Below are 72,089 nucleotides of genomic sequence, written 5' to 3' on the forward strand. Positions count from 1 at the left end.
TTCCAACTTGGTCTTTCCCTGTTAGAGCCCTTGGTCGTATAGCATCCTGCTTTTCCAACTTGGGCTTTCCCTGATGAAGCCCTTGCCCTTATAGCATCCTTCTTTTCCAACTTGGGCTTTCCCTGATGAAGCCCTTGCCCTTATAGCATCCTTCTTTTCCAACTTGGGCTTTCCCTGATGAAGTCCTTGCCCTTATAGCATCCTTCTTTTCCAGCTTGGGCTGTAGCCTAGCTGGTAATATGTTTCTTTTAAAGAAAACACAATGTCTGTCCTGGGTCATCTGTTTATTCTTATCAGTTTCCCTTTGCATATCCCCTATCTAATCTATCAATTTAGCAAAATGCATGGTACTTTGTGGCTATGTCAGGATGATATTCAATCTATCATTCTTCCTTTTCTGTTGAGATATTATGGTCTTGGTCCACAAACTCTAAGCTGCGTGACAATAGTTAACGTATATATCAGCGTATAAGACGACCTACAGATAAGACGACCCCAAAATTCTAGGCAAAATTTCTTAATTTTAGCTCGTATCGTAGGTATGCAGCTTAGACCATATTCAGCTCGATAATATTAAACTTTATACTAAATAGGAAAAATGATATACAATCTAGTCTTAATCATTTTCTGTTGAGATATTATGGTTTCGGTAGACAAACTCTAAGCTCCGGGACAATAGTTACCTTAAACCGTATTCAGGTTGAAAAATATTAAACTTAAGTAGCATAAATTAAACAGTAGGAACAATTTTTCATATGACTTTTATTATATGGATTATAAAGATAATATAATTATATGAATTACAAAGATATAATCATTCGTGTAAATATGGTAGCACTGCGACAGCTGAAGCAATCTTTTTCAAATCATTGGGGCCCAGTCCACAACATCCTCCTATGGCTGTAGCACCAAGCGATGCCCACCTTGGAATTTCCTTAATAAATGGCCATTCTTGACTTGCTCCTTCCAATCTGAGAGTAATGAAAAGTAGAAAATATCTTTATATACAGTAATTTTATGTTTACAAAATAGTTTCAGGAGACATTATTAGGTGTTTCATGCAAACCCATTTACAAAATATCCAAATTAGAATTCTCTATAAAAATAAAAATAAAAGTTACTGGTAGTGGGTGAATAATGTTCCTGAGATTTTTTTTATCATGCTATTCTTTTGCATTGACGTATGGCAAATAAATACTTAGTCAAGTGTAGGCAAATCTGTAAGTGGTTAGTTTGTATAAAAAATATATTTCCATAAAACTTTCTACTCATTCATTAATATGAAGCTTAGCCTGCACTAAAATAAAATAAAAACATTCTCAGCATGGTATAAGTACAACTCTTTGTTCTAATGCAGTAGGTTGTACTAATCTGTAATTATTTTCTTTAACTACAGAATGGACAAAATCTCAAATGGCATGGTTTAATGTACAGTATATCTCTGACTATATCTTTGTCATATTTGGATGAGATCATGGTGAGGGGCAAATGGAGATGGTTTGGGTATGCTCTTTACACTCCCCTAGAGAGATTAGTTCACCAAACTTTAAACTTGGTTCCACAAGGCTCTAGAAGAGTTGAAAGACCCAGGCCTACATGGTTCAGGACTATGAAGCGTGAAGTAGGAGATGATGAATGGAAAAGTATTGATTTAAAAGCTCAAGTTAGAGACTAGGGAAATCTAACCGATGCCCTTTGCGTCAATAGACGTAGGAGGAGATGATGATGATGATGATATGTAACTGAAGTTCAAATAAACAAGTACCATGAATACTTATAAGATCAACAATGCCTTACCCTTGATCTGGAAGCCATTTCTCACCATGATTAGGATAGACCACACGAGGTAACAAAACTGGTGGAGGCAAAGTAACATTGGCCTGTTCTAAAAGTGAAGCAATATGTTCTGGTGGTGTACAGTTCATTCCAACAGCAATCAGCTGCTGTTCACTCTGCACGTAGCACTGCTTAACAGCTTCACTAAAGTCGTCTCCATAATTGGTGTGGTGGCCATCCTATTGAAAATAAAAAACAAATCATTAGAACATATTAGAATAATGGAGAGAAATTACATTTTGCATCTAAGTACATTATGACAGTACATATATTAGTATCTATGGATGTATGTTTTTGTACAAATTGTTTTACAGTGTTACTATTATTATTATTATTATTATTATTATTATTATTATTATTATTATTATTATTATTATTATTATTCATTTATTTATTTATTTATTTATTTATTTATTTATTTATTTATTTATTTATTATTATTAATTTATTATCATTTATTTATTATTTATTATTATTATTATTCATTATTACTACTACTACTACTACTACTACTACTACTACTACTACTACTACTACTACTTGCTATGCTAAAACCCTACTTGGAAAAGCAGGATGCTATAAGCCCAGGGGCCCCAACAGAGAAAATATCACATTGAGGAAAGGAAACAAGAAAAAATAAAATATTTTAAGAACAGTAACATTAGAATAAATATTACCTGTATACAAAGAGATGCCAGCAATACAATGAAAGTACTTACTCTACAAGAAAATGACATCCAAGCCTTTGCATTTGGGAAAGTTCTTAAAAGTGACAGAACTGCCAGAGCTTCCTTTAAGGAAGGGATTGTTTCGATCGCAAGAAAGTCGACTCCAGCATTTATTAAAGCCTTCATTCGAGGCCTATGCCACTCCATGAGTTCCTCTTTAGTCATGGTGTCAACGTATTTCCCATGATACTCGGACATGTCCGCCTGGCAGGCTCCATAAGGTCCAATTGAGCCAGCAACCAAACATCGTTTTCCTGAAAAGACATTAAAATCCCAAAGTTTAAACTTGCAGTGATTGATATGTTGAACAGGCTGACATAAGTCTCTTTTTGTAGTTTATATTTGAAAGATCCATCTTAATGTTATTGCTCTTAAAATATGTTATTATTATTATTACTAGCCAAGCTACAACCCCAGTTGGAAAAGCAAGATGCTACAAGCCCCAACAGGGCTCCAACAGGGAAAAATAGCCCAGTGAGGAAAGGAAATAAGGATATAAATAAATGATGAGAATAAATTAACAATATATCATTCTAAAAACAGTAACAGCGTCAAAACAGATATGTACTATATAATCTATTAACAACGTCAAAAACAGATATGTCATATATAAACTATAAAAAGACTCTTGTCAGCCTGGTCAACATGAAAACATTTGCTCCAACTTTGAACTTTTGAAGTTCTATTGATTCAACTGCCCGATTAGGAAGATCATTCCACAACTTGTTCATTACTTGTCTTATAGTTTTCCTTATAAACTTTCCTCACTAGGCTATTTTTCCCTGTTGGCCCCTTATAGGGTTTATAACAATTAAAAAAAATTTAAATATCAAAAGTTTAAACTTGCAGTGATTGTTTTTGTTGAATAGTCTGGCATGTCTCTCTTTATAGTTTATGTATATGAAATGTCTATTTCAATGTTGTTATTGCTCTTAAAATACGTTAATTGTTCATTACTTGTCTTATAGTTTTCCTTATAAACTTTCCTCCAGTTTTCCTGAAGACATCAAAATACCAAAAGTTCAAACTTGCAGTGATAGTTTTTATGTTGAAGAGGCTGGCATGTTTCTTTTTATAGTTTATAAATGAAAGGTCTATTTTAATGTTATTGTTCTTAAAATATGTTAATTGTTCATTGATTGTCTTATAGTTTTCCTTATAAACTTTCCTCCTGTTTTCCTGAAATGACATTAAAATACCAAAAGTTTAAACTTGCAGTGATTGTTTTTATGTTGAAGAGGCTGGCATGTCTCTTTTTATAATTTATATATATGAAAGGTCTATTTCAATGTTGTTATTGCTCTTAAAATATGTTAATTGTTCATTACTTGTCTTATAGTTTTCCTTATAAACTTTCTTCTCTAGGCTATTTTTCCCTGCCGACCCCTTACAGGGTTTATAACACTTAATTAAATAATTTGTTCTTAGTATCCTTGTATTTTTAGTTGGTTCGTTCCCCACTGACTGGTTATGCATAATCCAATAAATTTTAATGTCTCCCTTATAAACTTTTTTTTTTATTCTTATTTGTAGTTTTGATTTGCTGAATTTCTCCCATATATAAACTTTTTCGAATTTTAATTTTTCTAATATCTTTAATCTGCTTAATTTTGGTTTGTTCCCCACTGATTATGCACAAGTCAATAATTTTTAATGTCTTTCTTATAATTTTTTTTTATTTGTAGTTTTAATTTGCTGAATTTTAGTGTGAATGTCTCCCTTATATAAACTTTTTCCAATTTTCATTTTTAATTGAATTTTTAATTTGCTTAATTTCGCTGGGAATGTCTCCCGTATAGGCTATAGACCTTACATTTTTTATTTGCAGTTTTAATTTACTTAATTTTTCTATGAAAGAGCGGTTATTAATTATGCCTTTTATCTTACAGGTTACGAATGGTAAAGGCCACTTAACATCAATTAACATTTCCTGACCTCGAATGACAACGCAAGATACCAAAATAATTGGCCCTTGATGGAAAGACGTCTGATTATATGAAGTTACATCATCAGAAAGACGAAGTTTACAAACACACGCTGCTCACTGCTGAAGACATGATCATAGACATCTTTTGCCTTTCGATGTAGACAAGAAGTTAAACATTTTCTATCCTCCAAAGGAAAGTGAAGTTTCAAAACTTCCATTGCTCAACGACTGTTTTCCAAAGGAGAGACTTTGCTATCAAAATGCCTGATTAGTACAAATAAAGAGAATATAATTATGAAGTACCAACTGCATTTTGGTGATAAGTTTTACTGAAGCAGCAAAGTTCACCAAGTATTTTGACATCGTCGATTGGTGAAACTGATTACTTAAGTGTCTAGACCACGGTTTTATATTATTTGAAAAAAACTAATTCTCCAATGAAAAGTATTTATGGTGAAGTTGCTTTTCCCTAAAATCCATTTCTTCATTACTTTGTTTCAAATAACAAAACTTATTTTATGGTTAGTCATTTGATGTAACCCCATTTAAGACATTAGTATGATTCATTTGGGTTTAGCAGCTAAGTCTAGTCGGGAAAATAAAATATCCAACTCTTGGTCATAAAAACCATACAGCAGCTTTTGCATCAAGTAACTTTCTCTTTCCCTTACGTGATTTATATTTCCAAAAATTTACCTATCTCCTAAAATCAATTCTCAAGATTAACTTATTTTCAAATTAAATTACAATTGAAATTTCAATTCATTTAAAAATCTGCCATCAAATCAACAATTCCTTCTTATAGTTTATTAGTTCTTAATTGTACCAAAACCTGCCAAAAATTCCCTCGAAAGATCGACTAATTCTTATCCCACATTAATTCCCTTGAAAGATCGACTAATTTTTATCCCACATTAATTCCCTTGAAAGATCGACTAATTCTTAGCCCACATTAATTCCCTTGAAAGATCGACTAATTCTTAGCCCACATTAATTCCCTTGAAAGATCGACTAATTCTTAGCCCACATAAATTCCCTTGAAAGATCGACTAATTCCTAGCCCACATTAATTCCCTTGAAAGATTGACCAATTCTTAGCCCACATTAATTCCCTTGAAAGATCGACTAATTCTTAGCCCACATTAATTCCCTTGAAAGATTGACTAATTCTTAGCCCACATTAAATCAATTGTATAAATATTGCAAACAAATCAATAGTCTTTTTCACTTCTAGTTTATTGGCTTTTTAATTCACCAAAATCTTCCCAATTTTACCTTGAAATATTGAATCGAACTCTTAGCCCACGTCATTTTAACTGTTCAAAAGTCTGTAATCAAATCAACATCATTTTCTAATAGTTTCTTATGGTTCTTAATTGTATCAAAATCTGCCAAATTTTGCATTAGATGCTCTACTCGTATTCTTAGCCAACATCAATTTAACTGTTTAAAAGTCTGTAATAAGATCAAGAGTCCCTTATTTAATTTTTATAGTTCTTTAACTTTTTTAGTTCTAGAATTGCATCAAAATCTGCCCAACTTTACCTTGAAAGATCGACTTGAATTCTTAGCCCTCGATAATCTATCTGTTTAAAATTGCAATCAAATCAACAGTCCCTCCTTTAGTTTTTATTGTTCTTGAAATGCACCAAAATCTGCCCAATTTTGCCTTGAAAGGTCGACTCGAATTCTTAGTCCACATTAATTTAAAAGTTTAAGAAATGCAATCAAATCAACAGTCCCTTCTTTACTTTTTATAGTTCTTGAAATGCACCAAAATCTGCCTAATTTTGCCTTGAAAGGTCGACTCGAATTCTTAGTCCACATTAATTTAAAAGTTTAAGAAATGCAATCAAATCAACAGTCCCTTCTTTACTTTTTATAGTTCTTGAAATGCACCAAAATCTGCCTAATTTTGCCTTGAAAGGTCGACTCGAATTCTGAGTCCACATTGATTTAAAAGTTTTAAAAAATGCAATCGAATCGACAGTCGCTTCTTTACTTTTTATAGGTCTTGAAATGCACCAAAATCTGCCAAAATTTGCCTTGAAAGGTCGACTTGAATTCTTAGTCCACATTGATTTAAAAGTTTGAAAATGCAATCGAATCAACAGTCCCTTCTTTAGTTTTTATAGTTCTTGAATTGCTCCAAAATCTGCCTAATTTTGCCTTGAAAGGTCGACTCGAATTCTTAGCTCACAATAATTTAATTGTTTAAAAATTGTAATCAAACTAACAGTCACTTCTTTAGTTTTTATTCTTGAATTGCACCAAAATCTGCCAAAATTTGCCTTGAAAGACAGACTCGAATTCTTAGCCCACATATACATCATGCACAAAGTAATAAGAAATAGAGTTTTTTTAAAAAGCTAATTGATTATATTTCTTTTCATAGGAGAAATTGTTTATCTTGAATATCAAACCGTTGGCTGGGCCATTAAGCAATCAGGTTTGGGCCAATTGGTGATGCTAATCCAATATATGAAGGGTTTATTTATAAAATTATGTACAAGATATTTGATTAACTAATCACGTTTAACTTCATCCATAACGGAAATGAGAAGTTTTAAGTTATGCAAATTCTGGGCTTTAGCCAGGGGTTATTTTTCAATATTCCCTTACAAAATTTGGTAGGCTGTCATATTTTAAGGGGATATTGAAAAAACCTCGCCTGGCTAAACCATAGAATTGAACAACTTAAGACTTCTCAATTCTATTATGGATGGAAAATTTGATTCTTAGTAATTCAAATATCTTGTGGTCAATATATATGAATAAGCACTTTACAGTTTTGACTTCAGAATTGTGTTCTCTTTGTTTGTACTATCTTGGCATTTTAATTGAGTGGCTCATTTGGTTAATAGAATGGTTGAGAAAATTTTAGATTTAAAACTAGTTTCCAATGAAGAATAGAAAATGTTTAAAACTGGCTGCATTTTATGGCAAAAATGTCTTGATGTTTTCAGCTTTGTGCAGCATTTTGTTTGTAACTAATAAATTTATTTTTTTTAAATATTTATTTGTAATACTTCAATGAAAGAAATAAAAAATAAAAACAAATCTACGGAGGCTCTTTTATTTAAATTTTAAAAAATACCAACAAAATGGAGGGGTAGATTACAATTTTTTTTTCCTAAAAAAAAAAATTAATTTAATTTTTTTTTCTCCAAATGGAGTCAACACTACAGTGACCCGGGAGACGGGCGAGTGTTCTCAGCATATGAGGCGACCAGATATAAGTCCCATTGTACACTTAAGTTCCAAACTCGAAGCCATTTAAGAGTTTCATGTTAGTTAATCTAATTGTTCAGTGAAAGAGTGGACCCTTCCCATTCTTCTTCTATTTCCTCTAAAAACATTTGAGTTTATCCTACCGATGATGATGAACTAACCCGTTTTCTATTACGGTAAAAAATGAAATGTTTCTGAATACGTTTCAAACAATACTTTTTTTACTGGTCGAGTCAAGTGTTACCGATCATAGCTTATTTATGCTCTAATCATTCTATACTTAATATTTTAATCAGCATAACTAATTATTGTATAGAAGATATAAAACCTTCATTTGCCAACACACTGCATAGCGTAAATTTAAGCAAATTAAAATAGGTCAAGAATATCTAATTACGAGTTTGGTTATTAACATTAAAATTCAGTTTTACGTTTTAACGTTAACTAGGCTTAAAATTCCTTTAGATCTTACTAAACCACATAATAGGCTATGTACTTGCATTGCATTTTCGACATTTCTCATTTCCTCGTTTTCAGTTGCTCAAACCATAGAAAACGTTATCTGGTAAAAAAGTTGAGCGGTGACTTTATTATTTCTTTATTGAGTCTTAACTCATAAAAAGTGTTGTCTAACAACGATTTTTAAGTCACTTTGATATTAATTAAGCATTTTTATTACTTTCACTAATATTTTTACTTTACGAAGGATATTATAAAATAGCAACATTTAAGAAAAACTGGCTATTATAGTGACCCTGATGTCTTTAAAAAAAAAAATTAATTGCAAGGGATAAAACGAAAATCTAATGTATACAATTTAAACGTTTTGCTTTATTAACAAGTCACCCATAAGTCTACATCAATTATGGTCCATTCAGATGCAATAGGTCCGTCCAGCAACCGCAAAAGCAGACAAGACAACGCAAACCCCAAAACGGCTTCAAGATTGTCCTTCATCCCATGTAAGTGATTGAGTCAGGTAAAGAGGAAGAGATGCAAAGCGAATATTCTCATTATCTCGGCTTCTTCCACCAGCGAGATAATCAAATCGGACTTAAGTCGCCTTCTACTCACACGGACCACCAGTTACCTAAAGAAATATTTGTGAAAGGAATTCTCCAATGTGCATTCTATTATGGATGTGTTCCATGTGCTCTTTATGAAATTCTCATATTCTAAACTAGTTAGCCAGAAACTTATAAACACGGGAACTTAGGAACTTCCACAAATTAATTATTAGATAATGTTCTTAAAGAAATAATTTCTAGTCCTTCCTAGAGTGACATTTAGCAAATAGGTAACAAAATTATTTTCTAAAATAAGTCTGAATACAACTGATCATATTATAAATTATTTCCCTAACAGATCTTTCTGACCATTACTTCGACAGATCTTTCTATCCAAGATATAACCTAATTTCTCACATTCCTAGATAATTAGATTTGGCCATCTACTATCATAGAATAGGGATTAACTAAGTACATCTAGGTATATTGCTGAGGAAAATAACTTTTAGATCACAATCTTACGTCATGAATTGTAACTTAATATTGAGAGAGAGAGAGAGAGAGAGAGAGAGAGAGAGAGAGAGAGAGAGAGAGAGAGAGAGAGAGAGAGAGAGAGAGAGAGAGAGAGAGAGATTTGCAGTATGTTTAACCCTTTAGATTAGCTGATAATAATGAGTCCAGTATCACAATACAGTTATAAACATAAGATTTATTTTGGCAATTTATGTCAGGGAAATTTAAAATAGCAAACTATCAACATTGTACATATGTGGATACATGTTGCATGTATGTGTACATGTATGCATACATGTGTGTGTATGTATACATGTGCATACATGTATGCATACATGTGTGTACATACATATGTATGTACACATGTGCACATTTATGAACACATGTGCACATGTATGTACACATGTGTACATGTATGTACACATGTCCACATGTATGTACACATGTGTACATGTATGTACATATATGCACATGTGTGTACACATACATGCACACACGTATTCACATATGTACACATGTAGGCTACACATACATATACACATGTACACATATGTAAACATATGTACAGTATATACACATGTACATATATGTACAGTATATACACATGTACACATATATACAGTATATACACATGTACACATATGTAAACATATGTATACACACATACATGTGCACATATGAAGGCAAACATACACATGTATACCCATATGTATGCACACATGTACACATACACACATGTAGAGGTATACACATATGTATGCACACATGTAGAGGTATACACATATGTATACACACATGTACACAATCACACATGTATACACATACATATGTATACATATAAAATTTACATATATACTGCATACACATATATATATACACGTGTGTATATATATATATATATATATATATATATATATATATATATATATATATATATATATATATATATATATATACATATATATATATAATATACAGTATATTGTAAATATCTGAATCGATTCGCTAACTCCAAAAATTACGTAGCTTCTGGAAGATGCCACGAGTGCATTTTTAACTTTATATTTAGCGATTGAAAATTGAAGCCACCGATGATGATAAACTTAAGGTCACATACAGATCAGTTTAATTCTTACTGCATATCTACAATTCAATTAGAATAATGAAACTTTGATTAATGGAAAATCGCGGCTGTTCATCAGCCATGGAATTATCCTTGCTAATCTAACTTCTGCATTGTATTGTTCTGAAGTTTTAAATCATCAAAAAATGATGATTTGTTAATACTGTATACTTTCTAATCTGGAATTTTAATAATAATTTGACCTTTTTAAAGAATTAGTTGCTTTTAAGAAAAACTTTTTTGTTTTAAATATTATTGGCATCCCATTTCTAATAATTTTCAACTTTTGAGGATGATCTGTTAATGACCTCTCAGATTGTGATATATTAGATAATCTTGCAATACAGTTAATCATATATAAGAGCATTTAATACACAACTGACGTAACAAATAAAAAATTACGCAACACCACCTTATATAATTGTTCCGGTTTTAATCATTTAATATTCACATCACTGCTTTTCGTTTCGTGAATAATTGTTTGATTTTTCAATTTATGAAATTACACATTACTACGCCTTAAAAAGAACTGCATTTACATTTAAATCAATCCAAGAATATTAAACAAAGTTCTGATCTGGATATCTGAACGATTTGTTAATGAAAAAAATAGAATACTGTAATTGGAAGAGGAAAAAAATAATGGAAGAAAGTGTTTTGAAAAGAAAACTGTGAAAAAAATGTATATTCTTAAACCTCCTAATCCTAAGTGATGGTTTATCCCTTCTTTCTTTTCTAATACTGTATACTGTTCTATAATAACCTACTAGGCCTCGAGTTTAACAGAATACGTATATACTGATATTCAAAAGCATGTGATATATCTAAATCAACGTATTTCACCTTAAGAAATTAAGACTATCATTGCAATAAAGATACTGATGGTATAGAAATTACAGAAAAATAATTCTACTATTGGCATTCGTTTTATTTGGTAACATTTTGTGATAAAAATATGTACTTTTGTTATTCTTAAATACACTTTTAGTATATGCAGTATGAGGATAATAGCATTGTTTTCACTACGCTAGTCTTTTGAATTACATTTCGAAATACTTTGGACACAAGTACCGGGAACGTATGATTCTGACATACAAGTTTGAGATCGTTTATTGAGTTTATTGCTTTAAGTCTTATCATTTAAACCAATGAATGAACTTCGAAAAATCTTGAATTTGAAATTGAACAGACATTAAAAACTGTACCATCAATAATAAATTTATATCAAAATTATTTTTTTATACTTTGTTAACAAATGTAAACATATGAATAAACTTCAAGTTAAAGGTAACTTGACATTGAGATGCTAAACGGATAAAAATTCATTACTTTACGACTGAAAAATATGAGTAAACTTTAAGTTAAGCGTAACTTAATATTAAGATACTATATGGATAAAATCTTATTTTCATTAAATGTAATATGGCTTCAATATTTCCTCTAACAAAATTTAACTTAAGCAATGCATTTACCGTACCATACTTTGAGGTACTGTATGTATTTTAATACCATGCTTATTCAACTTTCACTGAAAAAACATCAAAAGAATAAAGTAGAAAAACAGAAGAAAAACTCAAATGAAATGTAAAAAAGTCCTAAAAATTCATGAAAAAGTGACGATAATGTTCTACTGATTTATTAAAGTTAATCACGGCAATCTCTACAAATAACAATGTAATATTGAGCCCAGTAAACAACCAAAAAAAAAAATAAATAAATAAATAAAAGCCACAAATACCAAAAGATAAATTTCAAATTTTTCTTAGCTATGCTGAGTGATCTGCAGTTAGTTTGACTATGGTATACCTGCATAAGTATTAATATAAATATAAAGCAAACTTTAAAGTCCTAGCTTCTACGAGTACCCAAATTTTTATAAAATTATATTTATTTCACTGAATACTTCCAAGATTTTGCTTGTAGTAAACAATACTAAGCCCTCATAAGTGCATACCCAATATAAGTTATATCACATACATTTTTTATCAGTTTGATAAATCAGAACTGCCATCTAAGAATATTGTTTATCTAAAATTATATTTTTCTATTTCTAAATCTGGATCTATGGAAATAATTACCCTTTTGTTTAAGCATTTTGAAACCGGTGATGACAAGTGTTGGGAAATGAGATTTGTTTTGGCCATCATTCACGAAAAATTACAGATCTCACGAAAATTGTTGATCATAACGTGCACCAATAGTTTTTGGAGCGATTGTACCTTAATAATCTGCATATTTCCTATAACAAGGCTACCTTATCTCATAGCTCATTAAAGTCTATAGAATGCAATTGTTGGATTCCTAACACAAGGATATCTGAAGGCAGCTGTTGTGATACTTTAGCCCTCCTACTATGTCAAGTACAAGGAACGAATGGATATCTAAACACGAGTTGGTGTTTACGCCACAAGCTGGTACCCCCTTTTGAGGTGGCCCACAAACCATGAAATGCATCAGAATGTACCATAAAAGCAAGATGTTAAGGATGACTTGTAGGGTAACCAATTTAATTGGCAATATGAAAAGTTACTGGGGTGGAGGAGGGTTCGTATTATATTCAACACGTCTGGCACTGGTATGGGAGGGAAGTCTAATACTGCAATTCACAAATTACCACTGAAAATAATGTGAAATGAGAAACTTTCCAAAAAATGCAATAAAAGTACAAATTTCAAATTCATACAAATATTACAGAAACATGAATAAACTGAAAACTGAATTGACTAATAATGAATAAATTGTAATGCTTCACATCTAAGTAAAAGTATTTCACAGGAATTTTTTTTTTCTCAAATTAGAATTGCACCTAAATAAAAAATAAAAAGTTTTGATACATTTCAACAGCTAATAACACACTTAACTTGACCAGTAAAGAAGTAATGTTTGAAACTTGAAAATCATAACTTCATTGTTTACCATAATAGAAATAATCTTGTTACTCATCATCAACAGGAAAAACACAAATGTTTTAAAGGAAAGGAAGAAGAACGGAAAGGGTCCATTCTTTCACTGAACAATTAGATTAACTAACTTGAAACTCTTAATTAAATGGCTTCGAGTTCGGAACTTTCCAAAATGTACAATGGGACTTATATCTGGTCGCCTCATATGCTGAGAACACTCGCCCGTCTCCCGGGTCACTGTAGCCTTGACTCCGTGGAGTTTTCTTTATTATAATCTTTCGAAATTTTTCACAAACATGCCTGTGTTAACAAAATTTAGATAACAGAATTATCACAATTCACATTTATAACAGTTTTGATCGAGAACTACTGTAGGACAGCATTAATAAAAATTACACATTTTAGCTTGTCATTTAGCCCTTCAAGGTAAGAATATCTATTGGCACTGAAGACAATCAATACATTTTAAAATCTACAAATTAATTTCTGTGCAAAATATATTGGTTTAAATTTCAAGTGTGTTTGCATAAAAAGGATATGAATTCAAGACAACTGTGTGTTTTCAAAACAAAAAACCAGTATTTCCAAAAAAACATCATCAATCATAGTTCTCAATTATTTGAGCTCAATTATGGAGAACCTTAATTTTTTATCTATCCTCCAGACAGAAAAAGACCTAAAGTTTTTAGTACTCAAAGAGAAAAGATCTCAAAGTTTTAGTCCTCCAAACAGAATAGACCTCAAGTTTTTAGTTCCCAGAGAGAAAGAATCTCAAGGTTTTAGTCCTCCAAACAGAAAAGACCAAGTTTTTAGTCCCCAGAGAGAAAAGATCTCAAGTTTTTAGACCTCCAAACAGAAAAGACCTCAAGTTTTCAGTTCACAGAGAGAAAAGATCTCAAGGTTTTAGTCCTCAGGGAGAAAAGATCTCAAGTTTTTAGTCCTCCAAACCAAAGAGACCAAGATTTTAGTCCTAGAAAGAGAAAAGACCTCAAATTCTTAGTACCCAGAGAGAAGACCAAAATTTTAGTCCTCCAAAGAGTAAAAACCAAGTTTTTAGTTCTCCAGAGAGAAAAGACCTCAAGTTTTTAGTCAGTCCCCCAGAGATAAAAGATACTTATCAGTAAGTTATGAGCTTGTTATAAGAGAACTTGATCAGAAAATCCAACACCAGTATGCCTCAGATGTTAAACAACTTTACAGTTCTTTGTATTTACATGCCACTACAAACCCAGAATTTGCTCATCCTGACTCAGGCCATCTGCTATAAAGCTATGCCTTTTCAAAAGTCTTATAAGCACCAATCCAATACTGATTGCCTCTTTCAACACACAGGTTTCCACCACCAGAAAACAGATTCAGATTTTGCAGTGCCCCACCTAATTATATATAGGCTACTATTGTTTTGTAGTTAGCTTTTAAGGCATAGTTTCTATTTCTCGTGAGGGAGAAAATTATATGACTACACCAATTGCCTTTAATATTGAAAATTTATTTGCTTCTTCCTTTCCTGCTCACACTAAATGTCGCCAGAAAACTGCTATGAAACTGTAGCTGAATATGTCCATGAATAGTTTAGTGGAATGAGGTAGATTGTCAAGTGTAAACCATCTACCATCTCCACCATGAAGAACTGGAAGCTATGGAACTTATATCATCTGTCCTAAATCACTTATATTACCCACTTTAACACCAGTTACCTCCCCTTACTGTCCAAGAAAAAAAAAAACTCTTGGCTTACCTAGCAGATGTCCATGAGTCTACTTTTATAATAAAAAACATTATTCTCTTCAAAATGTTCTTCCTTTGCTGCAAATACAATTGCTTACACAACTATATGAGTGAGATTCATATCTAAGGATAACCCTAGACAACTAGCACAAGGCATCAGAATATCTTCAAATCTTGAGTGTAAACAGATCCCCAGGATCATTATACAACATGGAGTTAATAGGTAGAGCAAGGAACTCCATAGAGCAGGTGTTTAGAAGCAGTAAAATGGGCAAACATATCAAGATAAGCAGTAAAAACAGGGCCAGGCACATTTTAACAGACACCACACAACAGAATCTGAGGGAGTAACAGGACTAGACAAAACAAGAAGTGCAGAAAAAGGTGCAGCATAAGCAAACAAGGCAAGAAGTACATAAGCAGCTGATGTAGCGGGTACTATTGGAGTAGAAGTCACAGCAGTCAGTAGCACTGCCAGAGAAATAGTGCCACCCACACTCATGTATCATATTCTGTCCAACAGACTGTCCTTCAGAGTCTTCCCTTCAGTATGGCATTTATCTTTATTGTATCTTCAATGTCCGTTATAAGTAGGAGAAATATGATGAATGTTGCTACAAAAAAACAAGGCAAATAAAACGCAACTGGTATACAAAAAACCTCGTGCAGAAAAGGAGCAGTATGCACAACTGATAAGAGCAAAACAAGAGCAGAGAAGCAGCAAGAATAACCAATGCCCATGCAAGTTATAAAAAGAGGTTTTACTAAACAACAGGTGTAAGGGGGTCATCGATAACTTCTAAATAAGAAAAGCTATGGAAATTATGATATAATTGCTTGCAACATTACAAACTATTAAGCAATGAAGAGTGCGTTTAGTTCCCACTTGTATGGTCAGGTAACTTTCGAAAAATTACTCCCCATCTTTCTAAATTGTATAAAACAGTCTAGAAGCATTTGAGGCTTCAGAAGTGAACTCTAAGTGATTGCTGGAATTATCATGAAACAAGTAAAAAAAGTAAACAAAATAAAAAAACATCCAAAAAGTAATTCAGAGCTTTAGAGCAAATTATCAAAAATTATAAAGAATGAACAGTATAATAAAATGAATCTAAAAATAAGACTTCGTATAGTAATGAACCAAAAGAGGTTTAACAAAATGGAATTTCTCTAAAATAATAGCAAAGTAATGAACATGAACATTTTGTTCCTATTGCAATGACATGCCCGACAAAACCCACAGGATTCTGCCTCAAGGAAAGATAGAATAAGAATCCAGAATTGAAGCATAATGACAAGGATATGTGTTTAACTTTTATGTACATCTAGAACAAAGATTATGGTACCTATACCTAAAGGTCAGAGAGCAAAGGAATCATTGGTATTCATGTATTACGTTAAACTCTGGAGGAAAGACTTTTTCAAAAGCTTTAGTTCATTAGTAGTCATTCTTGAAAAGGTGAATACCTCAGAAATATTGAGAGCAATTCAATAAGTTAAGTTTAAGAGAATTTACCATTTCCATGAAAATGGAGGACTTAATGAGAGCTTATGGAATTTCTGCGATTACAGTAGTTCTCTTTTTGATAGCATTGAAAACAAAAATACAGTATATATAAAATCAATATGAGCAGCTCACACTACACCAAATCTTCTATGAAAAATATTTGGAGTCAAATACCTTAGTATTTTATCTGGAAAATTAGTGATGTTACATTTGAAAATGCAATTTCATTTTAGTTATTGAAGTAGTAGTACAAGATGAGTTAATTATATGTGAATTATGTGACAGACTAAACAAGTGACCCTTTACATACTTCAAGGTATTGCAATGTAAATTCTAAATATATGCGAAGATATTATTTAATTACCTAGACTGAGAGCTAAAATATGACCTTTATAATGAAAAATTTGACAGGAAATTTGGCACCTAAAAGATTTTAAGCAGAGGTAACATAAAAAATTCTTTTTAGTAAATGGACATGAAGATTGATAAAGTTGAAATTCATCTACGCTACATTTATGGATGTACAAATCAAATCCTTCACTACACCTCTGCAGGGAATATTTTCTATTTCTTTATCTGAGCAATAAGTACTTACTAAGCCATTTTTATGGAATCTTGTGAAAAGACCAACTTTTAATGAAGATAAACTTTTGCAGATATATCAGATAACTAAAGTCAATATTCAAGATACTAAATCTCACATCTACTTAATCAGAACATTAAGTTTAATCAGATGCTAGAAATGTCACTGATATTCGTTAAGAAATAGTATTTTACACTTTACTTACTTATTCTAAAACAAATTAACTAGAAGTTACAAAAGAAAAATTTAAAGACAGGCCTCACTTCAAAAAAAAAAAAAGAAAAAAAAAAATAGAAAAAAATAATGTGTAGCAAAAATCATACATTAGAATAATAATTTTTCAACTACAACAAGCTTTAGCCTTTTCAATAAAATGTAATCTATTTTGACAAAATAATATTCAATGGTGTTCTGGAGATATAGGACGCAATAACATGTTATTTTTATTAGTAAAATAAATTTTTGAATATACTTACCCGATAATCATGTAGCTGTCAACTCCGTTGCCCGACAGAATTCTATGGAGGGATACGCCAGCTATCACAATACTAGAAGGGGGTGTACTTACCAGCGCCACCTGTGGCCAGGTACTATAGTACTTCTTGTTGACACCTCCTCAATTTTTCCTCGGTCCACTGGTTCTCTATGGGGAGGAAGGGAGGGTCGATTAAATCATGATTATCGGGTAAGTATATTAAAAAATTTATTTTACTAATAAAAATAACATTTTTCAATATTAAACTTACCCGATAATCATGTAGCTGATTCACACCCAGGGGGGTGGGTGAAAACCAGTGTACAAGATTAAAGGATAGCTAAGTATCCCATATTTCATATAACAGTTATCTCAAATAACAATGAAATAATAAGTACCTGGTAAGGAAGTCGAATTGAACCGTTACTCTGCCTCTTTTTTAAGTTCGTCTTCCTTACTGAGCGCAGCGTTCCTCTTGGAGGCTGAATCAACCCAAAGGTGCTAAAGTATATAGGGTTGCAACCCCTACTAAAGGACCTCTACAAAACCTCTAACCCAGGCGCTTCTCAAGAATGAATAGACCACCCGCCAAATCAAAAGGATGCGGAAGGCTTCTTAGCCTACCGTAACAACCATAAAAACAACAATAAAAGCATTCAAGAGAAAGGTTAAAAAAGGTTATGGGATTAAGGGAATGTAGTGGCTGAGCCCTCACCTACTACTGCACTCGCTGCTACGAATGGTCCCAGGGTGTAGCAGTTCTCGTAAAGAGACTGGACATCTTTAAGATAAAATGATGCAAACACTGACTTGCTCCTCCAATAGGTTGCATCCATTATGCTCTGCAGAGAACGGTTTTTATTAAAGGCCATCGAAGTAGCTACGGCTCTTACTTCGTGGGTCCTTACCTTCAGCAATGCAAGGTCTTCCTCCTTTAAGTGAGAATGGGCTTCTCTAATCAGAAGCCTTATATAATACGAAACCCCGTTCTTGGACATGGGCCTCGAAGGTTTCTTGATGGCACACCATAAGGCTTCTGACTGTCCTCGAATAGGTTTAGACCTCTTAAGATAATACTTGAGAGCTCTGACAGGGCAAAGAACTCTCTCTAGTTCGTTACCTACCATGTTGGAGAGGCTAGGTATTTCAAACGATCTAGGCCAAGGACGTGAAGGAAGTTCGTTCTTTGCTAGGAATCCAAGCTGAAAAGAACATGTTGCAGATTCGGTCGTGAAACCAATGTTCTTGCTGAAGGCATGAACCTCACTGACTCTCTTAGCTGTTGCAAGGCAGACGAGAAAAAGAGTCTTGAGGGTAAGGTCCTTGAAGGAAGCTGACTGGAGAGGTTCGAACCTAGGTGACATAAGGAACCTTAAGACTACGTCTAGGTTCCAGCCTGGAGTGGATAGACGACGCTCTTTAGACGTCTCAAAAGACTTAAGAATGTCTTGAAGGTCCTTGTTGGAAGAAAGGTCCAAACCTCTGTGGCGGAGAACTGAAGCCAACATACTCCTATACCCTTTAATCGTAGGGGCTGAAAGGGATCTCTCATTCCTAAGATGTAGAAGGAAGTCAGCTATTTGGGTCACAGAGGTATTGGTAGAGGATATTGAATTGGCTCTACACCAGCTCCGGAAGACTTCCCACTTAGATTGGTAGACTCTACGAGTGGAAACCCTTCTTGCTCTGGCAATCGCACTGGCTGCCTCCTTCGAAAAGCCTCTAGCTCTAGCGAATCTTTCGACAGTCTGAAGGCAGTCAGCCGAAGAGCGTGGAGGTTTGGGTGCAACCTGTCTATGTGAGGTTGACGTAGAAGGTCCACTCTTAGAGGTAGAGTCCTGGGGATGTCGACTAGCCATTGAAGTACCTCTGTGAACCATTCTCTTGCAGGCCAAAGGGGAGCAACCAGCGTCAGCCGTGTCCCTTCGTGCGAGATGAATTTCTGCAGAACTTTGTTTATTATCTTGAACGGTGGGAATGCGTAAAGGTCGAGATGGGACCAGTTCAGTAGAAAAGCATCCACATGAACTGCTGCAGGGTCTGGAACAGGGGAACAGTACAGCGGAAGTCTCTTGGTTATGGAGGTGGCAAACAGATCTATGGTAGGTTGACCCCACAAGGTCCAAAGTCTGTTGCACACACTCTTGTGGAGGGTCCATTCCGTGGGAATGACCTGATTCCTTCTGCTTAGGCGATCTGCTGAGACGTTCATATTGCCCTGAATGAACCTCGTGACCAGAGTGAGGTTTAGACCTTTTGACCAAATGAGGAGGTCCCTTGCGATCTCGTATAGGCTCCTCGAATGGGTCCCTCCTTGCTTGGAGATGTAAGCCAAGGCTGTGGTGTTGTCTGAGTTCACCTCCACCACTTTGCCTAGCAGGAGGGACTTGAAGTTCAACAGGGCTAAATGAACTGCTAGTAGCTCCTTGCAGTTGATGTGGAGTAATCCCTGTTCCTCTTTCCACGTTCCCGAGCATTCCCGTCCGTTCAAGGTCGCACCCCAGCCCGAGTCCGATGCATCTGAGAAGAGATGAAGATTGGGGGTCTGAATAGCCAACGATAGGCCCTCCCTGAGAAGGAGATTGTTCTTCCACCACAGGAGAGTGGTCTTCATCTCTTGGGTGATTGGGATAGAGACTGCTTCGAGAGTCGAACCCTTGTCCCAATGAGCTGCAAGATGGAATTGAAGAGGGCGGAGGTGGAGTCTCCCTAGCTCGACGAACAGGGCCAGTGATGAAAGGGTCCCTGTGATACTCATCCACTGTCTCACCGAGCAACTGCTCCTCTTCAGCATGCTCATGATGCACTCTAGGGCTTGGCTTATCCTGGGGGCCGATGGAAAAGCCCGAAAATCCTGACTCCGAATCTCCATTCCCAAGTACACAATGGATTGGGAGGGAATGAGCTGAGACTTTTCTAGGTTGACTAACAGACCCAGTTCTCTGATTAAGTCCAAAGTCCAGTTGAGATTCTCCAGACAGCGACGACTCGTGGAGGCTCTCAACAGCCAGTCGTCTAAGTAGAGGGAGGCTTTGATGTCCGATAAGTGTAGGAATTTTGCTATATTCCTCATCAGATGAGTGAACACCATAGGAGCTGTGCTTAGGCCAAAACACAGGGCTTGGAATTGGTAGACAACCTTTCCAAAAACGAATCTCAGGAAAGGTTGGGAGTCTGGATGAATAGGAACGTGAAAGTAGGCATCTTTCAAGTCCAACGAGACCATCCAGTCCTCCTGCCTGACCGCTGCTAGGACCGACTTCGTCGTCTCCATCGTGAACGTCTGCTTGGTGACATACTCGTTGAGCGCGCTGACGTCCAGCACCGGTCTCCAACCTCCTGTCTTCTTGGCCACAAGAAAGAGACGGTTGTAGAAGCCCGGGGATTGATGGTCCCGGACTATAACCACTGCCTTCTTCTGCACAAGTAGCGACACCTCCTGGTGCAATGCTAGCCTCTTGTCCTCTTCTTTGTAGTTGGGAGAGAGGTTGATGGGAGATGTGGTCAGAGGTGGTTTGAGGCAGAATGGAATCCTGTAACCGTCCCTCAGCCAACTGACAGACTGGGCGTCTGCACCTCTCTTCTCCCAGGCTCGCCAGAAGATCTTGAGTCTGGCTCCTACTGCTGTCTGGAGATGCGGAGAGTCAGTTTTTTCCTTTAGATGTCTTGGAGCCTTTCCTAGACTTGCTCCTGTAAGAGTCTGGACGGGAGCTTCCTCGGCTGGGGGCTCTACCACGAAAGGGCGGTATGAACCTCGTAGCAGGGGTATCAGCCACTGGGGAGCGATAAGTCTTGGGGACTGAGGTAGCAACCTTAGACTTACGAGCCGATGAGGCTACAAGATCGTGTGTGTCCTTTTGTATCAGGGCAGCAGACAAGTCCTTAACCAGCTCTTCGGGGAAGAGGAACTTCGAGAGCGGAGCAAAAAGGAGTTGTGACCTTTGACAAGGTGTAATGCTGGAGGAAAGGAAGGTACACAGCTGTTCCCTTTTCTTCAGAACCCCTGATACAAACATCGACGCAAGCTCACCAGATCCATCCCTAATGGCCTTATCCATGCAGGACATTAATAGCATGGCAGAATCCTTGTCCGCAGGAGAGGTCTTCTTGCTGAGGGCCCCCAGGCACCAGTCTAGAAAGTTGAACATCTCAAATGCTCTGAATACTCCCTTCAGTAAGTGATCAAGGTCTGAGAAGGTCCAGCAAACCTTAGAGCGCCTCATTGCAGTTCTCCGAGGCGAGTCTACCAGACTTGAGAAGTCAGCCTGGGCAGAGGCAGGTACTCCCAAGCCTGGTGCTTCTCCTGTGGCATACCAAACGCTCGCTTTCGAAGTGAGCTTAGTCGGAGGGAACATGAAAGAAGTTTTGCCAAGGTGTTGCTTAGTCTGCAGCCACTCCCCTAAGATCCTTAACGCTCTCTTAGAGGACCTTGCTAGGACTAGCTTAGTATAGGTGGACTTAGCTTGTTGTATGCCCAGCGAAAACTCAGATGGCGGAGAGCGGGGAATAGCAGAGACAAAGTGGTCTGGGTAAACCTCCCTAAGCAGAGCCAAGACCTTACGAAAGTCAATAGACTGTGGAGAAGGCTTGGATTCATCCACGTCTGACGAGGGATCCAGGTGTGCCGCCTCATCATCAGACGCCTCATCACCAGAGTGAAGCGAAGAAATCGGACAAGAATGCTGAACAGCAGAGTCAGAACGAGTAGGAACAATATTAGTGGTTTCCTCTTCAAGTAACTGTTGAGGGAAAACCTGAGGCTCAGACTGCAAAGGCTGAATAAAAGACGAAGCAGAAGGAAGGCGCATGGGTGGAGGAGGCTGACTCCTAGCAAGAGTGGTTGAACCCAAGGGTTGCGCTTGCTGAGCAGTTGGTGGAAGCGGAGTAGCAAGTTCCTGTTCCTGTGGTGTGAGCGGAGCGCGATGAGGTAGAGGCTGCGCAGAACAAGGTAAATGTCTCGCAAGCTGAGGCTCCTGAGGCGCAAGGCTAAGGTGTAGTGGTGCTTGCCTTGTGGAGGGTTGAGCTCGCTGCAGCGAGAGCTGAGGAGACTGACTCATGGACGGGAGAGGTTGTTGTACCTCAACCGAGTGTTGCATCACTGGTGGAGCAGCAAGTGGAGGCGGAGGAAGAGAGGTATAATCCTCCTGATCCCATTGTAAAGGTTGCCTTAAAGAAGGCGGAGGCTGAACACCACTGAGAACAGCAAACTCAGAACGTGGCTCAACATCGTACGCCTGGCAGGTGGTACTGCGATCAGGCGGAGCGAGCGCAGGCGGAGCGAGCGCAGGCGGAGGGAGTGTAGGCGGAGGCGGAGGCGCAACACTCTCAGCCCGACACTCACGCATCAAGTCCGAAAGCTGTGCTTGCATGGACTGTAGTAGAGTCCACTTGGGGTCGGCAGAAACTACAGTAGGCTGAGGTAAAGCCTTAACAGTCGAGCTCTGTTGTGGCAGAACCTTACTCCTCTTGGGCGGAGTGCAGTCAACAGATGACTGCGGCGAGTCAGAGCTGAGCCAATGACTGCAACCTGGCTGAGCACTCGCGGACTGGACTCTGCGTTTAAGTGGTCTCGAGACCTGAGACCAACGTTTCTTCCCTGACAGTTGATCAGCGGACGAGAAAAAGACGGGCTCAATCGTCTGCAGGTGGGAGTGACGGTCTTTGGAAGACACGCCCGCAACCACCGAGGATACTTCTGTGCGCCTAACAAGGCCTGCCGAACCCTTATGCCCTTCGACATTGCTTCTCCCCTGGGCTTGGGAGCTTGCAAGAGGTCCCGGACTGGGAGGACGACTGGCTCGCACAGAAGTATCCTCACGCACCACACTGGCACTGACACTAGCACTTGGCACTGCACTGACACTAGCACTCGTCACAGCACTGGCACTAATTCCACCCACTGCACTCTTGACCTTAAGTTCCTTGACTTCGGCCATCAGAGACTTATGATCACTTACCACTGACTCTACTTTATCGCCTAAGGCCTGAATAGCACGCAAAACAACAGACATATCAGGCGGAGGGCAAACAGTAGGTTCGGGGGTAGCCACTACAGGGGTAGGAAGAGGTAGGGGATCATGAGGTGAGGAAAAAAGTGAAGAGTGAGAAGAACTCCTCCTAACTCTACCTCTCTCTAACTTAGTTGAATATTTCAAAAGACGGACAAATTCCAGTTCCGAAAGTCCGGCGCATTCCTCACATCGATTTTCTAACTGACAGGGCCTGTCCCTACAGTCAGAACAAGCGGTGTGAGGATCTACCGAGGCCTTCGGAATACGCCTATTGCAAGACCTACATCGTCTATGGGAGGGGGCTTGCGAAATGTCAGACATCTTGAATCCAAAGAGTTAGCCAAAGGGGGTTCCAAAATCAAGCAAAAGATCGTTAACCGTTAATCAGGACTATATAAAAGCTATCTAGCTAATATAAGAAGGTTTCCAGTAAAGCGACAGCCGAAATCTGAGAGAATACTTCACCAATTAGCCGTGAAAATACTCGAAGATCATAAGCGTATCCCAGAACGTCTTGCCGGAAGCACGACAGAGGAAAAATTGAGGAGGTGTCAACAAGAAGTACTATAGTACCTGGCCACAGGTGGCGCTGGTAAGTACACCCCCTTCTAGTATTGTGATAGCTGGCGTATCCCTCCATAGAATTCTGTCGGGCAACGGAGTTGACAGCTACATGATTATCGGGTAAGTTTAATATTGAAAAAAAGGATTTGTACGAAACAATTTCTTTAAAAAAAATATTTGAAATGAAACGTGTATATAAAATTGTTTCTACGTCAACTACATTTAATAATATAAATCACATATATAAAATAATGCAACTTAATAAAATATACTTTTCTTTTACCCTCAGTAATGCTAACAAAACCTTGAAGTATGCTTATCATACTAATTGAAAATTATGCTTTGAATCCTTCAAATTCCAGATAAAATACTATATTAACCATATTAATCTCGTAACCGACACAATCCTAATAACAACAAACTTGGTGTAAAAATTATAAGAGCAACCAGTTCATTATAAGACCATTCAATTAACACTAAAAAATATTAAAAGAATAAACATTTTGAATAAATAATAAAAAAATTACATTTAAGTAAACAAGTTGAGGTATAAGTGAAATTATTAAGAAACAAAATTACATAAAGGAATTTCAAGAGCTAAAAGTTAACTCAAATGGATGCAAAAATTAATTAGCTGCATTATTTACCCCACTCTTCTTTACCCTGCATTGTCCTCGAAAAGGAGTTTCTATAGCGCATTCTTTTTTACTTTTAGCGAACTTTGATATTGTGACTAAATTGAATTGGTGCCTATGACTGGGTGTCGTGAATTTTGCAATCAGCAAAATGTAAAACACATGCTGTACCATTAATTGAGTTTACATTCATGAAAATGTAGAACACATGCACCATTAATTGACTTTACATTTAGGAAAGTGTAGAATACGTGCACCAATAAATGAGTTTACATGTAAGTAAATGTAGAACACATGCACTATTAAATGAGTTTACATTTAAGTAAATGTAGAACACATATACCATTAATTGAGTTTACATAAAGGAAAATATAAAACACATGCACCATTAGTTCAGTAATTCCAAACTTTTGAGCTGCCAATCGAAATCAATGATTGTAATTAATTATTGATTTGCATTTAAAACAGATTAACCTGACTAACGCACACACACATATATATTGAATATACATATACAAACATATGTACGTTTAATAAAAGATGATATTTCTGAATTAAGAGCTCAAGTTGAGTACAAAAAGTTATCAAAACAAAATAATTATCTGATTCAATATGGAATGGGTGGCTTGACAGAATCTGCTCAGGTTGCACTTGTAATTTTCACACCCTCAAAAATACATACCGGTACATACATACTTAAATACAGGTATATCTTAAAATTATCTGATCACACTTTTTTATGTACTATGAGTAAGCTTTAACTTAATACTTTTAACTTCATATAAAACAAAAACTACCTGTAAGCTTAATAAGTTCATATAAAAACTTTGAAATATTAGTTTCCTAATACACAAGTAAATTCTTTAAATATAAAAATAAAAACATTGAGTAATTCACTAATGCTTTGAAGTCTGAAACCACATTTTCAGTCACCCTCCACTTTTTCAATCAAGAGATTATTTTAGTCCCTGATATCTAAGTTAATGAAAATTTTGAACCAAAACTCTATCCAATGATTAAGAAATTGAGAATGAATCACCATTAATGTACAAAGCAAGCAAAAGCTATGTTACTCGAATTTAGTTTGTTTGATATTGATGGTTTCTCACAAAAAAATTAATTTGTTTTCTGTAATAAACTTTAAATTTAACTACAAAGATTTTGCTTCATTTTAATAGGAGGTGGTCTTATATGAATGCCATCAAGACTTTATAAAACACTGACTGTCTAAGGTAGTGACCTTATACACCTATGGAAAACTATTTTGATCATATACACTGCATTTTCATAAAATTATTAATGGAGGTTTCCCATGTTGGTCCAATACTAGGTGTCTCGATGTATTTTTACAATCGGAAAAGATGTTAAAAAGCACAATTAGGGCAATGATGAATAAGCAGAAGTCGAAGTTTATATGTCGAGGATAGCAGATGATACAACTTTGTATCGCTAATTTTCCTCCAATGAAGAACTCATCCGATCCTATAAAAGAAGAAAATGAATCTCAACTACGTTATATTTAGCCAATGTATTGAGATAAATAAGTTCATAGCTTTTAAAACTTTATAGATCAGCAAAAATATTTCAGGACAAATTCTAGATTTCTACTTCATTAAGAATTAGATAGTAAAGTATTGGTTCACAAATATTTGCATGTTTTAATTTGAAACGCAAGTCTTTTAATTGACTCTAATATTTATAGTAAAAAAGAAACTATATACGGTTCATATCATTTCATTAGTCTTTAGAATACTGTACTACTAAATGCTTTTGGTTCAAACTAATTATGTAGTCAAAATGCACCTAGTGTCTAATCAGTACTGATTGTATATCTACACTAAGTCTATTTTCCTCTACTAGCTCCAAAAAGATAAGCTGAAGCATCAAGTATCACTGCCGGTTACCTATAACCAACTCAGTCAGGCATCTGGCTACCTTTGAGAATACAGAGACAAGCCTAGACTCACTGATCTGTATAAAACTCTAGTATCTTAGGATACTGATCAGGTCAAAATAATAACCCAATACATGTTTCATAGGTTAGGGTGCATACATGATTTGAAGCACCCTAGATCAGATTAGGTAGCAAGTCTATCCCCACCATAAGGCAAGACCAAACACCTTTGATTAGGTTTGAGTTGGGTGTTTCCATATTCAGCCAACTGTTTAGTCTTGCAAGAGGCTCTGATCTCTAAAACTACAGATTTTAGAAATGAAGTTGAAAGCGAAGGAAATAAACCAGAATCATAGGAAAACCACGATCTTTACTTTGAACTATTCCTGGATAATCATCTACTATTACCAGGGACAGTTTAATTTACCTGACCAACCGATAATGAATGCCAAAACTGGTCAAGTAATTTCCACTTGTAGGTAAACAAGAAATTATTTTCAACAAGTGACTGTCTAGAATTTATAATCCTCGGGTAGAAGAGCATTTAACCATGGCTATCAAGACTTTAATTTTGTCTCACCAAAGGATTTTCTTTTCCCGGTAAAGGGTATAAAGCTCATAATTTCAAGATTTAAATACTATTCAATGCATTTGTTGGATACAAGTAAATACAGCGAGGAGTAGTAAACTAGGAAAGTGAAAAGGGGTGTGGGATGAATTTACTGTTGGAAACCACATCATTGATATATGAAGATGGAAGCTTTTGTCACATCTTTCCAGATAACTTGTGCATGCCAGGCTGTGCTTATCATCATCAACAGACCTGGTATTGTGTACTATACCTGGGGGATTCATAACATTAGTCCATTTCTTTTATCGAGGCAGATTTGCACCGACTCACAACTGTTCCCTATTGCTCGGAAAAGTTTCCTGATCGCTGATTGGTTAGAATTATCTTGTCCAACCAATCAGCGATCAGGAAACTTTTCCGAGCTAAACGGGCACCGCTGCGAGTCGGTGCAAATATGCCTCGCTAAAAGAAATGGACTATAGTGTTATTACTATGTGGCAGACAATAAATTGGAAGCACGAACATGCCTGATTTATGTGTCATAACTGGTAATATGATATTTTAATTATAAAATAAATTTTTGAATATACTTACCCGGTGAATATATAATAGCTGCAACTCTGTTGCTCGACAGACAAAAAACAGTAAAAACTCGCCAGCGATCGCTATACAGGTTGCGGGTGTGCCCACCAGCGCCAACTGTCGGCCAGATACCATACTCGATGTAAACAAAGACTCAATTTCTTCTCATCCCACTGCGTCTCTATTGGGGAGGAAGGGAGGGTCGTTTAATTTATATATTCACCGGGTAAGTATATTCAAAAATTTATTTTATAATTAAAATATCATTTTTAAATATTTAACTTAGCCGGTGAATATATAATAGCTGATTCACACCCAGGGTGGTGGGTAGAGACCAGTTAAAATATGTTTACATCGTATAAGCTAAGAGTTTTTATTTCATTTTGGAAGTTATCAATATAACAAAAACAAAATAAATAGGTACCTGGTAAGGAAGTCGACTTAGACGATTACTCTGCCTTGTAAGTACGTCTTCCTTACGGAGCCTCGCGATCCTCTTAGGATGCTGACAGACCCCTAGGAGCTGAAGTATCAAGGGCTGCAACCCATACAACAGGACCTCATCAAACCCCTAATCTGGGCGCTCTCAAGAAATGACTTTGACCACACGCCAAATCAACCAGGATGCGAAAGGCTTCTTAGCCTTCCGGACAACCCATAAAAAACAACATTAAAAACATTTCAAGAGACAGATTAAAAGGATATGGAATTAGGGAATTGTAGTGGTTGAGCCCTCACCCACTACTGCACTCGCTGCTACGAATGGTCCCAGTGTGTAGCAGTTCTCGTAAAGAGACTGGACATCTTTCAAGTAAAATGACGCGAACACTGACTTGCTTCTCCAATAGGTTGCGTCCATTATACTTTGCAGAGATCTATTTTGCTTAAAGGCCACGGAAGTTGCTACAGCTCTAACTTCGTGCGTCTTAACCTTAAGCAAAGATCGGTCTTCCTCACTCAGATGTGAATGAGCTTCTCGTATTAACAATCTGATAAAGTATGACAAAGCATTCTTTGACATAGGCAAGGATGGTTTCTTAACTGAACACCATAAAGCTTCAGATTGGCCTCGTAAAGGTTTAGTACGATCTAAATAGAACTTAAGAGCTCTAACAGGGCATAAGACTCTTTCTAGTTCATTGCCTACGATCTCCGATAAGCTGGGAATATCGAAAGATTTAGGCCAAGGCCGAGAAGGTAGCTCATTTTTGGCTAGAAAACCAAGTTGCAGCGAACAAGTAGCTTTTTCCGACGAAAATCCGATGTTCTTGCTGAAGGCATGAATCTCACTGACTCTTTTAGCCGAGGCTAAGCATACCAGGAAAAGAGTCTTAAGAGTGAGATCTTTCAGGGAGGCTGACTGTAAAGACTCAAACCTGTCTGACATGAGGAATCTTAGTACCACGTCTAAATTCCACCCAGGAGTAGCCAAACGACGCTCCTTGGTGGTCTCAAAAGACTTAAGGAGGTCTTGCAGATCTTTATTGTTGGAAAGATCTAAGCCTCTATGCCGGAAGACCGATGCCAACATGCTTCTGTAGCCCTTGATAGTGGGAGCTGAAAGGGATCGGCCTTTTCTCAGGTATAAGAGAAAATCAGCTATTTGGGCTACAGAGGTACTGGTCGAGGATACAGAAACTGACTTGCACCAGTCTCGGAAGACTTCCCACTTCGATTGGTAGACTCTAATGGTAGACGCTCTCCTTGCTCTAGCAATCGCACTGGCTGCCTCCTTCGAAAAGCCTCTAGCTCTCGAGAGTCTTTCGATAGTCTGAAGGCAGTCAGACGAAGAGCGTGGAGGCTTTGGTGTACCTTCTTTACGTGTGGCTGACGTAGAAGGTCTACTCTTAGAGGAAGACTTCTGGGAACGTCTACTAACCATCGAAGTACCTCGGTGAACCATTCTCTCACGGGCCAGAGGGGAGCAACTAACGTCAACCTTGTCCCTTCGTGAGAGGCGAACTTCTGCAGTACCTTGTTGACAATCTTGAACGGTGGGAATGCGTAGAGATCCAGATGTGACCAATCTAGGAGGAAGGCATCTATATGTATTGCTGCTGGGTCCGGGACTGGAGAGCAATAGATCGGAAGCCTCTTGGTCAGCGAGGTTGCAAAGAGATCTATGGTTGGTTGACCCCAAGTGGCCCAAAGTCTCTTGCACACATCCTTGTGGAGGGTCCATTCGGTTGGAATTACTTGCCCTTTCCGACTGAGACAATCTGCTATGACGTTCAAGTCGCCTTGGATGAACCTCGTTACTAGGGGGATGTCTCGACCTTTTGACCAGATGAGCAGGTCCCTTGCGATCTCGTACAACGTCAGCGAGTGGGTACCTCCTTGTTTGGAGATGTACGCCAAGGCCGTGGTGTTGTCCGAGTTTACTTCCACCACTTTGCCTCGAAGGAGATACTCGAAGCTTTTCAAGGCCAGATGAACTGCCAACAGCTCCTTGCAGATGATATGCATGCTCCTCTGACTCGAGTTCCACAGACCTGAGCATTCCCGACCGTCCAACGTCGCGCCCCAGCCCAAGTCCGATGCGTCCGAGAAGAGAACGTGGTTGGGTATCTGAACAGCCAGGGGAAGACCCTCTCTTAGGTTGATAATGTCCTTCCACCAAGTCAGACAAGACTTTATCTTTCCGGAAATCGGGATCGAGACCGCCTCTAGCGTCTTGTCCTTTTTCCAGTGAAAAGCCAGATGGAATTAAAGAGGACGGAGGTGTAGTCTTCCTAGTGATACAAATTGATCCAGGGATGACAGCGTCCCTACCAGACTCATCCACAGCCTGACTGAGCAGCGTTCTTTCTTCAGCATCTTCTGGATGGATAGCAGGGCTTGATCTATTCTGGGGGCCGACGGAAAAGCCCGAAAAGCTTGACTGTGAATCTCCATCCCTAAATACAGAATAGTTTGGGATGGGACCAGCTGCGACTTTTCCAAATTGACTAGGAGTCCCAATTCCTTGGTCAGATCTAGAGTCCACTTGAGATCCTTCAGACAGCGACGACTGGAAGAGGCTCTGAGAAGCCAGTCGTCCAAATAAAGGGAGGCTCGGATGTCCGATAAGTGGAGGAATTTGGCCACATTCCTCATCAGCCTCGTAAATACGAGAGGAGCTGTGCTTAGGCCAAAGCACAGGGCCCGAAACTGGTAAACCACATCTTCGAAGACGAATCTCAGAAAAGGTTGGGAGTCTGAGTGAATGGGGATGTGGAAGTAGGCGTCCCTTAGGTCTAGCGAGACCATCCAGTCTTCCTTTCTGACCGCTGCTAAGACTGACTTTGTGGTCTCCATGGAGAACTTCGTCTTCGTGACAAAGACATTCAGAGCACTGACGTCTAGCACCGGTCTCCAACCTCCTGTCTTCTTTGATACAAGGAAGAGACGGTTGTAAAACCCCGGTGATTGAAGGTCCGAGACTTTGACCACCGCTCCCTTCTCTAGCAAAAGAGACACTTCCAGTTTCAGGGCTTGTCTCTTTTCTTCCTCTCTGTACCTGGGAGAGAGATCGATGGGGGACGTCGCTAGAGGGGGTTTGCGTACAAAAGGGATTTTGTACCCCTCTCTGAGTAACTTCACAGATTGTTGATCTGCGCCTCTCTTCTCCCAGGCTTGCCAGAAGTTCTTGAGTCTGGCTCCTACTGCTGTCTGAAGTAGCGGGCAGTCAGACTCTGCCCTTAGAGGACTTGGATCCTTTCCTCTTCCCTCGCTTCCCTTCGGCACGAGCACCTCCTCTGCTGGAGGCTCTGCCACGAAAGGGCGGAATAAAGCGAGACGCTGGAGTGTCTATCCTCGGTCTAGCAGACAATGTAGGCAAAGGGGGAGCTTTGCGAGCCGAGGACGCAACTAGATCGTGGGTGTCCTTCTGAACTAAAGATAAGGCAATTTCCTTTACCAAGACTTCAGGAAACAGGCACTTGGAAAGGGGAGCAAAGAGTAGCTCAGATCTTTGGCATGGAGTCACTCCAGCAGACAGGAAAGAACATAGAGACTCTCGCTTCTTCAGGACTCCGGACGTGAATGAGGCGGCTAGCTCGTTGGACCCATCACGGACGGCCTTGTCCATGCAGGACATAATGAGCAAGGAAACATCCTTATCTGCAGAAGAGATTTTCCTGCTCAGGGCTCCTAAGCACCAGTCTAGGAAGTTAAAGACTTCGAAAGCCTTAAAGATCCCTTTAAGAAGGTGGTCCAGGTCCGATGGTGACCAAAAAATCTTCGAGCGTCTCATGGCAAGGCAGCGGGGAGAGTCTACAAGACTTGAGAAGTCGCCCTGGGCAGAGGCAGGAACTCCCAAGCCGAGAACTTCTCCCGTGGCATACCAGACGCTCGATCTAGACGAGAGTTTAGATGGGGGAAAGGCAAATGCTGTCTTTCCTAAACTCTTCTTAGTCTCCAACCAATCTCCCAACAGCCGCAAAGCTCTCTTGGATGAGCGAGAGAGAACGAGTTTAGTAAAGGCAGGTGCGGTAGCAGGCACGCCAAATACAAACTCTGACGGCGGCGAACGAGGAGCCACAGAAACAAAGTGGTCAGGGAACAACTCCTTAAATACAGCCATGACTTTTCTAAAGTCCAATGATGGTTGAGTTGCCTTAGGCTCGTCAAGTTCTGAAGGTTGATCCTCTTGTGGTTCAGCAACGTCCTCATCTGATAGTTCCTCATCCGAAAACTGATGAGGAAACGGCAAAGGAGTGGGCAACGTTTGGCTCGCTGAGTCCGGTCGCACTGGTGCATGCGTGACGGAGCCGGACGCAGCGTCATGGAACTGCTGCACAGTCTGTGAACTGTCAACAACCATGGGTGCGCGAGGACGCACAGCGTCCACCCGAGACTGTTTAGACCGTCTGGGTTGTGCAGTCAACACCATACCGGGTTGCGGAGGTTGACGCACCGCGTCAAAACAAGTCACCTCTGATGGTTGCTGAACGTCCTGAACGTCAACAACCACCTCCGTGCGTTGTTTAACGTCAACGTGCGGCTGGCAACCCACACTGGGTCGCATCGGTGGAGGTACTACCCCAACTGGTAGACGCGAGAAAGTTACCTCAGCGTCAACAGGACGCACAACAGACCGCTTGGATGGTTGTTGGCCAGAAGGTTCAGCAGCAACCTTCTCCGCATTGAAGTCCTCCATCAAGGACGCAAGCTTGGACTGCATGTCCTGCAGCAACACCCATTTAGGGTCTACGGCAGCAGGTGCGGCAACAGACGGGGTGAGCGACTGAGGCGGCACCGCTTTGCTTCTCTTAGGCGGCGAGCAGTCATCAGATGACGGCAACGAGTCCGAACTGACCCAGTGGCTACAACCGGGACGTTGGACTTGTCCTGAAGGGACCGACTTACGCTTCAAAGGTCGTGAGACCTTGGTCCAAGGTTTCTTACGAGAAACACCTTCGGACGACGAGGTAAAAACGGGCTCTCTCGTCTTACGTTGGTAGGGGCGATCTTGGGGAGATACGCCTGATACCATAGAGGGAACGTCTGTTCGCTGATCAAGGCCTCTCGAACCCATGAGTCGTACGACATTGCTTCTCCCCTGGGCTTGGGAGCTTGCAAGAGGTCCCGGACTAGGAGGACGACAGGCACGAACAGACGAACCCTCAAGCGCAACACTGTTCACAACACTTTGAAAAACACTAGGCACTTTAACACTTCCCGCGGCACTTTGGCACTTTAGTTCCTTTACGTCCGCCATGAGTTGATTGCGGTCACTTGCAAGGGACTCAACTCTCTCCCCCAAGGCATGGATAGCACGCATCATGTCAGCCATCGATGGTTCCTGAGTGCTAGGAGGGGGGTTAGGAACAACCACTACAGGGGAAGGATTAGGTTGAGGGGCATGAGGAGAGGAAAAATCTACCGACCTAGAAGAACTTCTCCTTACCCTATCTCTCTCTAGTCTGCGTGTATACTTTTCAAATTCGATAAAATCGAATTCCGAAAGGCCCACGCATTCCTCACACCGATCTTCCAATTGACAGGTTTTTCCCCGACAATTGGAACAAACAGTGTGAGGGTCGAGAGAAGCCTTTGGAAGATGCCTATGACAGTCCCTAGCATTGCATTTTCTGAACTTGGGAACTTGTGAAAGGTCAGCCATTTTGAATTGGTCAAGGGAAAATTCCAAAAAACGATCTAAGTCATCAACAATTAATCCGATACAAAAAAGAGTTCAAGGATTTATTTGAAGAAAAACACCTGTACTGCGAAAGCTCAAACCAAAATAAAGTACTTCACCAAATATGATGGGAAAAACTCCAGGTTTCAACAGCGAGTAAAGTACGTCTTGTCGACACGTCGACAGAGAAGAAATTGAGTCTTTGTTTACATCGAGAGAGTGGTATCTGGCCGACAGTTGGCGCTGGTGGGCACACCCGCAACCTGTATAGCGATCGCTGGCGAGTTTTTACTGTTTTTTGTCTGTCGAGCAACAGAGTTGCAGCTATTATATATTCACCGGCTAAGTTAAATATTTAAAAAAATGCTTTACTGTTGTTATCAATATCAATATACTCGAGAATGCGCAGCCAAGTTTGTTGGCAAATGCAATGTGTACATATTTCAATTATATTTTATCATATGCTGAACACATGAAAACAGAATATTATTTTACTTTACATGGTAAAGATTTACTTTTATTTTAATCTTTAAAATTAAACTTTGTTAAATTAAAGAATAAAACTTTTGTCGAGTAAATTTAATACTTGTTAAAACTAGTGGGTTGTTCCCATGATAGTTTGGTTCCGATGTTCATTTTTGTCTTGTCTCGCCTTGCTCTGCCTTTCTGTTCACAGTTTTAGTTCACGGCCGAGACTCGCACAGGGTGGAGGTAAGGGTGGTCTTTGTATTAGCTTATTTTCATTGCTGTTTAGAAAAAGTGTATTGAGCCATATATAATATTGAGTGTTATTAATTTGTTATAGCCAGTTATTAACAGTTTGTGTTAAATGTGTATAAATTTTGTTTGGTTCTATATATGGCTGTTATTTTTGTTTTCAGCTTCTGGAGTAGAGGTCCTCTCCAGCCTTTACCCACGAAGAATTTACTGCCAAAATTTACTGTCAATTTAGTCATGAAGTTCTACTTTCAAGTTATGTATAAATGTTATGTATATGTTATGTATAAATAAATTGTTTATGGCATTTTATACAGTTTATGATTGCACCTCGACTTAGGACCATCCCATACGTCATGTACAGCATGACTTATTTTATATTTGTTTGAATAATACTACATACATATTATAAAATCAAGGGGTTTCATCTACGCTAAGTTTAATAATGCACTTCCTTTAAAATCAATGTAATATATAGTGACCTTCTTTCCCGCCATTATCCCTACATTAAGGTGTTGGTTGCCTGATGCGCCCTCTCCAATGTCGTCTATCAAAGGCATCCTCTTCCATCATACCTCTTCTCTCACCCTCTGATTTTCTACCTTCCTCTCAATCTTCCACAAAAACGTGTTCCTCCCAAGCCCTCCTCACTCCCTCCCCAGCATCCATCCTCAACATGTGCCCACACATGAATCCATCCTCAACACGTGCCCACACGTGAATCCATCCTCAACACGTGCCCACACCTTCTCAATCATGACACTCTTATCACTTCTGTAATCTTTACTATGTCAGCCATTCTTTTTATTTCGTTTTCCAATCTTTCTAAAATATTGTGAACAGTATCCCATATCAAACTACCGTAATATGGCGCACTGGCCGAGATTGGACATCAAAAAGGCACTATATTTATAACAATGTGCATGCACTCATCCCAAACAAGCTTAGATTTGCATATGCAAATGACACAAATGCTATTTTATCTGCTATATTACAAAGAATTGTTTCATAAACCCTCACTGCCACATGTGTAGTTTGCTTACTATTTTACTATGAAGGCAAAACACTTGTAACATTTTCAACTAAGGAAGGGAGTTAATGTGATGTACATAGATATTATAAATATTCTCATCAATGGCAAACCTTCTCGACTATGTTTTTGTTAATTATTAGTTGTTGGGACCACAAACCATAATCAATTGCTTGCATATACAACTGTTAACTAGAGCTAACTAAGAGTTTTTCATTTTAGATTTTTCTTCCCTTTGAATAGAATGAAAATTGCCAAATAAAATAATAAAAAGCTCTTGTCAATGAAGGATTTGCACATAAGCAATGAATAGACTAAAGTTTCATAGATGGTAAAATTTGGGACAGCTTTTAGCCCAAAATACTTACAGAAGTTGAAAGTCATAGCCACTACTCTGACACCAAATGCTCTAGACTATATCAATATAGGTTTGGAAAACTCACTTAAATTGGAATTAACTTGACCAATAAGTGCTTTTGACCCTTTCAATCCCGTGTTGCATGCACAGATTTATCACTCAAGCCTCATCTTGGCATAGAAGCTATTAGTGCTGAATAAATTTACATTGCAGTGACAAAGACATTTTATACATTTACTCAACATTTTATAAGCACAAATAACAGAAAGACAAAATCACTGGAAATTACTTGATATAAAATATGTCATGGGGCTTCATGGAGTAAAAATCACAAATATTAAAAGTAATTTGTATTTTTACTAGCTATACAAACCTGTCTTTAATTAGGGAGATTGATTCAACGGGAGCTGAAGATTATCATTAAAACTTTGAAAATTAGTGGTTATCCAGCTGGTGAAAGGTGCGAGTGAGGAGCCCCGCCCATTTTTTCAGCTGGAGTAGCTTTACTTTTGACCTTTCAGCCAAGAACTGAGAGGGGTGGCTGAGGAGAGAAGTTTGATTAAGGGAGGCAGGTTTGTATAGCTTGAGATAAAAAGACAAGTTTGGAAGTAATTCGGAATTTTCTTAACTACAGTACACAAACCTTTGTCCTTCGCATGGTGTAATAATACTAGCAAAGCTGGAATACGGCAGTTAAAAACTATAACGCAAGCAGTGTAGCAGGGGAAGCTGGCTCAATTAAAAACCACATCTATAGCAGCTAGGACTTTCTAGGGGTTTAGCGATGGCAGGAAAGTATGAGTGAGTAAAGGACTCAAGTTTCTATAGTTAGCAAAATGGTGTTTTTATGATAAAACAAAGTTTTATGAATACTTACCTGGCAGTTATATAATGTCTCTACTTTCGGCAGAATTTTTCAAAATGCGGCAACCGCCTTGTGGTGGTTGGCCGGTTAGGTGGTTAACAACCCTTACAGGGTGGTACAAGGAATCATTCCCGTTTTCTATTCTTTAGTTCATCTATGCCCGACCTGTCTCCTGAGGGGAGGTGGGTGGCCCTTAGAATATATATAACTGCCAGGTAAGTACTGTATTCATAAAACTTTGTTTTATCATAAAAACTCCATTTTTATGAATAGAACTTACCTGGCAGTTATATATATACAGTATAGCTGATTAACACACTTGGAGGAGGGTGATAGACAGTAAACATCGTTGGGGAAACAACCAAAAAAGTTGTAGGATGAAAAACACCTTGATTCCTTACCTGCTAAGGTAGCTGACTTCAAAGGTTCCTGCCTCTTGAGTCGCTTTCCCTTAGGAGTGTCAGCCAGGATGTGACCTGCAGTGCTGAAAACACTCAATCGAGTCTGTCAATAGGGTGAGACCAACAATCTGACTAGACTTCAGGACTACCTATTGCCCATATATTAAAAACTGCAACCTTACCAAAACCAACCACCTAACCTTTGCAAATTAGATATCAATTATCTAACTAGACTGGGTGACTGTACACAAATCGACGTCCTCAGACAACCATTAAAACCACCAACCCACACACAGGCATACAAAACTAAGGTTGAGGGGAGGTAGTAACTCCTTTGCCTAATACAGAAGCCGTAGCTACGTATGGGCCCAAGGTATAACATTTCTCATAATCCACTCTCACCTCTCTGAGGTAATGAGAGGCGAACACAGAGTTGCTCCTCCAGAACGTCGCATCCATAATTTGTCTGACAGACATGTTTTTGCGGTAAGCAAGAGAGGTCGCAATGGCTTTCACTCCGTGAGCCTGCACTTTTAAAAGGCCAAAGTGTTCCTCCTCACACAAGAGATGCGCTTCTCTTATAACTTCCCTCAGGAAAAAAGACAAAGCGTTCTTAGAAAGGGGCTTCTGAGGATCTTTCACCAAACACCACAAGGAGCTAGAAGAGCCTCTCACATTTTTAGTGTGAGACAAGTAGGCTTTGAGGGCTCGTACTGGACAGAGGAGTCTCTCTTGTTCTTGACCTACTAGGTTAGTCAAGTTAGGAACCTCAAAGGTCCTTGGCCAGGGCTTTGAAGGGTTCTCGTTCTTGGCGAGGAAATCTATTCTTAAGGCACAAACTGCCCCATTCAGATTGAAGCCTACCTGCTTTTCAATTGCATGGACTTCACTGACTCTTTTAGCTGTTGCTAAGGCCAAAAGGAAGAGGGTTTTCTTCGTAACCTCCCTAAGAGGAGCTTGTGAGATGAGCTCAAATCTCTTGGTGCACAGAAATTTAAGAACCACATCAAGGTTCCAAGAAGGGAGCTTTAACTGGACCTGTTTGGTTGTCTCAAAAGACTTTAAGAGGTCATGTAAGTCCTTACTGTGAGACAAGTCCAAGCCTCTATGCTGATAGACTGAAGCGAGCATGCTTTTGTACCCTTTGATTGTGGACACCACCAGCTTAGCGTCCTGCCTGAGGTACAACAAAAAATCAGCAATCTGGCTCACAGAGGTAGTGGATGAGGAAACCTTGTGTTTCCTACACCAAGCTCTAAAAGTCTCCCACTTGGACTGGTAGACTCTCTGTGAAGAGACCCTCCTCGCTCTGGCGATAGCTTTCACAGCTTGCGCTGAAAACCCTCTCGTTCTGACGAGCTTCTCGATAGTCTGAAGGCAGTCAGATTGAGAGCGAGGGGGTTTTGATGATACCTCTCAAAGTGGGGTTGTTTGAGCACCTTTGGACTTGCAGGAAGGCTTCTTGGAAAGTCCATCAACATGTCCACCACCTCCGTGAACCATTCCCTCGTTGGCTAGAAAGGAGCTACCAGGATCATTCGTCCCGAATCGAAAAGGGCGAATTTCCTGACTACCAGGTTGATGATCTTGAACGGAGGAAAGGCATACGTGTCCATCCCCGTCCAATCCATCAAAAAGGCGTCCACTGCTATAGCCTCCTTGTCCGGAACCAGGGAGCAACAGATGGGGATCCTCTTGCTCAAGTTGGAGGCGAAAAGATCTATTAGGGGTCTCCCCCACAGCCTCCAGAGACTGACAGACCTGTTGGTTGAGGGTCCATTCTGTGGGAAGGACCTGCCCTTTCCTGCTGAGCATGTCCGCCGTCACATTCCTCTGTCCCTGTACAAACCTCGTCAGCAGATCTACCTTGTTCTCCTTTGCCCAAAGAAGGAGCTCCCTTGCTGTTTTGAACACGGACAGAGAGTGAGTCCCCCCTTGTTTTCTGATGTACGCAAGAGCTGTGGTGTTGTCTGAGTTGACCTCCACAATCTTCCCAGACACCGAGTCTTTGAAGGCCTTTAGCCCCAGAAAAATGGCCATCAGCTCCTTGTTGTTGATGTGCCATTCCAACTGATTTCCTTCCCAAGAGCCTGAGACCTCCTTGCTTCCTAGTGTTGCCCCCCAACCTGACTCTGACGCGTCTGAAAACAACACTAGGTCTGGGTTCTTCTTGTGTAAGGAGATCCCTTCCCCCAACAAGGCTGGATCCAGCCACCACTTCAGAAGATCCTTGACTTCTGCTGGAATGGGGAAGGAAAAGAAGTCTTCCTGCGTCTTTCTGTTCCACGTTTTCGAAAGAAAGTGTTGTAGAGGCCTTAGATGGAGTCTCCCCAGTGAGACAAACTGCTCGAGGGAGGAGAGAGTTCCCAGCAAACTCATCCACTCCTTCGCTGAGCACCTCTTCTTGTCCAGGAAACTTCTGACTTTTTCGAGACACTTGGTCTGTCTTTCCTGTGAGGGAGAAGCCCGAAAAAGAACTGAATTCAGAACTACAGTGATACCTCGGTAGTCGAACGACTCTATACTCGAACAATTCGGAGTTCGACCAAAATTTTCGAGAAATTTTTGCTGCGGTGCTCGACCAAAAATTCGGTACTCGACCAGCCGAACACGTGACGACCGCATGGGCTTTGTGATGATCGCGCCATCTCGGCCACTCTCGCTTGTTCGGGAAGCATCAGTTCTCTCGAGAGCGTCACTCAGACAACGCGCGATCAGCATTCGTTGTGATTTAGTGATTTTCAGTGCTTTTAATTGCTTTTTTAGCTTTCATAATGAGTCCCAAGAAAGTAATGAGTGTTAAGGGGAAGGAGAAGAGGAAAACAGTGCGAACAACGATCGAGTTGAAGAAGGAAATTATAGCGAAATATGAGAATGGTGTACGAGTGTCCGATTTAGCGGTAGAATACGGAATGGCGAAGTCGACCATTTCTACGTTTTTAAAGCATAAAGAAATGATTAAGAAGGCGAATGTTGCAACGGGAGTTACGGCGGTAACTAAGCAAAGGCCACAAGTGATTGAGGAGATGGAAAAGTTGCTTTTAATATTTATTAAAGAAAAACAGTTGGCCGGGGAAAGTGTTAGTGAAGCGTTCATTTGTGAAAAAGCGTTGCATATCTATGAAGAATTAGTGAAGAAAAGTCCGAGTACCAGTGAAAGTGATTCATTTACATTTAAAGCGAGCAGGGGTTGGTTTGAAAAGTTTCGTAATAGAACAGGTATTCATCGTGTTACTAGGCATGGGGAGGCAGCTAGTTCGGATCAAATTGCAGCCGATAAATACGTGGGGGAATTCGATCGGTACATAAATGAACAAAATTTGATCGCACAACAAGTCTTTAATTGTGATGAGACTGGGTTATTTTGGAAGAAAATGCCAGCCAATACGTACATTACCAAGGACGAAACGAAGATGCCAGGTCACAAGCCAATGAAAGATAGGCTAACATTGTTGCTGTGTGCAAATGCAAGTGGCGATTGCAAGATCAAACCCTTGTTAGTGTACCACTCGGACAACCCCCGGGTGTTCAAACGAAATAATATTTGTAAAAGTGCACTACCAGTTATGTGGCGCTCGAACACTAAATCTTGGGTCACAAGACAATTCTTTACTGAGTGGATAAACGAAGTGTTTGCCCCCCAGGTTAAGGCTTACCTCATTGAAAAGAGCTTGCCAATGAAATGTCTTCTGGTTATGGACAATGCTCCTGCACATCCTCCAGGTCTCGAGGATGACTTGAAAGAAGAATACAGCTTTATCAAAATCAAATTCTTGCCCCCCAATACTACTCCCATACTCCAGCCCATGGACCAACAGGTCATTTCAAACTTCAAAAAACTCTATACCAAGGCCCTTTTCAGAAAGTGTTTTGAAGTGACCAGTGACACGAAGTTGACCCTAAAGGAATTCTGGAAGGAACACTTCAGCATCCTCAACTCTGTTAACATGATTGACCAAGCTTGGCGAGGTGTGACCTATAGGACATTGAACTCTGCCTGGCGTAAGCTGTGGCCATCATGTGTCACAGAGAGGGAGTTTGAAGGTTTCCAACCAGAGGCGGGTCCAAGCACTGCTACCCCTGTAATTTCTGATGACACTGATGTCGTTGAGGAAATTGTTGTCATGGGCAGGAGTTTGGGGCTTGAGGTCGACAAGGATGATATTGATGAGCTTGTAGAAAGCCATTCTACCGAGTTGACTGTGGAGGAATTGTTGCACCTGCAACAACAACAGCAGCAGGATCTGATTGTGGAGCAGGAATCTTCAGAAGAGGATGAGGTAAGGGAGGATGTTCCAAGTTCTCTCATCAATGAAATTTGTTCCAAGTGGGCAGATGTGCAGGCTTTTGCTGAAAAATACCACCCAGAAATTGCAGTAGCAAACCGGGCAGTGCATATGTTTAATGATAGTGTCATGTATCATTTTCGAAGAATACTGCAGAGGAGGAAGAAACAATTAACAATAGACCAGTTTTTCACAAAAGAAAAGAAAGCTGCTACATCAAAGCCTGTTTCTCCTCCAAAGAAGAGACAAAGAGAAGAAACCCCTGAAATAGATCTGCCCACCCTTTCATTGGAGAGAGAAACAACTCCTGAAGGAGAACTACCCCGCCACATCATGGAAGGGGACTCTCCTTCCAAGCAGTAACCTCCCCCTTCCATCCTCTCCACATCCATCCCTGTATGCCATCGAACCGCTGCTCAAAGGTATGTTCACTACAGTACAGAAAATGGTTTAAAATTGTTTTATTTTAGTACAGTAAATGGTTTAAAATTGTTTTATAGGATTTTCTGACCAATTTCATACACATTTAGATAATTATTGTTGTTTAGGTACACGTTTTATTAATATTTTGGGCCTGTTCGAGTGCTTGGGAACGGAATAGAATATATACCATTATTTCTTATGGGGAAAAAAAATTCGGTACTCGAACAAATCGGAGGTCGAACACGGATCTCGAACGGATTATGGTCGAGTACCGAGGTATCACTGTATCCCCAAATAGAGAATAGTCTGATTCGACTTGATCTGAGACTTCTCCCTGTTGATGACCAGGCCTAGATCTTGAGCCATCATAAAAGTCTTTCGTAAATCCTCCAGACATTTCTCCTTTGATCGTGAACGAATCAGCCAATCGTCCAGATAAAAGGATATCCTTATCCCCTCTTGATGCAGCCAGCCTGACACATTCGCCATTATCCTGGTGAAGACCTGAGGAGTCGTGCTGAGACCGAAGCAAAGTGCTCTGAATTGGAAGCACTTGCCCTGCATTACAAATCTCAGGTACTTCCTTGAAGTCGGATGGATGGGGACGTGGAAATACGCGTCCTGCAAATCGAGGGACACCATCCAGTCCCCTGGACGTACTGATGCCAGCCCAGACTGAGTCGTCTCCATGGAGAACTTTGTCTTCTCCACAAAGACGTTGAGAGAACTGACATCCAGGAAGGGTCTCCATCAGCCCGAGGTCTTGGGCACTAGAAACAGGCGATTGTAAAAGCCTGGGGAGGATAGATCCCGAACCGGTTCTATCACTCCCTTGTCCAGCATTTGGGCGACTAGGTCTAGGAGGGCCTTCTGTTTCCCCGGATCTGAGTACTGGGCTACTAAGGCCAGCTGAGTATCTGCGAGAGGAGGTTTCTTCAGAAAGGGGATCTTGTATCCTTCCTTGATGACTGAGAGGGACCAGGTGTCTGCCCTCTTCTCTTCCAAGACTGCCAAAACCTGACAGTCTTGGGCCTACTTTCTGGAGGAGATGAACTTCATTTTCTGGAGCGAGCTCTGAACGAACCTCGGTTCGATCTTGGTCCTGACTCTTGCCTTCTTCCTCTAAAATCTGGTCTTGAAGTAGCCCTGACCCAAAAGGGCTGCTGAAATTTCTTTTCCTCCCGTTTCGAAGAAGAAGGAGCGGCTGCCAAGGGCTTACGAGCCGAACGAGATAAAAGGTCTTGGGTGGCTTTTTGGGCCAGCGAAAGCATAATGTCTCTCACCAGGGTCTCAGGAAAAAGATGTTGAGACAAGGGGGCGTAAAGAAGCTCAGACTTCTGCGCAATGGTAACAGACCTTGACGTAAAAGAGCAAAGCAGGGCCCTCTTCTTTAGGATTCCAGCTGAGAACAGCAAAGCCAACTCATTCGCCCCATCTCTGAGGGCCTTGTCCATACAGGACATAATACTGGTTAGGTCTCGAGTTCCTTCCATCTGGTCAGTCTTCCTTGCCAGAGTCCCTAGCGACCAGTCTAGAAAACTAAAAACCTCAAAGGCTCTAAAATTACCTTTGATGAGAGGATCCAGCTCCGACATCGACCACATGACCTTGGCTGAGTTGAGAGCATGCCTTCTAGCTGAGTCCACTAAGCCAGAGAAGTCACCCTTGGAGGAAGAAGGAACTCCCAAACCCAAAGGTTCCCCAGTCTCATACCACATACCACCCTTTGAAGCAAGACGAGCTGGTGGAAACGAGAAGGAAGTCTTAACTGCTTGTCTCTGTTCCTTCATCCAGTCATCAATCTTCGCCAGAGCCTTCTTTGCAGAAATTGACAGCTTCATCTTGATGAAGGCCGACTGTTTCTTGGCCTTCTTTTTGTTAAATTGGGATTGAGGAAATTGCGGAGCAGCAGGTTGGAATTCCTCTCCATTAAGTTCCAGAAGGGAGAGAGAGAGAAATTTGTAATCTCCGGCAGAGTCAGCAGGTTTATCATCGTCATCAGAGACCTCCTCGAGGTCCTGATCCACATCTGCAACATCCTTCGAACGAGAAGAAGGCTCCTTAGAAACAGACAAAGGCAAATCAAAAGAATCATCCTGCAAAAAAGGGCTTGCGTCCTGGCGCCGAGAGTGGGTGTCGTCCTGGCGCCGGAAAGTGGTATCGTCCTGGCGCCGAGCGCTAGAAGAGTCCTTGGAACGAGAGGCAGTATCGTTCTGAGGAAGCAGGGTGGTATCGTCCTAGCGCCGAGAGCGAGAAGCAGAGTCGTCCTGGCGTCGAGAACAAGAGGCGATATCGTCCTGGCATCGTGAACGAGATGCGGTATCGTCCTGGCGTCGTGAACGAGAGGCGGTATCGTCCTGGCATCGTGAACGAGAGGCGGTATCGTCCTGGCATCGTGAACGAGAGGCGGTATCATTCTGGCGTCGTGAACGAGAGGAGGTATCATTCTGGCGTCGTGAACGAGAGGAGGTATCGTCCTGGCGTCGAGAACGAGAGGCAGTATCGTCCTGGCGTCGAGAACGAGAGGCAGTATCGTCCTGGCATCGTGAACGAGAGGCGGTATCATTCTGGCGTCGTGAACGAGAGGAGGTATCGTCCTGGCGTCGAGAACGAGAGGCAGTATCGTCCTGGCGTCGAGAACGAGAGGCAGTATCGTCCTGGCGTCGAGAACGAGAGGCGGTATCGTCCTGGCGACGAGAGGAGGTATCGTCCTGGCGACGAGAGGAAGCATCATCCTGCGTAAGCATATCGTTATCGTCCTGGCGCCGAGAGAGAGAGGAGGTACAGTGTCGTGTCTTCGACGATGAGAGTAAGGTTTGCTTAGGAGAAGAACTCCGTTCCCTCCAAGAAGTTGACTTCTTAATAGGCAAAGAGTCGTCTTCACATCTATCAGACTGGGCGTGAGGGCGGCTAAACGCTTGCACTAACGTAAAAAGTTGTTCCTGCATGACAGACAGACAAAGGATTTACCAACTTCTGCTGGGTCTTGCGGTCCCGAAGGAGAGGGCTGACGAATATCACTCGTAGAAGGGGAAGGATCTTCGGCTGTAATATCCTGACTTGCGGGCTTAGACTTCGTCCCTTTCACAGGTACGGAGTCGAAATCGTCCTCCAACAGACAAGGTTCATGACCGCTAGAACCGGGAGAAAAAGAACGAGACAGTTCGTCGCGGTTCCACCTCCTCTTAGTAGGTCTTGACGCTTCAAACTTCCATTTACGTCTGGGAGAATTCGGAGAAGAAATTAACACATCCGACACGTCTTTTCCGTGACGGTCAAGAACAGCCTGGGAATCGGCAACAGGACTGTCTGAGGTGACGGCTGACCGAGGGTACACACCTCTCACATCCTTTCGGTTGTCGACGTACCTTCTCCCTTGGTCCTGGGAGCTTGGTAGAGGTCTAGGCCTAGGGTAATGACAGGTTTGATCAGTCGCCACCTCCACTGCACTTTCACAAGCACTAAAATCACTTTCATTATTCGTACCTTTAAAGGCCGCAAGTTATTCTTTAATGGCCTTCAACTCGGCAGCCATCCTAGCATACCAAGGGTCATCCGCAGATACGGATCCTGCAGAAGGGGCAGGAGTTACTAACTCAAGGGAAGGATCAACTTCCAAAGAGGAATTAATTATAAGCTCAAAGGATAAATCTACACTAAGTTCATCTTCATTTCCACTAACAGACTTAGACTTAGACCTAGAAGCTCTCCTAACTCTATCGAGCTCTAGTTTACACACATAGCACTTCATAATCAACCAATCCTTTTCATCCAAAACCTTACATTCCCCACACCTATTATTAAGGGCACATTCAAAACCCCTACAATTCAAACACACGGTGTGAGGATCTACCGCCATTTTCGGTAATCTCACCTTACACTCCTCATTCGCAGACACGGAATTGAAATTTATCACTCATAATGATAACAGCAAAAAAGCAAAGAAATAACAAAAACACGATTGCCAAAACCCCAAATCAGTGTACTTCACCAAATAGCAGACTGGTACAGCAAAAACAGGGAAAGCAAAGAAAAACTCTTAATGACGGACCAACGTGTTAGCGATCCGGCCGGCAGAGATGAACTGAAGAATAGAAAACGGGAATGATTCCTTGTACCACCCTGTAAGGGTTGTTAACCACCTAACCGCCCAACCACCACAAGGCGGTTGCCGCATTTTGAAAAATTCTGCCGAAAGTAGACACATTTAGCTATAAATATATAACTGCCAGGTAAGATCTATTCATAAAAATCCAAATTATTTCTAATTTGTGATTTGTACCTACACAGATAAAAACTATCGTGCTTTATATAAGAGACTCATCCATGGGCAGGGTGAAGTCCCCGCTCCAACTGGTTGGATACGTATCCTAGGAATACTTTAAACTTGTGCATTGGGATGCAGAAAGAGCTAGGGATCCTAACACCACATGAACCAGTGGCTTAGCAATACCAGCAGATCAAGGGCTCTGACACAAAGGGTTCTTCAGATCCAAATATTTGCGTCATAAAATCTGGCATATATACATAATATGCTTGCCCAAATCAATTTGTAGCACATATATATATTCAATATGCACCTCTCTTGGATTATAGCATCAAAATCTTGCCAGTTGTACTTGATTCAGATGCAGGTGTGTAGATATTCTATACTTGGGTATAGGAGAGACTTTTTCCCCACACTCCTTATGAGGGGGAGTGAGATGTAACCAGACAAGATTTTGATGCTGTACTCCAAAAGAAGGGTAGACTGAATGGAAAAGAAAAGGTCAGCATTTTTTATCTTCATCCTAGACTCACACATAACCTTTGCCCTTAATCCAATGTTAATGGTCCTGCCTGTGAGAAGAGCCAAGGTAGCTATACCACCTACAGTGCAGCTACAACAGGCCTTAAGATAAAAGTGCCTAGAGACCCTGTGGGTCACATCCTGCAGGTAATGGGCAGTAAACATCATCTGTCGTTTCCATAACCCTGCCCGTAATACCTGCATCAAAGAGATTCTTCTTAAAAGCCATGCTTGCACCTCTAATTCCGTGCACTATGTTCAAGTGGCAAAAAAGGTCTGGTAAATAAGCTCCCTCAGCCAGGAAAAAATTGTACTCCTTGTTACTCTTTTCTTCACTCTCCTTGTGCTGACAAAAAGGTATTACAGGTGTGATTTAATGGCATGCGTATGTTTAAGGTAATACTGCAACGCCCTCACAGGACAATAATAACTGATCAGGATCATTGGTTACCTAAGCCCATAATCTGAAATGCCAAAAAAACATGGAAACAGGGGCTGATGGATTCTGGGTCTTGGCAACAAACCTGCCTCCATCCCTTTGCATGGGAGATGTTAAAAGAGAGACTTTGTAGCATTGACTGGAATGTAGGCATCCTCCCACTGGTGGCGGTGGGAGGCTTGCCCACAATAACAGGGTTGTCGACCTCAACCTTTACCTCTGCCTCTGGATTGCCCTTGGTCTTGGCGAGCCAAAAAGGGCTGACCCATTCCACGCTTAAGGATTGATACAGGAGAGTGAAAATCGCTCCTCTGAGCTGGTTCGATGGGCTGCGCTAACAGAGTTACAACCTTAGCCTGACCCGCTGTGGAAGCAAACTGTGGCTGCTGGAAGGTAACAGCTCAATGCAGCAAGAAGTCCTGGCTATCTTTCCTCCACCTTTTGGTCATAACTTCTAACTCCTCTTCTGGGTAAAGGGTAGAACCATTTAGGGAGGCGTCACGGAGGTTTAAGACCTCTCGGTGACCAATGCGTTTGTGAAACTTGGCAGACATGGCTGCTCGTATATTAATTAGCTCACTGTTTGGCTGCCTCAGGTCTCAGGAACTCTACTGCTAGGCCACCTGTGAGCACATGTCCTTTGGAGTTTGCCTCTTATCCAGGTCAGAAAAGTTCTCTGTATCAGCTAGATAGCCGATAGTTCCCGACCAGTGGGCTAATCAGTGTGTCGCATCCAAGATCGCCATGGCCGTGGCTTCGATGCTTAATGCCTCTGTCACCAAGAAAAAGATGGTGGATGCTGCTACATGGTCTGCCATGAAACCTCATTATCATTTCTAACTGCCGTATTGCAGATTCGCTATTATCATTCTCCTATGTATAGGACAATGATTTGTACCTGCGTAGGAACAATTCTGTGTTATATAATAGAAAAAGTGGGCCCTACATACCTTCCCCACATCCAAATTCAGCATATTCCTTGACTGCATCCTTAGCTAATTGCACACTAAGTTCCATGTGTTCCATTGCTTTCTTTTCATCTACTTCCAGGTGACTGCAAAATCCCTGGATACTTGCTTGGTAACTTGAAGTTATTATAATTTCTGCACCTGCTTCTAGATAAGCCTTATGTACCTGAAATAAGGTGTGATGTGGGAACACAAATTAATGACATTAATAAGAAAAAAAAAATGTGGAACTTAAGAGAATAAAAATGGACTATCAACTCTGCTTAAGTGACATGGCAATTGAAAAATTTTACTTACTCGTTGCTTGGTTCATTTCTTTTTTTCATATATAGATTAAATACTAGGGGAGTTCAGGGCTTTTGACTTGGACTACACTATTTTAAATTCTTTTACAATAAGGATTTGAAAAATACTAAAAGACTAACCTCTTTAATGGCATTTGGGTTAGAAGCAAGGAGACGAGCACTCCACAAGGGATCCCTGTGTATTCCAAACCCGAATTCCTCCAAGGCAAATCCAAGGCCACCGTCAACAAGCCAGTTACGTCCCCTCAACATCCTTACTGTTAACGCTCTAAGTTATGACTACAGTATTACCTGAAAGATATGCAAATTTTAAAATATCACAAATTTTTAAAGTAATTTGTATTATCTTTATGAGTAACTACACTGAAGATATATCCTTATTTTAAGGATGAAAAGTTTCTACTGTATACACATAAGAGCAAAATGAACAAACACCTGACAATCCTGTGTTTCTAAAGGGCAGTCATTTTGCCAGTGATTAGTCATATCAATAACTGAATGCTCCTTTGGATAATGCCACAACTGGGCGTGGAATTTGCAATATAGATTACAGCAATCTGCTCATCTGGGTCCGGTGTGACGGTCTGAACGATCCCCCGGTCTCAGAATTCTCCTTGACATTGTATAATGGTTCTTTTCCGCCATTAGCTCGCTTTGCTTGCATGAAAATAAAACATCAAGCTCGTATGTACTGGCAAGCGGTAATGTTGAGCTGCGCACGCCAACATTACAGGAAAATAAAACATTAACCTCGTATGCACTGGCAAACGGTAATGTTCGCGCATGCGCAGATTACCAAGGAGAATTCTGAGACCGGGGGATCGTTCAGACCGTCACACCGGGATGTACAAGGTCCAATTAAAGTTTACTAATAATACGATGTCATACTGGTGAGGGGGTAGCAAGGGGTGATGTTCCCACTGGTAAGCAAAGAGGACCTGTTGCCTTTGTATATCAGCGGCCAGTTCCTCTAGCGTTGATTAAAAATGGACATCAACTAACCTAAACTTTCCCCCTAACCTAATCTACAAGCCGTGTCCTTACCTACTTAAATAACAGGGGGGGGAGGTTAACGGCCCCTTCGACCCCCCTTACACTGCCGTATTCTACGTCATATATATATATATATATATATATATATATATATATATATATATATATATATATATACATCACCCCGGCGGCCCAGCCCCTTATTTAGGTAAAGTGGGTGTGGTTATGTTAAACACATCTCTGTTTTTCTCTTATTCAATGATTTCCCCTAAATAATAATGGTATTATTGTAAAAACTCCAGTGGTTTCCCAAGAAACACATCACCCATGTGTATGCTCAACATATATTGTTATGGTTTATACATACTGTATATGCTATTAGGGACTGGCGTACTACACATTTAAAAAAACCCTCAGTTGTCCATTACAATACCTCATAATTTATATAAAGAAGTTAATACACATAATAAACTGGTTTATATAAAAAATATCATCAAAAACACATAAAACACAAAATAGCCAGTTGGAAAAATAAATATTTATCTGGTGTGAAATTGAACAATCGTATATTTACCATAAGCTGTAAATGAATCTCTGCTATCAAATAAACTTGTCTTATCATTACTATTTTTAATGACTTATTACCTATTAGCATTTCAAATTCTAGATGAAATTTCAGTTATACTTACTCTAGCAGAGTAGTTTATGACAATTTCGCCATGCGGTGAAATACGTAGGTATCGAAGCTACTGTAAATGTTGTTTTATTTTGACATTGGCCAAATCAGCTGTTTTTTTACGTCCACAAAATGAATGAAGAAAGTTGTTCCTTTACAACGGCTCACCTAGCCAGGCACCCCTTTAGAAGACAGTGAGTTTTATAGTTAGAAATCTTGAAAAAGATATCTTATTTTCTTGTTCAAAGCGATTTTCGTGGTTAGGTAGACTGTTAAAAAGCATAATGCATAGAAGTAATTATTAAAGATAACGCACATGTAGAATAAAAGACACTATATAGAAGTTGAATGATAAAATTAACCAAAATTAAAAAAAAAAACTTAGAGGAATCAGCTATATCAAAGAATAGGGAATATTTGTGGGAAATAGCCAAAGTGAACAAGACAGCAAACCAAATTTAGAGGTTTTTCCATGTGTTATAGGCCTATTATAAAGAAGTGATATAATTATAATTGCACCAATGGAAAAATGAACATTTGAATACATAATAGAGCACGAGAAAGTAAATCTATTTAAAGAAATGAAAGGCTTCGTGGATAATTTAAATATGATTCAACCAGACAAAGTAATTAAAGTAAAACAGAAGAAATCAAGAAAGATACAAACAAACAAATAAACGTCTAAGCAGAGACTGGGTGCAGCCACCTCATCTTTAACAAGCTCCGCCCACACGATCAGCTGATTTGCAATGACGCTCAACCTCACTTTCCTATCCTATGGACCTCGTGGATAATTTAAATATGATTCAACCAGACAAATTAATTAAAGACAACGAAAGAGAAATGAAAAAAGAATGAAACAAACAAATAAACGTCTGAGGGTAGAGACTTGGTGCCGCGCATCATCTTTAATAAGCTCCGCCCACACGATCAGCTGATTTGCAATGACGCTCAAAATCTCTTCCCTATCCTCAGGACCTCGTAGATAATTTAAATAAGATTCAACCAGACAACGTAATTAAAGACAACGAAAGAAAAAAGAATTAAACAAACGAATAAACGTGTGAGGGTAGAGACTTGGTGCCGCGCATCATCTTTAACAAGCTCCGCCCACACGATCAGCTGATTTGCAATGAGGCTCAATCATCCTTCCCTATCCTAGTGAATCTTGTTGGCGTCTGTTATCAACTAAATCAACATGGAATCTAATAAGTGTGAGCACTGTGGAAAGGATTTTGTGAATAAATACACTAAAAAGAGACATTTAGTTCACCATCATGGTGAAAAACCTACGAAAAGACCAGCAAAGTCTAAGCTTGATGTGCCAGTTGAATCTTTACTAAGGTGCAGACTATGTAATAATGTGTTCACTACTATATCAAACAGAAGGAGGCATGAAATAACAGCACACGGTACTGATATTCCTCATGAACAACCCATAGTACCAACTGCTATTATATGTCAAGAATGTGATGGAGATGATGTTCTGAATTTCACCAGTTTAGGAAAATATAGAGACCATTTAGAGCAGCACCATGGGATACCCACTAGGAAGGTGGACTATGAGTTTGCTTCCACAGAAGGTATGATTTTTTATGAAATTGTAGTTATTTTCGAGAAAAAACGGAAGTTTTTATATATGAAAAAAAAAATTGTTTTTATTAGGAAATGTCCAGACTGGATTTATATTAATAATACTTGATTTTTTTTTAGACTGAAAACTACAAAATAATACTTTAAAACTTCAAACTAAATTGTTAAATATCTCTGAAAAAACAACCATGCATGTCCATAAATAAAACTTGGGATACATAAATATATTCGGAAATAAATCTTTGGATACACATACAATGTATCAGGAATAAATTTTATATATATATATATATATATATATATATATATATATATTCTTGGTTTATATATATATATATATATATATATATATATATATATATAGCCTATATATATATATATATATATATATATATATATATATATATATATATATATATATATATATATATATATATCCAGAAATAAATCTGTGGATACATATTCAATATATCAGAAATAAATTTTGGGATACAATATCCAGAAATAATTCTTGATATATATATATATATATATATATATATATATATATATATATATATATATATATATATATATATATATATATATATATATATCTTGGGATACATATATATCCAGAAAAAAAAATTGGGATACATGTATATCCAGAAATAAATTTTATACAGTATATCAGAAATAAATCTTAGGATACATATTTAGCCATAAATAAATCTTGGAATACATATACAGCGTATCAGAAATAACTCTTTGGATACAGATACAGTATATCAGAAATAAATCTTGGGATACATATATAGTTTATCATAAATAAATCTTGGGATACATATATAGTTTATCATAAATAAATCTTGGGATGCATATATATCCAAAAATTAATCTTGTGATACATATGAAGAATATCAGAAATAAATCTTTGGATCCATGTACAGTATATCAGAAATAAATCTTGGGATACATATATATCCAGAAATAAATCTTTGGATGGATACATATATATTTCCAGAAATAAATCGTGGGATACATACATATTTCCAGAAATAAATCTTTGGATACATATATATTTCCAGAAATAAATCTTGGGATACATATATATTTCTAGAAATAAATCTTGGGATACATAAATAGCCTATCCAGAAATAAATATATTTAATTATTCAACAGAATTCAAGGCCTGGAAGGATAGACTCGAGTCTGACTTAGGAGTTAATTACTCGCAAATGAGAGGTGTCAGGAAATCGAGCAATGGAACCAGAGCCATATATTACTGCCGCAGGTCCGGCTTACAGCGTGAACGAGTACACGCGTCCGAGGCTAAACGTCCTAAAAAAGGTATGGAACTAGACTTCTACTGTATACTGTAATTTATGGAGGAATTTATTATATCCGTTGATTTATTTTCAAATATATAATTTGAGACCACTTTACAGTATTCATTCTAGTATTATTTTACTTTTGCTTGTACATCAGTTTACTATACAAATATGTTCGTTAAACTGAACTTCTATACTCATGTATTTATATATGAATTTATTATAGATATTTTTTCTAATATATAAATAATTTAAGACCTTTTTTATACTAGTATTGCTTTTCTTCTGCTTGTACTGTATTTCAGTTTATATACTGTAAGTACTGTATGTTGTTAGCTAATAATTGGAATATGGAAGGTTATTAAACATGATTTTTTTGTAGGGGTGTATATAGTTGGTTGGAATAAACATAATCTTTCTTATTACTTGTCAAATATATTCTATTTATGGGGAAAATTTTTATTTTTCTCTGAAATACGATATCATGAAGCTAGTCTTGCTATTTATGAAATATGATTTAGTGTTACCTTTCCAGGGATGAAGCCATTTTGGAAGCAAACACATGGTTTCGACTTAGTCCTAGGGTAAGCTAAAGATCTGGCAATCTAAAAGGGAGGTTACAGGGCGTTATTGCCCCCTCGTAGGTAAGGGCAAGGCTCCTAGGTTAGGTTAGGTTGGGAACCTTAGGTTAGGTGTTCTTGTTTGTTTCCCTTTTTTTAGATATTTTTTAGTCATGCCTTTTGGAATTTTATAATTTCCAAAATATTGAAAATATTGGTCCCTCCCCCCATTTATTTGCATCAAAACAGTTCAAAGTACATATAAACACACCAGGAATATTTATTTTCTTCATTAGGAATATTAATATTTACCCACATTTTAATTACTGACTCAGTCCATTCCAACCAACTGCAAAGGGTCCCTTTGATATTTGTTATCATAATGTATAGTATTGTTTAGCTCTAGTAAATACATACAGTACTTACCAAAACACTGCTGATCTGGGAAGTATTTTCCTGAAGTCGATACTAGTCGAGGCGCTAGTTTGTATAGGTGCTACTAGATGCTTGGCTGTAGTTCCAAAACTAGCCTTGGCAATTTCTCCTAAATACTCTCATTGTGATTCCCACTGAAAGCTACCAAGAAGATGCTGTCATTACCCCTACCTAACCTTAATAAATCTTTAAAACCAAACTGCATCTTGGGTACTAGAGCCTAATTGCTACTAGCAACTTCAGAAATATGTCCAGGAGGTTACCAATTACCTCAGTGGAGTGCTTCCAACATGCCATTTCTTAGGTCTGGGTTTTCTAGGTAGTGAACTCGTAATTTAGATACATTTCTCAATTCAAATACAGTACTGTATTGTAGGTTCTAGAGTTTTCAATTATGCAGGCACCAAGACTACATAAGCTCCCACTAGACATTCAAAAGACTGAAGATATTAAGGGTCTCAAGAAGCTGAAGACTTTTTTGTTTTGTAAGAGCTTCGATAATGTGGATTTGAGAATTAACTTGTTATTAATGCGATTTGTGATACTCTTAAATACCTAAGAATGTATACAATGAAGTTCTTGTAGGCCCTGGAGTGCTTAGGGTTTCCCTGCGTGATAGGACCCAGAAAACAGCCCTTAAAGTAAAGTTCCTCTTAATGAGTACTGGTATGACTTATTCCATCCATATACCAAGGCACTTCCCCCAATTTTGGGGGGTAGCCGACATCAACAATGAAACAAAACAAAAACAAAGAAGGGGACCTCTACACTCTACGTTCCTCCAGCCTAACCAGGAACTCAGCCGAGTTCAGCTGGTACTGCTAGGGTGCCACAGCCCAACCTACCACATTATCCACCACAGATGAAGCTTCATAATGCTGAATCCCCTACTGCTGCTACTTCCGCGGTCATCTAAGGCACCGGAGGAAGCAGCAGGGCCTACCGGAACTGCGTCACAATCGCTCGCCATTCATTCCTATTTCTAGCACGCTCTCTTGCCTCTCTCACATCTATCCTCCTATCACCCAGAGCTTTCTTCACACCATCCATCCACCCAAACCTTGGCCTTCCTCTTGTACTTCTCCCATCAACTCTTGCATTCATCACCTTCTTTAGCAGACAGCCATTTTCCATTCTCTCAACATGGCCAAACCACCTCAACACGTTCATATCCACTCTAGCCGCTAACTCATTTCTTACACCCATTCTCACCCTCACCACTTCGTTCCTAACCCTATCTACTCGAGATACACCAGCCATACTCCTTAGACACTTCATCTCAAACACATTCAATTTCTGTCTCTCCATCACTTTCATTCCCCACAACTCCGATCCATACATCACAGTTGGTACAATCACTTTCTCATATAGAACTCTCTTTACATTGATGCCCAACCCTCTATTTTTTACTACTCCCTTAACTGCCCCCAACACTTTGCAACCTTCATTCACTCTCTGACGTACATCTGCTTCCACTCCACCATTTGCTGCAACAACAGACCCCAAGCACTTAAACTGATCCACCTCCTCAAGTAACTCTCCATTCAACATGACATTCAACCTTGCACCACCTTCCCTTCTCGTACATCTCATAACCTTACTCTTACCCACATTAACTCTCAACTTCCTTCTCTCACAGACCCTTCCAAATTCTGTCACTAGTCGGTCAAGCTATTAATAATAAGATTAATGGCACTGTAAGTGACTGCTTTACAGTACATCATTGTGTAATATGTACAACCTGTCTTATTAAATTAACGTGTGAAGACGGTTCACTAATGCTTTTCCATGTTCTCAGGATCTTGCAAGCTTGGACTTTACTGCACCTCATCTATGGAAGTGAAGAGGACAGATAATGATGTAGTTCATGTCTCCTTATATACCGACCATCGGGGCCATGACGTTGATTTGTCCAGCCTGGTGCACACACCACTAACTAAGAGTGAAAGGGAGAGAATTGCTGGTAATGTGATTGTACAGTACTTTGAGTATCTTGATAGCTGTACAAAATGTATGAATTCAAGGAATAATTAAGGGACTTTGACCACGATGATAATAATGTGCAGTACAGTACAATTATACTGTATGATTATGACAGAACGTTATTTGACTCTATGTGAAATACATACTATCGTTATTAAGTAGGGAATGTGTTTTCAGCATGAGCTGGACGGCCGTTGAAATCGTGTAACGAGGTAGTAAACAACAAAAGGTAAGTGAGGAGGCCCACCGCCCAACTTGTCAAAAGGTATTCATTTTTGTTTTTGGCAGCAACGGGTACAGATTTATAGTTGTGCCCTTAGTCAACTTTTTATTCTCTTTCTTTCAAGAGGTGAATGCTGGATGATGATTGCTAATATTGTGAAGCAAGAGATTCGTACGTGCCAAAGAGGATGGACTATACATTTGGGGTTTGTTAAACCAGCTGTAGATCCACACACTCCCTGTGCTTTTTGCTATTAACATGATTGTTTGCAGTCATCCTCAACATAACGAGTGTAGGTCAAGGCCTCCGATGCAGTGTAAGGCGTATGCTTTGAAGGGGAGGAGGAGAGCTTTTCGTGTCTCTCTCTCTCAATGAGTGGGTCTGCTATCGCTGCTCCTGTGCTTAAGCTCTTATCTCTGTCTCCTGGTAATGAGCGTCAAGAGTGAGGAGCCCTTGGAGCTATGTCTCTGGGCTTTTTCAGCTTTTGTAGGCGTGTAGAGATCCCTCGGTGTTCACTACACCCCATCAGAGGCTGAGAGCTCTTTTTATTTTTTTTCTATTTTGTTGCATACCGCTGATGACAAGTCTGACTTAAAGAAGGTTTGTGCCTCTTTAGGTCTTTCACTTTGCCTTGTCAGTGCCAGTGTCTACCTCTTGTCATGATCTGGGGATTGTGATAATCAAGGAAAGGTTATACCCAAGCAGAGGTTGGAGTACGTAAGAATGCTGGTAAACATAGCAGTAGCAAAAATCTGTCAGTCATACAGCCGATCTGTAATGCATATGCCTCGAGTGCTGTGAAGATCGAGGCACCAGCTAGAACCGGAATTGTCGAATTCAGGTATTCAGATCCACCCTTGACTTTAAGAGGAATCTGACAGTCAACCAGATGCTAAAGGCTTCATGGCCTTTAATCTACAGTACACACAGTCGCTTGACACCTTTGCATTTGGTCCTGTGGTGGCTGTTCAAGTTGTGTAGCAACCCCAGTTTGACTATAAGCATCTTGTCTATGGTAATGTTTAGATTTAAGTCTGGAATGAAGGCAGAATGACTCTCCTCTTCATTCTTTCTGCTTCTCTTTGAGGGAGAAATCGGTCAAAGCCTTGCTCGCTGGATCTGACTTTATACCAATAAACTATACCACTGAGATCCATTCTTTAGAATCTAGAGTTCTACCCATCCTCCTTAGATGAAGGGGAAGACGATGGAATATATGTCAACTCATTGGTCATCATAGGTTGCTGGAGTCACCTCTTTCACTCCCATATGGGACCAGGTAGATTGACATATCATGGAAGAAGAACTAACCAGTTCGATTATAGGGGTACTCATGAACCACCAGTCAATGAGCTTCTACTTAAAGAATGATGTTTTGTATTTTGCATAGGAACTGATCACAAATTTTTTTCAAGTAATTTGTATTTTTCCTAGAAAATCTGAGTTTTTTAAGCTGAACTTCTCTCCGCAACCCTACTCTTAGCCATGAAGTGAAAGAGTCATAAATGAAGACCTTTTGACAGATGGGGGAGCAGAGCTGTATGGTTTTACTCAGCACCTGTCATTTAACTACCTTGTTAAACTATTCCAACAGCCATCCAGCTTGCGCTGAACGCCTATTCTACATAGCGAGGAAATATACAAATTAAATTATAAATTTTTGACGATTCAGTTTTAGATATTCAATTTATGCTGCTGATTTATAATTAGAATAATGAAATGTACTGAAACATTACATCACTTACTTTTTACAAAAATTATTTAGCATTACCTTTTCTGTTTTAGGTGCCGTTACGTCGTCCATATCAGTATCGGGTGAGTTACATTACGTAGTACTGTATACCTATGATTGTTTACTGCTAAATAGTGAAGGCAGTTATTTATGATATTAATTTCTTTGTACACAGTATTTTCATAGAAATGCCTTTAATGCCATGCTTATAGTCATGTCTTATGTATAGCAGAGTACAATATCTGCATTGCTTTAAGGAATTCCTCTGGATCTGAGGGCTTGCTATAGATATTTAGATTGGTTAATCATGCTGATGAATTTATAGTGGAGTTCTGTGCATGCATTTCTATATCCTTCCTTACTACTCATTCATTAATCTTTTGCCTACATGTTATTAAATGCTCTGAAATAATACTGTAGACAGTATTTGCTTGCATATTAATAGTAGGTGTATGTAAACTTTTGGATATAGTGTTGCCCAACTTCTCTATCTGATTTGAAAGTTCAGTTCTGCTGAATCACATGATATGTAACAGCTCCTCACCTATCCTCTTCCTTAGATTCCTAGACTGGGTTAAGTATGTCTGGGGTGAAGATATCTATGGTTATCTATGGATACGTCCCTGATTATACACGATATCTTAGGGTAGTCCTTCCGGGGGTTAGAACCCTGTGATACCTGACGGTAATTCTCTTGTAATATCACTCACAGAAATATTATACAGTAAGAAGCTGGCTAAAGGAACTTCCGTCCATCGGGACGACATGGTTATCTCACCCAAAAATAGATTTTTCCTACGTCAAAATCAGTTTTATTATTTTAGTTTAGTGAGGTTAGGAGCTGAGGGTAGCTATCATATACCCATAGTAGCATAAAAGAGGTAAAGTATATCATTGGCTTTATCTTTTTCAGGAATAATTTTCCAAGATGATGAGCAGGACAAAATTCTGGTCCAAGTGGCTGAAGGATCAGGAGGAAATCGATTATTTTTGCTGGAGAAAAAAGACCTACAGAACATTGCCGCCGAATTTGGACCCACGAAAGACCATGTGCGACACCCAGACGACAAAGCAATTGTGCAATTGATTATGAACGAAATGGACACTCTTGTTGAAAATTTTGCAAAACAATTGGAGGATAAAATCATGACAGATCTTCTTCCAAAACTTAGAAGTACTAAAGACCTCCAACTTTTGAAAACAGTACAAAGTAATATTTTAAAAACGATTGCAATAATGGATTCTTCAAAAGATATTTCAGCGAGTAGCAACCCTCTACCAGTAGGTGTTTCAGCGGCCACAGAACCAGTTATTAGAAATGATATTAGGCAAGACAGACCAGATTTGACAGTAAAAGAAGAAAAATAAATAATGGGAGAGTAAATTTAATGAAACCAAGTATTGTACAAAAAGAACGTAGACGTTTTGACAAGTGCTCAGTCTTCCACAAGTGTCTTTCTTCTAATTACGTGTACTGTATGTCGAATGGTGAAGTAAAGTAATGAGCATAATTACCGTTTGTGTTGAAAATGTAGGGGTCTTGAGATTTCTCTCCATTCTTGCAGGCCAAACAAAATCTTGGCATCCCACTCTCGAGGCAGTGGAAGTTCTACATGCTGGAGAATACCAAGTCTGCACCTCTGCAGTTATTACTTTTACAGACATTTTCTGTATTTCACCATCCATCACTCCATGCTCACCAAGCATTCTCCTCAAATATCAAAAATTTTAAGTAATTTTTATTTTTCCTAACATACTTACCGAGAACTACTTTCTTAGGAGTTACCTGTAATCTCCTCTCTACCGACCAGAGTTTTGTGTAGGATACCCTAAAAACCGTTTTCTATGAAGGCCTACCTCGGGCATTAGAGAATGTGCCCCGAGGGTAGGCTTTGCGCTAGGTCTAGGTCCGCTTGGGTCATCAACGCCAGTAAATTCATATGCAACTTCCATTTTCTCACCATTCATTATTTGTTATCACACTACACGTGCTTTCATGTCTCAGCATTGTATATATATATGTATAAATATTTGTATTTTCATTATTATTATTCATTGTCACCATACTTGCTTTCATGTGTCATCCTTATATTGTGTGAAATATTAAATACTTTTCTTGGTGCTTCATTGTGAGTAGTTGTCTCTTTATGCTATCATTTCATATCTAAATTTATGATTAGATTGTCAATTACAATATTCTCATTTCTACTTCATTCTTTGCTCATTTTTCAGCACTCCAAAACTTCAACTCCCCTTTCAGTTTGTCTCTGTATCTTTGGATTTTACTTCTCTGAATATAATGAATAAATTGTTTGACCAAACCAGTTGTTCAGTTATAAAATTTTGCATATCAATATCCCTCATAGATTAGTTACTGAAAATAATACAAGACTAAACTCAAATCATGGTAAATATACGAGAATGTAATAAAAGAAATACAGCCAGTATTTTTAACCCTTTTACCCCCAGGCTATTTGGAAATTTCCAACCCTTAACCCCCAGGGGTTATTTTTTTTTTTCAAGCACATTTTGCAGAATATTTTTTGCTCTAACAGCCTTCATTTTCATCATAGAGAGGTCAGATTGGTCTCATTCTCTTGGAAAATGACTGAAGTTTCTCAAAAAATTATCAAAATATGCAAAAAAAAATTTAAATAGCATTTTTTTGCTAGAACGTACCGGTACGTCCATGGGGGTAAAGGGATGAGTCTTGTGAAACGTACCAGTACATCCTTTGGGGGTAAAAGGGTTAATGGCTATCATGCCCAAGAATAGATACGAGACAGTGGAGGGAGGGAGGCTGTTAATATTCATCAAATGTGAGAAATAGACAAAGGATGAAGTGTACTATTAAGAGTGGCATGATGGATGGATAGGTGAAGTACAAATTTCTTGAGAATGGACAAAATGTACAATTGGAATTTAATGAACAGTATTACATGGGGCATTAAAAGTGTTATAAAGAAAAAAATATTATCTCCAATGTATAAGTGGTATGATGGAAACCTAGGCGGTGGTCTTTTCAGTGGTAGGTAACAGTAAATGCAAGGAACTATGGATGGTCAGAGTCCCATAACAATGTATTCCAGATGTGATATGAGAGAGGATGAAACTGATGAACACCTGGTATTGGGATGTGAGAATTATGATAGAGAAAAGGGAGAAGAGAGTAATTCTGTTGGAACTGGTATGTAGTGAGAATGAAATGGTGGAAATAACGAGAGAAAGAGAGAGAGAGAGAGAGAGTGTGTGTGTGTGTGTGTGTGTGTGTGTGTGTGTGTGTGTGTGTGTGTGTGTGTGTCACAAGGCACAAAGTATGGGGTGGAAAAATGGTAATCCAGTCCCACGCCCTGTGACAGGATCTCAATTATTTCAACTTTTCTCTTTAGAGAATAAACAAAATAAAACGAAGGATACTCATTGGAGCCATTCACACCTAACAACCAAATCAATTGAACAGGATGCCAGAAACCACATATACTCTTACATGGTCCTGATCTTGTAATCGGCATAGCATGACAAAACCTGTACAATACATTGTACATGATTTGAACCTGTTACTAAATAGTATCTAGTCAACTATCAACAAAGGCTTTACTAAGGTTAAGACGCAACTTCCCTTTTCTCTAAAGGCAACTGGAGTATGAATCTGCAATTATCTGTTATCATTCTACTATTTACACTAAGTTAGATGAATCTAGAGTTGTGTATACTTTATGGAGCCTTTGTAGTTCATTGGGATAAACCAGGTGTAAAGATTTATAAGTTACGACTGGAAAACCACACTTTAAAAGGGAAACAAATACAAGAACACCACCTAACCCAAGGTTCCCCACCTAACCTAACCTATGAGCCATATTTTTACCTAATTATCTACTGGAGGGGGGGGGGAAGGTATGCCCCTGGGGCCCCCCTTAGACTACTGTATCCTTAGCTTACCCTAATACTATGTCTCAACCTTGTGCTTGCTCCCAACTAGCTTTACACCTGGAAAGGGAACACTAAATCATATTTCTTAAATCATAAAAGCTAGCTCTATATTATCATATTTTCAGACCAAGATAAACAACAGCTTTCCCATCAATAAAATCAATTTGACAAGTAATGAGAAAGTTTACGCCTGTCCAAACCAACTACGTTCACACACAATTTATTACTAAAACCCTGATTAATATAGCGTAAGAGTACAGTACAGTACCTATAACTTCAAGTGAAATGAAAGGTTTGGCATGCGTAACTTTTTCAATCTTAGTTTACGTAATATAATGATGATTAATGATATTCATGATGGTACTTTCACACTATCTAGGATCAAATTTAGTGGAGTTTGAGGAGTGTATTTAGACCAAGCATTATTATGCAGCAGGAACTATGTATGTTTCAAAACAAAATATACACATATTTACAACTCTATGAATGTATGTATAGTGTATATACATGTACACAAGAGGACCTCTGGTTACAAACAAGATCCGTTCCTACGATGTGACGGAAGTCGATTTTTGTCAGTCAGATTTATGAAAACAACATAATGTACAATCCTTTACCATACATAAATTACTGTACCCTATACAGTAGTGTACCTACACTAATACAGTAATACACAATAAGTAATACCTTACATAATGTATAACAATTCCTTACCTTTATTCTTGCGGTTGGTCTGCACACTGGAAGGGGCATTACAAGTGGTGGAGAGACAGGCTTATTAAGATGAGGAAGTGAAAGAGGAGATGGAGAGTCAGGAGGTGTTGGAGAAGCACAGAGGTTCAGGTGCAGGCTCCTTTACCTAAAGTACATACAGTACACAGGTTTGTCTGCCATGATTCCATCCTCTTCCCTTTCAAGACCTTGTAACATCTCACAGCATCTGTGACCCTCCCTACCTCTGGACACCATAAACCTTTCCCTACTGGGATCCTGCACCTCAAACTTTTCCATTGGTCTCTCCAGCAAGGCAAAACCTTCTGGTAAGGCCTTGGCTGTAAATTTCTTAGGCTTTGGGATCAGGGTGTCTTCTTCTGCAATCATCAGGCTCTCCATCTCAATGAGGTTTTCAGCAGACAATTCTCCACGAGATGCTAGGAGATTGGTGACATTATCAGCTCCCACCTCAAGATCCGGTTACAACCCAAATACAACAACCTTCTTGGTGACAGCCTCAACTGTCTCCTAGCCAAAGAAATTGTTGACAAACTGAGGGCAAATCTTCTTTCAGACAACGTTCATGCAAGTTTGCTTCACCTCATACCAAGCTTCAGAAATGTTTTCGATGGCATCTTGGATATCCTAGTACTTCCACAACATCTTGAGGGTTATGTTCTTCTCCTTTGTTGCCTCCAAAGCCATAGCAATGGCTCTACGAAGGAAGTAGCTCTTGAAGAAATTACCTCTTGGTCCATAGGCTGTAACAGAGGAGGAGTAGTAGTAGTAGTAGGTGACAAGTAAGCCCTCTTGACAGTGGGATGGAAGTCAGCTGCATCCACATTGAAAAGTTGTTCAGCACAAAAACTACCTTACTTAATAATCTCAGCCAATGCATCAGGGAATTCACTAGCTGCTTCATTATTATCACAATCTCATAAACCACCCCTTACTGTCCACAAACTCCTCACTTTCACTTCCTTTCCCTTTTGACTTTTCAAGGACTCAAAGAAATATTTAGCATTCTGAATCACTGTAAGGCTCACTGGGACAAGCCCATGATTCTGGTCGCCCAATCAGAGCACTAATAACTTCTCCATCTCAATCGTGAGACATCATTGTTTTGTAATAATGGACGACTTCATAATGCCGATCCTTTTCACATTCTTAAGGATGCCAAGTTGGTTGTTGCAACCATAGAACGTATATGGTCTAACACACGACCTGTTTGTAGGGATCTCCCCGCTTTTGTTTCGTTTCATTTTGTCCACTTTAACTACCATCATAATGGCTTATCTCTTCTTGGATGGTCTTCCCACTTTTATAGTGCCTTGTGGAGCCCAGTTAAACATTTGATGAACCAATCTCTCTCGGGGAGTGCGAAGACCATGTCCAATCCATCTGCATCTACCCCTCACCATTATCTCATCCACAAATGGCACTGGAGTAATCTTTCTAATAGTTTCATTTCTAATCCTGTCCTGCCATTTAACTTCCAACATTCTTCTGAGGGCTTTATTCTCAAATTTACTGTAATTTCAGGAGATTTCATTTCCAAATTTTATTTAACCTACCCATTGTCTGATTTGCTTTTTTCAACCTTTCATTAAACTCTAATTATAAAAACCCCGTATTAGAGATCATAATTCCTAAATATTCAAGAGATTCTACCCCAATAATCCTTTCTCCTTCCAATGATATTTCATCTTCTATTGCATATTCTGCTCTCATCATCTCTGTCCTTCTTCTATTTATCAAGCCCAGCCTCATGTGATATTTCTTGCATTCTGTGAAGCAAGCATTGCAAATCCTGTGGTGTTTTGCTAATAAGGACAGTATCATCAGCATTCTCTAGGTCAGCTAATTTCCTATTACCAATCCAGTCCAATCGTTCTCCACCATCTCCAACTGTTCTATGCATTATAAAATCAATGAGGATAAACAACACAAATAAAATCTTCATAACCCACTCAAAGAGTGACCACATAAAAGAAAGAGACAGATTTACTCAATGATGGTCAAAGAGTAAGCGATTGGTTACCGTTAGGCAAATGGACGGAATCCAACCACTTCCCTACCTGCTACCATTCAAGTAACTTATTACCATGCTTCAATGACGAAGTTCTAAGATGCAAAGGAGAATATAGTTTTGTAAGTATAAGTACAATGTTTTAAGTTCATTTCCAGTTGTTTCGCTCAGCATGTTTTGGCCACTTCACTGTCAATATAGACTTTTTGTTTTATTTACAAAGATTTTCAGTCTTACCTCTTCTCTATACCCCTCTTCATTCTTCTGAACATTACCACAACCTCTTCTGATTCTGGTATTGTTAGTTGGTCATACACATATAAAAGCTCCCACAGGTCTTCACTGTTACTGTGATAGAAAGAAAAAAACTAAGCACTGATCCTTTACCAACAACAAAATATACTACAAATTCTTTAAAATCTGCAACTGTCTTTTGTTAAGTTACAGAAATAACACTACCTTTTGTTTAGTTACTAACCTGTGAAATACTTTCACGTGACCCAAAACTTCATAGAATAAAGTTTTTTTTTATACCTTTTGGTTGCCTCTCTACGGCTACCTAGCAACACAAGGACGAGTCTTTCCTTTTAAAAGTTGGGGATCGTGTAAACAGTGGTCAAGTTTTCAAAAATCGTACATGACCTCCATTGAAAAGGAAAAACTACTTTAATACATAAATGCATGTATTTATTTTCAGAAATGCTTTGTAACAACAACTTCATTTTACATAAAAAAGAAATTCTACAACTGGCACACATGCTTAAAGGCTAAATTATTGGTACACACAACATGATACTGAGTTACACTGCCTTACTCACTTACAGTGTAAAGTATTCAATAGTCTTGTGTTTCACATGAAAGAACTTTGTTAACTGTAAAGTAATAGTTTTAAGGCAAGAATTACAAACAAACCCAGACTAAAGATTTGCTACTGACACTGGTATAAAAGTCCCAAAATGTACCATTGCCTAAATGAAAAGGAATACCTCTCCATTCATAATGCACTGTTTCTATGAGGCCAGTTCTCAACGTGAGAGATCTGTGCTGAGTTACATCTGGTTTTCAACAATCACTGCCTAGAATGCAATCTTTTTTCAGATATATACGCAAAAAGTTAGACTTCTAAAGAGCATTCGGAGAATTTAGTCGGTTCAAGGCGTGGAACATTCTGGAATTTCCATGAGTGGGATACTGCCAGTTTGAGCACCAATTAGCAGATTAACAGCTCCATACCTAGCCATTAAACTGATAACTACTGCAATGTAATTGTTCAGTGGCTTAATTTCTTTAGGTACATACATTAGAGACTCTTTAGCCATGGAAAGCAACTCTTCTAGAGGGACACTCCAAAACCAAACCATTGTTCTCTAGTCTTAGGTAGTTTCATAGCCTCCATACTGTGGTCTTCCACTATCTTGGGGTTGAGTTCTCTTACTTGGGGGTGCACTCAGGCACACTATTCTATCTATTTCTCTTCTTGTTATTTCAAGTTTTTACAGGTTATATATGAAAGATTTATTTTAAATATTGCTATTGTTCTTGAACTTCTCTTGTTCATTTCTTTATTTCCTTTCCTCACTAGGCTATTTTCCCTGTTGGAGCCACCCTTGGGTTTAAAGCTTTTCCAACTAGGGTTGTAGCTTATGAAGTACAGTAATAACAATAATAATAATAATTGGTGGTCAAAACCACTGCACTCCGAAATTCCAGAATCCTCTACCCCTTGAATCAACTTCATACTACGAACGTGCCATAGCTACCAACCAAATTGAGTATACAAGGGACAAATAATGAATTCATTATCTAAATGTCAACTTAAACCAGAGTACAGGGTGTACAGTACCGTACTGCAAAGTATTTGTAAATTACATATAAAAAAATCCATATCACAGCTTTTGATACCTCAAATAAAAATAATATAGTCCAGTCCTATGGTGATTTAGGGAGATAACTAACAAGGACCGATAAATTTTTGTAGGTACTATACAATACTGTATAATGAGAACTGCAATGTATTTAAAAACAACAGATCAAAATAACCCTTTTACCCCCAGGCTCTATGGAAATTTCCAACCCTTAACCCTCAAAGGGTTATTTTTTCCCCAGCACATTTTGCAGTATATTTTTTTTTAATTGCTCTAACAGCCTTAATTTTTGTCATAGAGAGGTCAGGTTGGTCTCATTCTCTTGGAAAATGCCTGAATTTTTTCAAAAAAATATAAAAAATATGAAAAAAAAAATTTTATAGCATTTTTTTGCAAGGACGTACCGGTACGTCCATGGGGGTAAAGGGATGAGTTTTGTGAAACGTACCAGTACGTCCTTTGGGGGTAAAAGGGTTAAGAAAGTAAACAATAAAACTTTAGCTCTCCTAAGAGAGAAGCAACACTATTATATGTGATTACATGTAGGAAAGCATATATAAATATAAAAGAATTCTATTATGAGAATAACTTAAAATATGCAATCCTATGTGAGTCTATGGCAGATATGTGCTGCATAACTAAACAAAAATATTTATGATTTTATTTCTAAAGGGGAGAAAACATGATTCAGGATTCGAACAACTTGAATTCATTTCTTGATTGTCAAGTCAGTTTTCCTTTTTATGTAATGAAAATAAGTCAACGGTGGTTTACGAGATGTATGAACTGTTAGAGTAATGAAAAAATATTTATAAAATGTATGAACTGCAACAGTAATTGAAAAAAAAAATAAAATGAACTGTAAAAGTAATGGAAAAAGAAGTTATAAAATGTATGAACTCTAAACGTAATGGAAAAAGAAGTTATAAAATGTATGAACTCTAAATGGAAAAAGAAGTTATAAAATGTATGAACTCTAAAAGTAATGGAAAAAGAAGTTATAAAATGTATGAACTCTAAATGGAAAAAGAAGTTATAAAATGTATGAACTCTAAAAGTAATGGAAAAAGAAGTTATAAAATGTATGAACTCTAAAAGTAATGGAAAAAGAAGTTATAAAATGTATGAACTGTAATAGTAATGGAAAAAGAGGTTATAAAATGAATTAACTCTAAAAGTAATGGAAAAAGAAGTTATAAAATGTATGACCTGTAAAAGTAATGGAAAAAAAAAATAAGTCTCACGGAAATGGTAATTTTACTGTCCATCAAATGGTCTAGACAATTGTTAAATAAATATGACAGTTGGGAGTAAACAATATACTAGCTTATATATATCATAGCACAAACATCAGGCATTCCAGGTTTCTTCCAATTCTCACTATCGTATTGTCGAACAAGTGCATAGAACTGGACTTCAGAATATATTTTTGTGAGGATCTAATATAAACGAGTCGAAAAAGGCATTTATGTTCTGACCTTTTGTATCGTATGCATGAATAGCTTGATTCCTTTACGCTACATACAAGTCATTTTGGTAAGCTGGTTAAAGCAAAATGGCCTGTACGTACACTGACTAGCCAAATGACCATCCTTGCAAATAAAAAAATTATTAAATAAACCTCAGCTTTACACAGTTCAGCGCTTTTTGGAAGTACGAGATCTTGGATATGGATTATTAGAATATTGAGATCTAGATGTTGATTTGTGGCCTTGCATCTTAGCTTTTCTCTCGATAAAGGAATAAGTTACGGAGGTAGGGTTGGAAGCGCTGGCGCCGACATCCGGCGTCAGGTTAACTTTGAGATTATCTTCGTCGAGTAACTTGAGCTTGGCTTCTAAAGCTGCAATCTTACTTTTTTTACTGTAAGGAAAAAAAACATTCACGAGGTGAAAATAACAGGATTGATTGGCGATAAAAAGACATGTACGTAATGTACTCTAAATTGCGAGTAAATGACAAAAAAAAAAGGATGCAATTGGCTATTATGAAATTGAGACCTTTCATAAAAGGGTCTGCTTAATTATATGAATGCTTAAGACACAAAAATTTAGCAATAAAAGATGCAGGAATTAACCAGTAATCAAGATGAACAAAAAGTAACTGCAGTAATATGATTTCTTTTGATGTTCAAAAGCACATGAATTTTTTTTATATAATCCAAATTTGTTTATTCAAGCAAACCTATTATTCAAATACAGATATTCTTATGCATGCAAAAATTAAACTTGCAAACTTTGAAAGATACAAATGCTTATGTCCATAAGCTTGAACAGGTTCAAAATTTATTCTAGAATTTCAACCAAAGTCCCAGAAACTGAACCATGATGCCAAGAGACAGAACCCTGAATGAGCCAATTAGAACCTTTGTTCTTCCACCTACGTACTACTAGGGGTACACCAATACCAAAAACCACTGACGCACTACACAATACCGCCACACAGGAACGTAGCGGAAAATTATAAGAGAATACTAATAAACACAAGGGAAAACACAAGCGAATTAAGTTATAAGCGCGAAAGCACAAGGGAAAGCACAACGGACCATGCGGAAACACAAGAGTCGGGGACACAAAGGGTCGCACTGAGATACGGAGAGCGTCGAGATGATATCACGACACAACCAGAGAACTTACTGAAGGTCGAGACCCAAGCTAACATGAGGCCTGTCTCGAGATTGCCCTCAGGGCACGTATCCCTCCGCCTAGGCCTACCATCACAGAAAACGGAAGTAGGGTAAACTAAACAAAACTCTGGTCGGTTGAGAGGATGTTCCAGGTACTCCTAAGAAAGTAGTTCGAGGTAAGTCTCTGTGTTGGAACAAACTACTGTGTACAAGATGAAAGGACAGTGGTGCATAGGAGAAGAGTCAAAAGGATTTGAGCTGGGCACATAAATCTGAACCATTGTTGTTGTGATTGGCTGGAAACGCATTTTCACTCATCTCTTGGTCCACGGGTGGCAGTATAGCAGACTCGGGGAAGTTAGAAAGAAATTTATATTTCAACTGAGGTCGTCAAGTTGGCACTTGTACAAATAGCCTTCTCTATTTGAAGGCAAGTATGGAAATGATAAATTTTAGTTTATAAACCCTGTCTATTTCTATAAACCTTCAAAATTAGAAGTACAGTATCATCAATTGAAGCTGAAAGCTCCTCTTCATACACCTCACAAACTCCATTGTTTACGTTTCAACCATGTGAGTTTCAGTTTGAATGTTGAGAGCCTATTTCTGTGTCTGTATCATGTTATAAATACAGTACCAATATCAGGAACAGACAACCATTTTTTAGGGAATTACAAATTATTGTTTTTGACTGTTGATAAAATCTTAATTCATTCAGTCTTATTCACATATTTTCATAAAGAAGCATTTCAATTTCGTATAGTATTTAGTGCCTTTTGATTTTGTACAATCTCAAATATGGTTTCTCAGTACAGTATAGCTATGGGTTGCCAATTACCAAAAAAAAGGAGGGAAAGATGGTCAAGTTTTGCTCTCACCTGGCCAAGGATGAAGGAAATCAGTCTCATAACGCTTACCAGCTGCCAAAAAACCTGTCCCACGCTACAGTTTGCCGACCCCAGTACCGGTAACTGGCGAGGTCCATTTCTCCCTTGCACGCTAAAGATTCTGGAAGACTTTTTTGCGATCGGCCTTCCTTTGGGACTTCTTCATGAGGAAAGATCAGAATAAGAAGAGGAGGAGAGGAAGAGAAGCGAGCTAACTGCTTCTTCTTGCCAGTCTTTCTCTAAGGGCAGCAAAGGTATCAAGGTCAGATCCTTTGGGATTTCTTCATGAGGAAAGGTCAGAATAAGAAGAGGAGGAGAGGAAGAGAAGCAAGCTAGCTTCTTCTTTTTGCCAGTCTTTCTCCAAAGGCAGCAAAGGTATCAAGGTCAGATCCTTTGGGACTTCTTCACGAGGAAAGGTCAGAATAAGAAGAGGAGGAGAGGAAGAGAAGCGAGCTAGCTTCTTCTTCTTGCCAATCTTTCTCTAAGGGCAGCAAAGGTATCAAGGTCAGAGTGACCACCAATGACAAAAGCAACAGCTGAGCCTCTGGGCTATGACGGAGTATATCCCTAACTGGGGAGAAAAATACCATAACATGATCCTTACATGTACTGCACTCCAACCAAACCCAAGAAATGCCCGTAGGAGTTACAGGAGGGTCGATGTTCCAAAGGAGTTAGGAATTCAGCATCCCACTATAGGGTTGCCTCAGCAGACGCCAGAGAAGACTGCCTTGATTTCTTCTTTATCTTCTTTGCAAACTTTTCCTAAAGCACACCAGGCTTGTTTGGCAAAGGGAGAAGACTGTAAAAAGTCATAACCCTCCAATAAGAACAAAGTTCATGGGGATCCACAGGAAGTACTTATAAACTTAACACATTACTTACTTTTCTTTCAACACATGTTCACATACTCCTAGATTTGTTCTTCTTCATTGCAAAGCCCAACACACGAACACCATCAAAAGTTATGAGAAAAAGATTCAAAAGCCAGTTTGAAAAATTTTCCAGTGTAGATATATGAGATGTCAGTAGTAGTTGTGGCCAAAGTCAAATGTGACATGTCTTTGACAGACAGGCGAGTCTACCATAACTAACTACCTCGTTACCAACTCAATGGCTACTTTAGCTCAAGCTGAAATTACCTCCTATTTAAAGGATGAAAAGTTTGGATTCATGTCAGAACAAATCTGGAATATAAGAGAAGAAAGAAGATTATCAGCTTAACTACCCAAACGTTTCGGTGTTGAAATAGGAATGTCAAATTCACGACTTAATAGAGACCTTCAACAACTTCTGTTCAAAATACAGTACAGCATTGCTATAACTGTACCATTCATTAACCCTTTTACCCCCAAGCTCTTTGGAAATTTATAACCCTTAACCCCCAAGAGGTTATTTTTTCCCCAGCACATTTTGCAGTATATTTTTTTTAAATTGCTCTAACAGCCTTAATTTTTGTCATAGACAGGTCAGGTTGGTCTCATTCTCTTGGAAAATGCCTGAATTTTCTCAAAAAATTATCAAAAACATGAAAAAAAAAAATTTTATAGCATTTTTTTGCAAGGACGTACATGTACATCCATGGGGGTAAAGGGATGAGTTTTGTGAAACGTACCAGTACGTCCTTTGGGGGTAAAAGGGTTAATAGAGACCTTCAACAACTTCTGTTCAAAATACAGTACAGCAATGCTATAACTGTACCATTCATTAATTGGTTTCCAGTTGGCTAGAAAGAAAAGAAAGTTTTGGGGACTACGAAATAAACATTCAAGGGTCATAATACATACCTAATTTGACTAGATTCTGCTTTACCTCCACTCAATATAGGAGGGGCTGGCTTTTCTTTACTTCTCTCATATACACTCTGAAAATAAATTGAGTAATGAATTTTCCCATATGATAAAACCCAAGCTGTTACAGAAATGGGCCATTATAATTTCCTTTAACCAAATTACGATTTAAAAGTTTTGTTCACACATAAACAAACCATTCAAAGTGTCACAGAGTAAG

The 72,089-nt window shown here is 38.9% G+C and overlaps 3 protein-coding genes across 3 annotated transcripts in view; 1 reads left to right on the forward strand and 2 right to left on the reverse strand.

The window, feature by feature from the left end:
* Positions 1-772: 772 nt before the first annotated feature.
* Positions 773-50,312, reverse strand: LOC137655597 (homocysteine S-methyltransferase YbgG-like). Its single transcript, XM_068389496.1, has 6 exons — positions 50,206-50,312; positions 48,644-48,814; positions 48,201-48,384; positions 2,556-2,818; positions 1,798-2,015; positions 773-971 (listed from the first exon to the last, which is right to left on the reverse strand). The coding sequence occupies exons 2-6, from the start codon at positions 48,773-48,775 to the stop codon at positions 815-817; spliced, it is 954 nt and encodes a 317-aa protein (XP_068245597.1). The 5' UTR covers positions 48,776-48,814; positions 50,206-50,312; the 3' UTR covers positions 773-814.
* A 1,008-nt stretch (positions 50,313-51,320) lies between these two features.
* Positions 51,321-60,567, forward strand: LOC137655598 (uncharacterized). Its single transcript, XM_068389497.1, has 5 exons — positions 51,321-51,775; positions 52,947-53,114; positions 55,889-56,053; positions 58,082-58,111; positions 58,942-60,567. Exons 1-5 carry the CDS (start codon positions 51,391-51,393, stop codon positions 59,394-59,396), a joined length of 1,203 nt encoding a protein of 400 aa, XP_068245598.1. The 5' UTR covers positions 51,321-51,390; the 3' UTR covers positions 59,397-60,567.
* A 7,034-nt stretch (positions 60,568-67,601) lies between these two features.
* LOC137655599 (probable RNA-binding protein 18) overlaps positions 67,602-72,089 on the reverse strand; it is a 14,209-nt gene continuing 9,721 nt past the window's right edge. The window contains exons 4-5 of the mRNA XM_068389498.1: positions 71,867-71,943; positions 67,602-68,429 (exon numbers count right to left, since the gene is read on the reverse strand). Coding sequence (XP_068245599.1) covers positions 68,204-68,429; positions 71,867-71,943 — 303 coding nt within the window. The 3' untranslated portion in view covers positions 67,602-68,203. The remainder of the gene's footprint in view (positions 68,430-71,866; positions 71,944-72,089) is intronic.

This window comes from Palaemon carinicauda, chromosome 16, assembly GCF_036898095.1.
Source record: "Palaemon carinicauda isolate YSFRI2023 chromosome 16, ASM3689809v2, whole genome shotgun sequence".
In the NCBI taxonomy this organism is placed as follows: Eukaryota; Metazoa; Arthropoda; class Malacostraca; order Decapoda; family Palaemonidae; genus Palaemon; species Palaemon carinicauda.

Bases quoted from the DNA above. Each gene is read 5' to 3' on its own strand.
- LOC137655597 (XM_068389496.1), bottom strand. From the start codon at position 48,775: ATGTTGAGGGGACGTAACTGGCTTGTTGACGGTGGCCTTGGATTTGCC. The intron at 48,385-48,643 runs GTTAGTCTTTTA...ACCTTATTTCAG, and splicing joins ACCCAAATGCCATTAAAGAG to GTACATAAGGCTTATCTAGA. The intron at 2,016-2,555 runs GTAAGTACTTTC...TATTTTCAATAG, and splicing joins GGATGTCATTTTCTTGTAGA to GATGGCCACCACACCAATTA.
- LOC137655598 (XM_068389497.1), top strand. From the start codon at position 51,391: ATGGAATCTAATAAGTGTGAGCACTGTGGAAAGGATTTTGTGAATAAA. The intron at 56,054-58,081 runs GTAATGTGATTG...TTTCTGTTTTAG, and splicing joins TGAAAGGGAGAGAATTGCTG to GTGCCGTTACGTCGTCCATA. The intron at 58,112-58,941 runs GTGAGTTACATT...TATCTTTTTCAG, and splicing joins GTCGTCCATATCAGTATCGG to GAATAATTTTCCAAGATGAT.